General features: G+C 52.1%; 1 protein-coding gene across 1 annotated transcript; it reads left to right on the top strand.

Annotated features, from left to right (window-relative positions):
* The first annotated feature begins 3990 nt into the window (after positions 1-3990).
* CFAP221 (cilia and flagella associated protein 221) lies at positions 3991-55155 on the top strand. Its single transcript, XM_082261922.1, has 23 exons — positions 3991-4113; positions 4566-4666; positions 7759-7845; positions 8839-8934; positions 13303-13403; positions 20392-20495; positions 25952-26111; positions 26515-26641; positions 27761-27872; positions 27956-28058; positions 30528-30615; positions 34509-34598; positions 34674-34769; positions 39329-39422; positions 39501-39589; positions 41746-41826; positions 43374-43478; positions 43603-43761; positions 44773-44916; positions 45001-45092; positions 46112-46204; positions 53219-53311; positions 54968-55155. Exons 1-23 carry the CDS (start codon positions 3999-4001, stop codon positions 55092-55094), a joined length of 2457 nt encoding a protein of 818 aa, XP_082118048.1. The 5' UTR covers positions 3991-3998; the 3' UTR covers positions 55095-55155.
* Positions 55156-63202: the final 8047 nt, after the last annotated feature.

Here is a 63202-nt window from a genome sequence, read left to right as displayed (position 1 = left end):
ACACCCGGTACACCCCCTCCCCCCCTCCTCTGAGACACCCGGTACACCCCCTCCTCCGAGACACCCGGTACACCCCCTCCCCCCCCTCCTCCGAGACACCCGGTACTCCCCCTCCCCCCCTCCTCCGAGACACCCGGTACACCCCCCCCCCTCCTCTGAGACACCCGGTACACCCCCCCCTCCTCTGAGACACCCGGTACACCCCCCCCCTCCTCCGAGACACCCGGTACACCCCCTCCCCCGAGACACCCGGTACTCCCCCTCCCCCCTCCTCCGAGACACCCGGTAACCCCCTCCCCCCCCTCCTCCGAGACACCCGGTACACCCCCTCCTCCCTCCCCCGAGACACCCGGTACTCCCCCTCCTCCGAGACACCCGTTCCACCCCCTCCCCCTCCTCCGAGACACCCGGTACACCCCCCCCTCCTCTGAGACACCGGTACACCCCCTCCCCCCCTGCTCCGAGACACCCGGTACACCCCCTCCCCCCCCCTCCTCCGACACACCCGCTACACCCCCTCCTCCGAGACACCCGGTACACCCCCCCCCCTCCTCCGAGACACCCGGTACACCCCCTCCCCCGAGACACCCGGTACTCCCCCTCCCCCCCTCCTCCGAGACACCCGGTAACCCCCTCCCCCCCTCCTCCGAGACACCCGGTACACCCCCTCCTCCCTCCCCCGAGACACCCGGTACTCCCCCTCCTCCGAGACACCCGGTACACCCCCTCCCCCCCTCCTCCGAGACACCCGGTACACCCCCCCCCTACTCCGAGACACCCCCTCCCCCCCCTCCTCCGAGACACCGGGTACACCCCCTCCCCCCCCTCCTCTGAAACACCCGGTACACCCCCTCCCCCCCCTCCTCTGAGACACCCGGTACACCCCCTCCTCCGAGACACCCGGTACACCCCCTCCCCCCCCCCTACTCCGAGACACCCGGTACTCCCCCTCCCCTCTCCTCCGAGACACCCAGTACACCCCCTCCCTCCCCCTCCTCCGAGACACCCGGTACACCCCCTCCTCTGAGACACCCGGTACACCCCCTCCCTCCCCCTCCTCCTTGACACCCGGTACACCCCCTCCCCCCCCTCCTCTGAGACACCCGGTACACCCCCTCCCCCCCCCCTCCTCTGAGACACCCGGTACACCCCCTCCCCCCCCCCTCCTCCTCCGAGACACCCGGTACTCCCCCTCCTCCTCCGAGACACCCGGTACACCCCCTCCCTCCCCCTCCTCCGAGACACCCGGTACACCCCTCCCCCCCTCCTCTGAGACACCCGGTACACCCCCCCTCCTCTGAGACACCCGGTACACCCCCTCCCCCGAGACAACCGATACACCCCCCCTCCTCTGAGACACCCGGTACACCCCCTCCCTCCCCCTCCTCCGAGACACCCGGTACTCCCCCGAGACACCCGGTACACCCCCTCCCCCCTCCTCCGAGACACCCGGTACACCCCCTCCCCCCCTCCTCCGAGACACCCGGTAACCCCCTCCCCCCCTCCTCCGAGACACCCGGTACACCCCCTCCCCCCCCCTCCTCCGAGACACCCGGTACACCCCCTCCCCCCCCCTCCTCCGAGACACCTGGTACACCCCCTCCCCCCCTCCTCCGAGACACCCGGTACACCCCCTCCCCCCTCCTCCAAGACACCCGGTACACCCCCTCCCCCCCCTCCTCTGAAACACCCGGTACACCCCCTCCCCCCCCTCCTCTGAGACACCCGGTACACCCCCTCCTCCGAGACACCCGGTACACCCCCTCCCCCCCCCTACTCCGAGACACCCGGTACTCCCCCTCCCCCCTCCTCCGAGACACCCAGTACACCCCCTCCCTCCCCCTCCTCCTTGACACCCGGTACACCCCCTCCCCCCCCTCCTCCTTGACACCCGGTACACCCCCTCCCCCCCCTCCTCTGAGACACCCGGTACACCCCCTCCCCCCCCTCCTCTGAGACACCCGGTACACCGCCTCCCCCCCCCTCCTCCTCCGAGACACCCGGTACTCCCCCTCCTCCTCCGAGACACCCGGTACACCCCCTCCCTCCCCCTCCTCCGAGACACCCGGAACACCCCTCCCCCCCTCCTCTGAGACACCCGGTACACCCCCCCTCCTCTGAGACACCCGGTACACCCCCTCCCTCCCCCTCCTCCGAGACACCCGGTACTCCCCCGAGACACCCGGTACACCCCCTCCCCCCCTCCTCCGAGACACCCGGTACACCCCCTCCCCCCCCTCCTCCGAGACACCCGGTACACCCCCTCCCCCCCCCCTCCTCCGAGACACCTGGTACAACCCCTCCCCCCCTCCTCCGAGACACCCGGTACACCCCCTCCCCCCTCCTCCGAGACACCCGGTACACCCCTCCCCCCCCTTTTCCGAGACACCCGGTACTCCCCCTCCCTCCCCCTCCTCCTCCGAGACACCTGGTACACCCCCTCCCTCCCCCTCCTCCGAGACACCCGGTACACCCCCTCCTCCCCCTTCCTCCGAGACACCCGGTACACCCCCCCCCCCTCTGAGACACCCGGTACACCCCCTCCCCCTCCTCCGAGACACCCGGTACACCCCCTCCCCCCCCTCCTCCTCCGAGACACCCGGTACACCCCCTCCCTCCCCCGAGACACCCGGTACACCCCCTCCCCCCCCTTCCTCAGAGACACCCGGTACACCCCCCCCTCCTCTGAGACACCCGGTACACCCCCTCCCCCCCCCCTCCTCCGAGACACCCGGTACTCCCCCTCCCCCCTCCTCCGAGACACCCGGTACACCCCTCCCCCCCTCCTCCGAGACTCCCGGTACTCCCCCTCCCTCCCCCTCCTCCGAGACACCTGGTACACCCCCCTCCTCCTCCGAGACACCCGGTGCTCCCCCTCCTCCGAGACACCCGGTACTTCCCCTCCCCCCTCCTCCGAGACACCCGGTACTCCCCCTCCCTCCCCCTCCTCCAAGACACCTGGTACACCCCCCCTCCTCCTCCGAGACACCCGGGGGTCCCCCTCCTCCGAGACACTCGGTACTCCCCCTCCCCCCTCCTCCGAGACACCCGGTACACCCCCTCCTCCTCTGAGACACCCGGTACACCCCTCCCCCTCCTCCTCCGAGACACCCGGTACACCCCCTCCTCCTCCGAGACACCCGGTACACCCCCCTCCCCCCCCTCCTCCGAGACACCCGGTACACCCCCTCCCCCCTCCTCCGAGACACCCGGTACACCCCCTCCCCCTCCTCCGAGACACCCGGTACACCCCCTCCCCTCTCCTCCGAGTCAACCGGTACACCCCCTCCCCCCCTCCTCCGAGACACCCGGTACACCCCCTCCCCCCCTCCTCCGAGACACCCGGTACACGCCCTCCCCCTCCTCCGAGCCCTCCCCCGAGACACCCGGTACACCCCCTCCCCCCCCCTCCTCCTCCGAGACACCTGGTACACCCCCTCCTCCGAGACACCCGGTACTCCCCCTCCACCCTCCTCCGAGACACCCGGTACACCCCCTCCTCCTCTGAGACACCCGGTACACCCCTCCCCCTCCTCCTCCGAGACACCCGGTACACCCCCTCCTCCTCCGAGACACCCGGTACACCCCCTCCCCCCCCTCCTCCGAGACACCCGGTACACCCCCTCCCCCCTCCTCCGAGACACCCGGTACACCCCCTCCCCCTCCTCCGAGACACCCGGTACACCCCCTCCCCCTCCTCCGAGACACCCGGTACACCCCCTCCCCTCTCCTCCGAGACAACCGGTACACCCCATCCCCCCCCTCCTCCGAGACACCCGGTACACCCCCTCCCCCCCTCCTCCGAGACACCCGGTACACCCCCTCCCCCCCCTCCTCCTCCGAGACACCTGGTACACCCCCTCCTCCGAGACACCCGGTACACCCCCCTCGCTGGTGGCATCTCTTACAATCCCATGTAGGGGGAGGGGACATTGGGGGGGGGCGCTCTGTGTTCTGATGATGTTATTCCTCACCAGGTGACCCGGATCTCTGACGTCATGGAGGTCGCCCGTCCCGCCACCTTCCCCCTCCCCCGACATCAACCAATGAGGGAGAAGAGGACCGGAATCCCTGAAGAACCGCGACCCGTCCCCAACCACCTACTGGAGACAAGTCAGTGACACCCCCAAATATGACACCCCGTACACCCTACATACTACACCCCAAATTATGCACCCCATGTACCCCACGTCATACACCCCCCTTCTACTCCCCATACATTGCTCTGTCCTCAACCACCTGCTGGAGACCAGTCAGTGTCACCCCCAAATCTGACACCCCTAAACTATACACCCCACACACTGCACCCCATATACCTGTCCCCGACCACATGCTGGAATCCAGTCAGCGTCACCCCAAAATCTGACACCCTTCTATATCCCAAATCACACACCCCGTACACCCCATACACCCCATACACCCCGTACACCCCATACACCCCGTACATACACACTCACCCATTACATCTGCTACACCCACCCTGTGTGCCGCTCCTCTCACCCATTTCCCAGTATATCGCCCGTCTCGCCCCGTTGTCCACTGTACAGAATTTGTTTGTCTTGCAGAGATTTACACCCAGCTCGGGCGGAATGGATCTGTGGAGGCGGAGCCTGCTGTCCTTCATTTTGGGGGATATGAAGTCGGGAAATGTCACCGGCAGGTTCTGGTGAGTCCCATTCTTCTTCTTCTACTTTATTATGAGGGCCCCCCCTCCACACCCCAATTCACCGACATCCATCTGGCAGTGTGTGTGGTCCTGGGGTCCGGGGGGCCCCTGGTGGAGGGAGTGAGCAGAGTGCCCAGAGTCTGGGGGTGCCCCCGGTGGAGGGAGGGGGCAGAGTGCCCAGAGTCTGGGGGTGCCCCCGGGTGGATGGAAGGGGCAGAGTGCCCAGAGTCCGGGGGGGGGGGTGCCCAGAGTCCGGGGGGTTCCCTGGGTGGAGGGAGGGGGCAGAGTGCCCAGAGTCCGGGGGGTGCCCCCGGGTGGAGGGAGGGGGCAGAGTGCCCAGAGTCCGGGGGGTGCCCCCGGGTGGAGGGAGGGGGCAGAGTGCCCAGAGTCTGGGGGGTGCCCCCGGGTGGAGGGAGGGGGCAGAGTGCCCAGAGTCTGGGGGGTGCCCCCGGGTGGAGGGAGGGGGCAGAGTGCCCAGAGTCCGGGGGGGTGCCCAGAGTCCGGGGGGGTTCCCCGGGTGGAGCGAGGGGGCAGAGTGCCCAGAGTCTGGGGGGTGCCCCCGGGTGGAGGGAGGGGGCAGAGTGCCCAGAGTCCGGGGGGTGCCCCCGGTTGGAGGGAGGGGGCAGAGTGCCCAGAGCCCGGGGGGTGCCCCCGGGTGGAGGGAGGGGGCAAAGGGGACATGATGATGTCATCAGTGTAGGAAGTGAGTGCAGTGCACCACTCCTTCCATGTCCTGGCTGCATTCGTTTTCTTGTTTGCTGGTGATCCTGCCTGTAACACTTCCTGTCCTCAGGTGACAACACTCCCTCAATGTACTGTATCTATACAGGAGTGTTGTCACCTGAGGACAGGAAGTGTGTTGGGACTACAGAACCCCCCCCCCTCCTTGTCTACACACCATAGAGGGAGTTGTTTTGTAGTTCACAGAGGGATCTGGGAACAATGTAACCAATAAGAGTGCAGCACAGGCTTGGAACACAGGAAGCGATCTGATCTCCGGATTTCTGGCAGGATCATCAGGTAATAATTGAACAGATATATTGAGATCAAACAAGAGGGGGAGAGGGAATTGGCACTGCCGGAAATAGGAGATATATATATAATGGTGGATGGATGAGATGGTAAAGGACAAATGTGTAAATAAAATAATTGTGGTGATAAAAAGTGTCCAATTATCACATAGATACACAGATATTCTCCAATCACTTGTGTGTAAATAACGTACATGGGGTATATATCCATATACATCGAATAAATCCAACATACACGCAGTCATCTGACAAACAGAAAAAGTGACTCTGTGACGATCCGGGCTCATAAAATGTCAGCCCAGTAAGTGCCCGTTCACATACGAGCGACGCTACTTCGAACCGCGACCTCCGAGGTCGCCGTCAAGCAGCGCACCGCGACCTCGGAGCGGCCGCCACAGACTTCATAACATTGAAGTCTATGGCGGTCGCCTCCGGGTCGCCCCAAAGAAGCTCCGGACCCTTTTTCTAGGTCGGAGCGACTTGTGTCGCTCCTATTAGAACCGGTCCGCAGCTTCTGTATGGGAGGCGACCTGTGAGGTGACCAGGTCGCCCTAGTGTGAACCGGCACTTAAGTGACTTTGTGACATGAAGTGCAATCAGAATAAATGTTGCAACAAATTATTAGTGAGAAATATAATAAATATCAATTCATAAAAGGTTTAACAAATAATGTGCCAAAAAAGGAGAAGGGAAGGGAGAGTGGAAATGGGGGACTGGTGGGGAAGTCCAGTGGTGTTTGGTAATATAAGGTGAGTGGTGCCCCCCAATAATGGGAAATCAAACCGTACGCAAAATCTGTAAGGTGAGTACTGATATATTAAAGTGACATGTGCATATATTCCAAGGTGACAGATAGGTGGGGGCCCAAAGTGACTCTGATATAGATCACCAGAGTGCCTAACCCCACACAGGGGTATTAGGCAGGGGTAAATATGACATGAGACCCCAGCCCCCGTAAGAGACCCCATTCCTGGTATGAGACCCCAGCCCATGCATGATACCTCAACCTCAGTATGAGACCCCCGCCAATGCATTAAACCCAATACCTGACAAGGACCCAAGCCCAAGCATGAGATTCCAACCCCAGTCACAGTATGAGACCCCAGCCCCGGTATGGGACTGCAACCCCAGTATGCGACCCCAGACCAAGTTTGAGATCCCAGCCACAGTTTGAGTCCCCTATAGCAGTATGAGGCCCCGGTATGAGATCCCTATCCTAGTATGAGGCTCCGGTATGAGATTCCCCCAGCCCCGATGTGAGACCCCATCGATAGTTCGAGACCCCAGCCCCGATATGAGATCCCAGCCCCGATATGAGGCCCCGGTATGAGATCCCCCCAGCCCCAGTGTGAGCCCCTGCCCCCAGTATGAGACCCCGCCCCCAGTATGAGACCCCAGGCCCGGTATGAGATCCCTATCCTAATATGAGGCCCCGGTATGAGATCCCCCCAGCCCCAGTGTGAGATCCTGTTCCCAGTGTGAGACCCCGCCCCCAGTATGAGACCCCAGCCCCGGTATGAGATCCCTATCCTAATATGAGGCCCCCGGGATGAGATCCCCCAGCCCCAGTGTGAGACCCTGTTCCCAGTGTGAGACCCCGCCCCCAGTATGAGACCCCAGCCCCGATATGAGATCCCTATCCTGGTATAAGACCCTGGTATGAGACCTCTATCCCAGTATGAGACCCCAGCGCCCATTAGGAGGCCCCGGTATGATATCCCAGCCCTGATATGTGACCCTGTTCCTGGTATGAGATCCCCAGCTCCATTTTAAGACCCCATTCCCAGTGTGAGACTCCACCCCCAGTATGAGATCCCTATCTTGGTGTGAGACCCCAGCCCTGTTATGAGAACCCATTCATGGTATAAGACCCAAGCCCTTGTATGAGACCCCAGTCTTTGGATGAGCCTGGACTCCAGCCCCCCCCCCCCCCACGATGAGCTCCAACCCTCGCCCCGGAATGAGACCCAACCCCGGCCCCCAGGATTAGGACCTGCTGGTGGCTTTGTAGGATGTACAGGATTGGTGGATAATATTCGGAATGTTTTGTCTCCTGAACAGAAGCTGATCAATGTCTCCCCGGACGTCTCCAATGTTCACATCATCCCCCCACAGAGCAAACACTTCACCATCAGCTACAAGAAAGCCGTGAGTACCTCCAGTGCAGAACCCCACCCCCCCATCCAATCTCCGCCCCCCAAAAGACGCAATGCCACAGGTAGTGCTGCAGATCTAGAGTCAGGGCCACCATTGGAAATAGTGGGGGCCCCATCTTACCTGACAGCCCCCCCCCCTTATCAGTGCAAGAGGCCCACCTTGGTGGAGCCCATGACAAGGGTCTTTGCGTTGTTGATAATGTCTCTTCAGCCCTTCCATCAGCTCTGGACCGAGCCCACCCCCCCGCCAGAGCATGTTATTACAGTAGATGAGCACCACGTCCACCTATTTAACCTCCTGCCCTCTGTGTAACGCATATGTGGGGCGATGCAGAGGGGGGGCTTTAACCCACAAATGCGTCTGTGGGAGGCAGAGGTTCCTGTGTGCCGAGAGTCCGCTCACTGCTCGCTCCTCCCACCACAGAGACCGAGCTGTCAGTCTGTACAAGTAATGTGTGACAGCCAATCAGTGGTCGCATGAGAAGGCAGACCTACCCACTCCCCCCCCCCCTTTTTCCCAGGCATAATAACCCCCCAGTAGTGCCGTAGACCGAGGGGGCCCTCCGGCGAGCGCTGCCTTAAGACGGAGGGGGCCCTCCGGCGAGCGCTGCCTTAAGACGGAGGGGGCCCTCCGGCGAGCGCTGCCTTAAGACAGAGGGGGCCCTCCGGCGAGCGCTGCCTTAAGACAGAGGGGGCCCTCCGGCGAGCGCTGCCTTAAGACAGAGGGGGCCCTCCGGCGAGCGCTGCCTTAAGACAGAGGGGGCCCTCTGGCGAGCGCTGCCGTAGACTGAGGGGGCCCTCTGGCGAGCGCTGCCGTAGACTGAGGGGGCCCTCTGGCGAGCGCTGCCGTAGACTGAGGGTGTGAAGTGAAGAAAGTAGGTCCCAGCAATTCTCCCCCTTCTATCCTATTGGATGATCCTCCATACTTTTCCTATATTGGAGGTAATTTGGAGCCTCGCTGACCTCCTCTATATCTCATTCACAGAATAGACTTGTCCCCGGTTTGGCTTTTACCGTCCACGTCCAGTTCATTCCGGATGAGTGGAGATATTACTACGACTGCGTCCGCATCCACTGCAAGGTAATAACCATTCCCTCCATTGCTGTGCTGTGTGTGTCAATAAAGTTATTGATTGATTGCCGTTTTCATCCTTCTGTGTGGAGCGCAGGCTGGTCTATGGGTGGAGCAGGAAAGGTTCACATTTGGGTGAATATAAATATAAAGTGTATCTAAAGACAAGAAGTGTTTCAGTTTGGGGTGGAGTGGGGAAGTTCTATCTGGTTTGTATTGCTGGCTGGGTGAGATTCCCCTTCTGTTCATCGTGGTATCAGTGGGGCAGAAGATGAAGAATAGAGGGGCAATCTTCCATTGGGGACGCCTGATCTACCTATAGGTGAACCCAGAAACCTGGAAAGCACCTCGTATGTAGTCCAGATACAAGATCATTCCAATGAACAAACCTATAGAAGACTTTTAAAATGACAATCCTTAAAAGATCCAACACTTTTCAGGGGTGAGAACGACCCCCTTCGTCTGGGACTGAAAAAGGGGGTGAGTTCCAGGCTCCTGAAATGCGTTTTGGATCTTTTAAAAATTATTTTATTTAATCATGAAGACGTCGGCCAAATTATAAAAGGAGTGGAAGTGAATGACCGGAGCCTACAGAGCGCAGATCAGGACTATTGTGTTCACCGAGTTCAGCCAATAAGGCCAATGTTGTGTCAATGGAGCGCACCTGACCTATGGGGACACCCGACCTATGGGGACACCCAATCTGTGCAGACACCTGACTTGTGGAGACACCTGACTTGTGGAGACACCTGACTTGTGGAGACACCTGACTTGTGGAGACACCTGACTTGTGGGGACACCTGACTTGTGGGGACACCTGACTTGTGGAGACACCTGACTTGTGGGGACACCCAATCTGTGGGGACACCTGACTTGTGGGGACACCTGACTTGTGGAGACACCTGACTTGTGGGGACACCCAATCTGTGGGGACACCTGACTTGTGGGGACACCTGACTTGTGGGGACACCCAATCTGTGGGGACACCTGACTTGTGGGGACACCGGACTTGTGGAGACACCTGACTTGTGGGGACACCTGACTTGTGGGGACACCTGACTTGTGGAGACACCCAATCTGTGGAGACACCTGACTTGTGGGAATGCCCAATCTGTGGAGACACCTGACTTGTGGGGACACCCAATCTGTGGGGGACACCTGACCTGTGGGGACACCTGACCTGTGGAGACACCTGACTTGTGGAGACACCCAATCTGTGGAGACACCTGACCTGTGGAGACACCTGACCTGTGGAGACACCTGACCTGTGGAGACACCTGACCTGTGGAGACACCTGACTTGTGGAGACACCTGACTTGTGGGAATGCCCAATCTGTGGAGACACCTGACTTGTGGGGACACCCAGTCTGTGCAGACACCTGGCCCGTGGGGACACCTAATGCAGGGCTCAACAAATCCCAGGTGCTAGGTTGCCATTCACTGGGATCACACAGCCCGAGCTGACACCACCTCACACACTCCAAGCTTGGCACTGAGGCTGCTGCCAGCTCCCGCCCACCACGCCTCGCCATTGGTTGAGTGACTTGCCAGTCTGGAGTAGATGGGCGACAGTTGGCCTAGACGGGGGTGACTAGGCCAGTTGCTCACTTCCACCTGGGTGTCAATGGTGAAGTGGAGTCCCTGACAAGTGAAGTAGGGGAATAGAGCAGGCCTGAGGAGCCCCGGGGGGCAGATGGTTGGGCAGGGGTCTGAACACTGGGCTGGAGGGGTGTTGTATCATCTATGTTGGGGCAATACACACCTGTGTGCTGCCAATGGTACAGGGATACCTCCAGGGTGTGTGTACACTGGGGACAGGGGTTGATAGGCGACTACAAGTCCCAGCATGTGCTGTACCTCCATTGCAGAATGTAATAGAACTACAAGTCCCAGCATGTGTTGTACCTCACTTATTATGATTGTAAATTTACTAGATTCTTGGGGATCCTAAGGAGGTTAATAGGGCAAAATCTGAGAGGCATAAACCTGTGTGTGTAAAGATACACATCAGGGCTGTATAGGAGAAGGGGTTGTCATTGAAAATTAAAGCTTTGTTAGTTAAAAAAAAATTTGGCTCCTACCCACTACCCCCCCCCGTGTATACAGACTCCCATCCGGTTTGAACGCCCCTTCTGTGGGGACACCAGAACGGTGCAGTGGCTGAACCTGTGAAGACCTCCATGAGTTGATTGATTTTGGTGAATGTATCGGTTGGTCGGGTTGCATCTTCGCTGTCATTCCCGTGGATTGGCTGCTCAATGCACTCTCTAACCATTGCTTATGGCACAATTGATCAGAAATGGCCCATCCACTGATTGGTGGTGCCTCTGGTTAGATTGGAGGTGCCTCTGGTTAGATTGGAGGCGCCTCTGGTTAGATTGGTGGTGCCTCTGGTTAGATTGGTGGTGCCTCTGATTAGATTGGTGGTGCCTTGTTGTGCCTCCGGTTAAATTGGAGGTGCCTCTGGTGATTGGTGGTGCTTCTGGTGATTGGTGGGGCCTCTGGTGATTGGTGGGGCCTCTGGTTAGATTGGTTGTTGGTGTCTCTGGTTAGATTGGTGGTGCCTTGTTGTGCCTCTGGTTAGATTGGTGGTGCCTCTGGTTAGATTGGTGGCGCCTCTGGTTAGATTGGTGGCTCCTCTGGTTAGATTGGTGGCGCCTCTGGTTAGATTGGTGGCGCCTCTGGTTAGATTGGTGGCTCCTCTGGTTAGATTGGTGGCGCCTCTGGTTAGATTGGTGGTGGTGCCTCTGGTTAGATTGGAGGCGCCTCTGGTTAGATTGGTGGTGCCTCTGGTTAGATTGGTGGTGCCTCTGATTAGATTGGTGGTGCCTTGTTGTGCCTCCGGTTAAATTGGAGGTGCCTCTGGTGATTGGTGGTGCTTCTGGTGATTGGTGGGGCCTCTGCTTAGATTGGTTGTTGGTGTCTCTGGTTAGATTGGTGGTGCCTTGTTGTGCCTCTGGTTAGATTGGTGGTGCCTCTGGTTAGATTGGTGGCGCCTCTGGTTAGATTGGTGGTGGCTCCTCTGGTTAGATTGGTGGCGCCTCGGTTTAGATTGGTGGTGTCTCTGGTGATTGGTGGTGTCTCTGGTTAGATTGGAGGTGCCTTTGGTTAGATTGGAGGTGCCTTTGGTTAGATTGGAGGCGCCTTTGGTTAGATTGGAGGCGCCTCTGGTTAGATTGGAGGCGCCTCTGGTTAGATTGGAGGCGCCTCTGGTTAGATTGGAGGCGCCTCTGGTTAGATTGGAGGCGCCTCTGGTTAGATTGGAGGCGCCTCTGGTTAGATTGGAGGTGCCTCTGGTTAGATTGGTGGTGCCTCTGGTTAGATTGGTGGTGCCTCTGATTAGATTGGTGGTGCCTCTGATTAGATTGGAGGTGCCTCTGATTAGATTGGTGGTGCCTCTGATTAGATTGGTGGTGCCTTGTTGTGCCTCCGGTTAAATTGGAGGTGCCTCTGGTGATTGGTGGTGCCTCTGGTGATTGGTGGGGCCTCTGGTGATTGGTGGGGCCTCTGGTTAGATTGGTTGTTGGTGTCTCTGGTTAGATTGGTGGCTCCTCTGGTTAGGTTGGTGGTGCCTTGTTGTGCCTCTGGTTAGATTGGTGGCTCCTCTGGTTAGATTGGTGGTGGCTCCTCTGGTTAGATTGGTGGTGCCTCTGGTTAGATTGGTGGTGGCTCCTCTGGTTAGATTGGTGGTGCCTCTGGTTAGATTGGTGGTGCCTCTGGTTAGATTGGTGGTGGCTCCTCTGGTTAGATTGGTGGTGCCTCTGGTTAGATTGGTGGTGGCTCCTCTGGTTAGATTGGTGGTGCCTCTGGTTAGATTGGTGGTGGCTCCTCTGGTTAGATTGGTGGCTCCTCTGGTTAGATTGGTGGTGCCTCTGGTTAGATTGGTGGTGGCTCCTCTGGTTAGATTGGTGGCGCCTCGGTTTAGATTGGTGGTGCCTCTGGTTAGATTTTACTTCCACTCCTCCACAGTCTGTCTGAACCCATTGTAGATCCTTTCTTGTTACAAACATTCAGAAAACCTGACATTCACCGAACATTCAATGCAGGGCCATGTGGTTTTATATGATTCGCCTCCTTTATAAATATGTGATACAAAATAACCGTATGTAACAAAGCTCTGCATCATCCCACAATGACCAATCATAACGGAGCCAGAAGATGGTCATTGGTCGGTATTACGTCATTTATTGAACAAACTCCGTGAACCCGTTATGTGTGAACTATAAGAAGTAGATTTGGGGGGTTTGATCTGAGAATGGATCATTCATCATCAGATAATTGTGTGATATATAATAATAATAATAATATCCTGGTGATCACTTCTAATGAGCGATTGTCCTCTCCCCTCCCCCTCCCCCGGCATTGCTGTGTTCCCAGGGTGATGAGACCCTCCTGGTGCCTCTCCATGCCTACCCGGCCTCCAATCTCCTGGACCTTCCATCTCACATTGACTTCCATGCGGCATCTCTGGGTCGGAGGTGAGTCGGGATACCAGCGTCCCTCACAGCCACAAATGAAATGACAAATATTGATTTTCTCTGTCTGTTTGCTCTGTATTCCTATCAGCTGCCATAAACTGGAATGTACAATGTAGCGGCTGGTAATGGCAGGATGTGACCCCCGGGGGTCATTGTGCACTAAAAGCCCCAGACAAAAGGCGGCTGGATAAACTGCCCCTCTCTGGGGGATGGAGGGGGGGTCCTGCTGATTGCTCCTCTTATTTCTACAAGAAGGTGAACACTTTCCATTCATATCCTGACACTGATGGTAAACATGGAGTACAATGGGATCACTGCTAATGGGGATCAGATTTTCGGGAGCACTATGAGGATCACAGCACAGGCTGCCATGATCCGGCCAGGACGGGTTCATTCTAAATACACATTTTAACAATACAGTGTGCAAAGAAGGCCAAATGTGTAATGTGTACCTCATTCCTGGGGGGGGGGGGGACTCTTCTTCATTGGGGGGGAATTTACTAAAACTGAAGAGTTCAGAATCTGGTGCAGCTGTGCATGAGAGCCAATCAGCTTTTATCTTTAGCTTGTTCATGTAGCACTGCCCCCTTGAGGACTGCGGAATTCTTCACCTTTTTTTGGGTCCCTCTGGGTTACCATTAGCAACTGCATACACAAATTTAACCCTATACTCTCCGGCTCAGTCAATTATCAGTCTAGGGGTTGTAGTTGTTTTATTATAAATGGGGATGGGAGAAGGGATGAGTGTTCACAGTTGATGAGGACTCCTATCTGAAGGTACAGCCAGGCTGCAGATTCGTCTTGCCACTAGATGAATTTAAGGTAGTCTCTGTAATGAAGACTTGATTGAGCAACTATCTTCAGGGTAATCGCCTAGCACCCCCTTTCATTGCACCAGCTGACACCCGTCTTCTGACTACTCTATTCCAGGGTGGCCCCCTCACAGGTCAGGCCCTCAGACATGATTCCCTGTACTCACAATACTGTTTTTCCGGGGTCTCCAGTGTCTCAACCCCTCTAGTCAGCTCTCCTGGACCTCTGGGTTCCGCTCCTTCCTTCTGGCTCACCAGGTTGACCGCCTGTGACCACATGCCACCAATGCAGAGGAGGAGACAGCCGTCGCCCTCTTTCCGGGACTCTGTTTACCAGCCAAAGACGCCGAGCACATGTGCTCCTGGCTTTTATATCACACCCCAGAATGCACCGAGACAGCCTGTCTGTGCCAATCACTGGGGCTGTATCAAAGCCTGTGTGCCCATTGGTCTGGTTTCCTCCACTGTCCAATATGCCTCCCTATTGGACCAGTTTGGACACTCCCAGACCAGATGAATCACACACTGAGCACCATGAGCAGACCTCACTCACTGATAAGCAGAAAGCTTATGGATTTCCCTTCTGTTCCTCTGATGGGCAGACAGCCAAAACTATACTCTCTCACTAGCACCTAACTAGGAGGGTGGTACATTCACCCCCCACCAAACCGAGCCATGTCCTCACTGGCACCTACCTAGGAGGGTGCTACATTCACCCCCACCCCGCCAAACTGAGCCATGTCCTGACTAGCACCAACCTAGGAGGGTGGTACATTCACCCCCCCCCCAAACCGAGCCATGTCCTCACTAGCACCTACCTAGGAGGGTGCTACACTCATCCCCCCGCCAAACCGAGCCATGTCCTCACTAGCACCTACCTAAGAGGGTGGTACATTCACCCCCCCCCCCCCCAAACCGAGCCATGTCCTCACTAGCACCTACCTAGGAGGGTGCTACATTCACCCCCCGCCAAACCGAGCCATGTCCTCACTAGCACCAACCTAGGAGGGTGCTACATTCACCCCCCGCCAAACTGAGCCATGTCCTCACTAGCACCTACCTAGGAGGGTGCTACATTCACCCCCTGCCAATCCGAGCCATGTCCTCACTAGCACCTACCTAGGAGGGTGCTACATTCACCCCCCCCCCCCGCCAAACCAAGCCATGTCCTCGCTAGCACCTACTGAGGAGGGTACTACACTCACCCCCCCCCCCCCCGCCAAACTGAGCCATGTCCTCACTAGCACCTACCTAGGAGGGTGCTACATTCACCCCCCACCAAGCCGAGCCATGTCCTCACTAGCACCTACCTAGGAGGGTGGTACATTCACCCCCCCCCCCCCTGCCAAACCAAGCCATGTCCTCACTAGCACCTACCTAGGAGGGTGGTACATTCAACCCCTGCCAAACTGAGCCATGTACTCACTAGCACCTACCTAGGAGGGTGCTACACTCACCCCCCCCCCTGCCAAACTGAGCCATGTCCTCACTAGCACCTACCTAGGAGGGTGCTACACTCACCCCCCCCCCCCTGCCAAACTGAGCCATGTCCTCACTAGCACCTACCTAGGAGGGTGCTACATTCACCCCCCGCCAAACCGAGCCATGTCCTCACTAGCACCTACCTAGGAGGGTGCTACACTCACCCCCCCGCCAAACTGAGCCATGTCCTCACTAGCACCTACCTAGGAGGGTGGTACATTCAACCCCTGCCAAACTGAGCCATGTCCTCACTAGCACCTACCTAGGAGGGTGCTACATTCACCCCCGCCAAACAAAGCCATGTCCTCACTAGCACCTACCTAGGAGGGTGCTACACTCACCCCCTGCCAAACTGAGCCATGTCCTCACTAGCACCTACCTAGGAGGGTGGTACATTCACCCCCGCCAAACCAAGCCATGTCCTCACTAGCACCAACCTAGGAGGGTGCTACATACAATTATTAGGTGCCATTGTTATTGTAGAACAGGGGGCAGTTATTAAAGTAAACTCTCTCAATCAGCATGAACTCTGTCCTGATCCTGATGCTGCCATCATTAGTAAATCAATAGGAATTTTCTTATTATATTACTTTACACTTTTTTCAGTGTCTTCGTGGTTTTTGGCCTAGGCCACAATGATGTCATACATCCCAGGAGAGTTTGTGGGGGGGGGGGGGGGGGGGGGGCTTTCTCAGCTAAGCACAACCTCCTGTCTGCATGCCTTAGCTAAGGGCAGATGGATTCTGGGAATTAAATGGTACATGAAGTAGCTTGTCTGCAGTCTCTGACCGTCTCCCGTAGCGTGTCTGCAGTCTCTGACCGTCTCCCGTAGCGTGTCTGCAGTCTCTGACCGTCTCCAGTAGTGTGTCTGCAGTCTCTGACCGTCTCCCGTAGCGTGTCTGCAGTCTCTGACCGTCTCCAGTAGTGTGTCTGCAGTCTCTGACCGTCTCCCGTAGCGTGTCTGCAGTCTCTGACCGTCTCCTGTAGCGTGTCTGCAGTCTCTGACCGTCTCCCGTAGCGTGTCTGCAGTCTCTGACCGTCTCCTGTAGCGTGTCTGCAGTCTCTGACCGTCTCCCGTAGCGTGTCTGCAGTCTCTGACCGTCTCCTGTTAATATTATGTGTGGCCCTTCAGTGACATTAAGGGCCCCAGTTAACCCCCCTATACCTCATACATTGACTCCCCCTGGGAGACTTTTAGCAGGGGTGTCTATAAGCCGTATATGAAAAGTGATATTCTGGGATAAGATCCCCCCCTATATAAAGATTGATATTCTGGGTGTGATGAGAGCCCCCCCCCCCGTATATGAAGAGTGATATTCTGGATGTGATGAGAGCCCCCTATATATAAAGATTGATATTCTAGGATGAGAGCCCCCCCCCTATATATAAAGATTGATATTCTAGGATGAGAGCCCCCCCCATATATAAAGATTCTAGGATGAGAGCCCCCCCCCCCATATATAAAGAATTGATATTCTAGGATGAGAGCCCCCCCCCCCCCATATATAAAGATTGATATTCTAGGATGAGAGCCCCCCCGTATATGAAGAGTGATATTCTGGTGTGATGAGAGCCCCCCCCCCCCCCCGTATTTGAAGAGTGATATTCTGGGTGTGATGAGAGCCCCCCCCCCCCCCCGTATATGAAGAGTGATATTCTGGGTGTGATGAGAGCCCCCCGTATATGAAGAGTGATATTCTGGGGTGTGATGAGAGCCCCCCCCCCGTATATGAAGAGTGATATTCTGGATGTGATGAGAGCCCCCCCCCGTATATGAAGAGTGATATTCTGGGTGTGATGAGAGCCCCCCCCCCGTATATGAAGAGTGATATTCTGGGTGTGATGAGAGCCCCCCCCCCCATATATAAAGAGTGATATTCTGGGATGAGAGCCCCCCCCCCCCATATATAAAGATTGATATTCTAGGATGAGAGCCCCCCCCCCATATATAAAGATTGATATTCTAGGATGAGAGCCCCCCCCCCATATATAAAGATTGATATTCTAGGATGAGAGCCCCCCCCCCCGTATATGAAGAGTGATATTCTGGGTGTGATGAGAGCCCCCCCCCCCGTATATGAAGAGTGATATTCTGGGTGTGATGAGAGCCCCCCCCCCGTATATGAAGAGTGACATTCTGGGTGTGATGAGAGCCCCCCCCCCCGTATATGAAGAGTGATATTCTGGGTGTGATGAGAGCCCCCCCCCCATATATAAAGAGTGATATTCTGGGATGAGAGCCCCCCGTATATGAAGAGTGATATTCTGGGTGTGATGAGAGCCCCCCCCCCCCCCCGTATATGAAGAGTGATATTCTGGGTGTGATGAGAGCCCCCCCGTATATGAAGAGTGATATTCTGGGTGTGATGAGAGCCCCCCCCCCCGTATATGAAGAGTGATATTCTGGATGTGATGAGAGCCCCCCCCCGTATATGAAGAGTGATATTCTGGGTGTGATGAGAGCCCCCCCCCCGTATATGAAGAGTGATATTCTGGGTGTGATGAGAGCCCCCCCCCCCATATATAAAGAGTGATATTCTGGGATGAGAGCCCCCCCCCCCCATATATAAAGATTGATATTCTAGGATGAGAGCCCCCCCCCCATATATAAAGATTGATATTCTAGGATGAGAGCCCCCCCCCCATATATAAAGATTGATATTCTAGGATGAGAGCCCCCCCCCCCGTATATGAAGAGTGATATTCTGGGTGTGATGAGAGCCCCCCCCCCCGTATATGAAGAGTGATATTCTGGGTGTGATGAGAGCCCCCCCCCCGTATATGAAGAGTGACATTCTGGGTGTGATGAGAGCCCCCCCCCCCGTATATGAAGAGTGATATTCTGGGTGTGATGAGAGCCCCCCCCCCATATATAAAGAGTGATATTCTGGGATGAGAGCCCCCCGTATATGAAGAGTGATATTCTGGGTGTGATGAGAGCCCCCCCCCCCCGTATATGAAGAGTGATATTCTGGGTGTGATGAGAGCCCCCCCCCCGGAGTCCTCCATCTCCCGGGACTCAGGAAGCCGGCTCTCGGAGTTGGGTGAAGTGGGAATGGCGGGGAGCCAACGGCAGGAAATGGGGATCATAAATCTCAGCACTAATAACAGACATCCAGCTGCTCATTTTCCACATCTGACAGACAGCAGCCATGTAAGGTGAATAGGAGAGAATATCGGGGGGGGGGGGTGGGGGGGGAGAGGGGATGGGGGGAATCGGAAAGAACATCAGGGGGGCTAGGGAGAATAAATGAGGGGAAGAATCCAAAAGAATACTCGGGGAGGGGGTGTCAGAGAGAATATGCGGGGGGGATCAGAGAGAATATCAGGTGGGGGGAATCGGAGAGAATATTGGGGGCGGGGATCAGAGAGAAAATTGGGGGGGGGGGGTTTGGAATAAAAGAGGATATTAGGGATGAGCGGAATGTGTGAGAATATCAGGTGGGGGGGATAAGAGAGAACATGGGGGGGGGGGGGATTCAGAAAGAATATTGGGGGGGGGGAATCTGAGAGAATATCGGGGGGGGATGTGAGAGAATATCAGGCGGGGGGGAACAGAGAGAATATCGGGGGGGATGTGAGGGAATATCAGGTGGGGGGGAGAATGAGAGAATATCAGGTGGGGGGGGGCAAATGAGAGAATATCAGGTGGGGGGGGAGAAATGAGAGAATATCAGGTGGGGGGGAGAAATAAGAGAATATCAGGTGGGGGGGGAGAAATAAGAGAATATCAGGTGGGGGGAATGAGAGAATATCAGGTGGGGGGGAGAAATGAGAGAATATCAGGTGGGGGGGGGGGCAAATGAGAGAATATCAGGTGGGGGGGGGGGCAAATGAGAGAATATCAGGTGGGGGGGAGAAATGAGAGAATATCAGGAGGGGGGGGGGTGGACAGAGAGAATATCAGGGGGGGGATGTGAGGAAATATCAGGTGGGGGGGATGGGAGAGAATATCGGGGGGGGATGTGAGAGAATATCAGGTGGGGGGGGGGGAACAGAGAGAATATCAGGTGGGGGGGGTGTGAGAAAATATTAGATGGGGGGGGGGGGAGGGATCAGAAAGAAATATCAGATGGGGGGTGTGAGGGAATATCAGGTGGGGGGAAAAAGTGAGAGAATATCAGGTGGTGGGGAATGGGAGAGAATATCGAGGGGGGGGGGGGGTGTGAGGGAATAACAGGTGGGGGGGATGGGAGAGAATATCAGGGGGGCGGGGATCAGAAAGAATATCAGGTGGGGGGGGAAAAGTGAGAGAATATCAGGTGGGGGATGTGAGAGAATATCAGGTGGGGGGGAGACAATATCGGGGGGGGGGGGTTATATGAGGGAATATCAGGTGGGGGGGGAATGGGAGAGAATATCGGGAGGGGGATGTTAGTGAATATGGGGGGGTATCAGAGAGAATATCTGGGGGGGATATGAGAGCATATTGGGGGGATTAGAGAGAATATCGGGGGGGAGGTGTGTGAGTGGTGCGGAGCGCCCCCCCTATGTGAGTGGTGCAGAGCCCCCCCCCTGTGTGTGTGAGCGGTGCAGAGCCCCCCCCCCCCTGTGTGTGAGCGGTGCAGAGCGCCCCCCCTGTGTGTGAGCGGTGCGGAGCGCCCCCCTGTGTGTGAGCGGTGTGGAGCGTTGCATGTTACATATCTGCTGTCTCTCGTATTTCTGTCTATAAGAAGTTTTGTGTTTCTCCACAGCTCTCAGCACGTCATCCCGCTGCGCAGCAGCTGTCCGGTTGATTTTGAATTTCGCATTGTTTGTAAAGAAGAGCACAAAGATTTCCACATCGCCCCGACTTCAGGTATGTGCCCCCCCCCCGACTTCAGGTATGTGCCGCCCCCCCGACTTCAGGTATGTGCCGCCCCCCCGACTTCAGGTATGTGCCGCCCCCCCGACTTCAGGTATGTGCCGCCCCCCGACTTCAGGTATGTGCCCCCCCCCCGACTTCAGGTATGTGCCGCCCCGACTTCAGGTATGTGCCCCCCCCGACTTCAGGTATGTGCCGCCCTGGGACGGAGGGAAGGAGGACCACCCCCCCCCCCCCCCCAGTCACACCGTATTATTATACACTGCCTGGCCAAAAAATGTCGCCACCAAAAAAAAAAAAAAAATCACCCTGTAATATTTCATTGGCTCTGATTACGGCATTCCCTGTGTGATTCGATAATCTTCTGCAATGTCACAGATTTATTTCCCTCCAGTGTTGGATTTATTATTCATCTTGTATTGATGATGGGAGAGTCAGAGTGCAAAGCCTTCTCCCGCACATCCCAAACATTCTCCATGGGGTAAGATCTGGGCTCTGTGGTGGCCAATCCATGGGTGACAATGATGTCTCCTCCTCCCTGAACCCCTCTTTCACAGTGTGACCCCGATGAATCCTGGCATTGTCATCTTGGAATATTCCTGTCCCATCAGGGGAGAAAGAATCGCTTCTCGGCCTTTTGGCTAAGATCAAGTGTAGTATCTGTTCTTATCAGTTGGTATGGGCCTTAGCTAGTACCAGTATGACCGAAACCCGGAGCGCTCTAAGTATTGAGGTATGGGGAGTAGGTCATCTGGGAAAGCATGTGGGGCCCGCCGCCTTCTGATTCGAATGGGTTGAACTGTCCTAACCAGTTTGAAGGGGGCGGGAAAGCCGGTTTGGGGGGGCCGGTGGAACTGCTCCTGGATGTAATGGACTGAGGAACAGGATGGCGAGGGGGGGGCTTTCTCTCCTGGGTTGATCTGGCTTGTAGAGGGCCTGTCCCCAGTGGTAGGTAAGCTCTCCCCAAGCTGTCCAGGTTCTGATGTCTGCTGGTGGGGATAGGCTACATTTGGTCTGGCCGGGGGCTGAGATTGAAAGAGCCCGTAGTGTAAGTGCCCCTGGGGTGGCAGCCCAGGGGTGCCTTAATTTCTCACTGGTGAGGGGCAGCTCGCTGTGAGTTCTTTTGGCACCTTGGTCACTGCACTATGCACACCTTTTTCACACCGGCCTCTTGGGACGGCCTTTTGGCTTGCACCAGAGGAATTTTATATTCCGGCTGGAAGGCCTGCCTTGGTCCCTCACATGGCACCAAAGCACTTTCCCCACTTCCCTTTCCCCACCTTTGTGTTTGTTTGTCCTTTTCTTTGGAGTCCGTCACTGCACTTTCACCTTTTTTCTTTATTTGCACAGACTGGAGTGTGTGGGTCCTCGGGCCCAGCCTTAAGTTTTGGGAGGGGGTGGATATGGCCTTTTGGCTTAGTTCGCCCTCTCCCATGGGGTCTCCCTTCGGGGGAGCCCTACTTAGTACTCGGTGGGGGCTGTTTCGGCAGTCCCCCTGAAGAACGGGGTCGGTCTGGTTTCGGCCAGACAGACCATGAGTACCTTATGTCCCTGTCAGGAGTCTTGCGCCCCGGGGGATTGAGATTTCGGGTCCTACCTCTTCGGAGGGAAGACCATACCTTGTCGCACACCCTGTGCTTTTTTGTGTTCTCACTTTGTGTGTGTGCACTTTTTTATGCACCGGGTGGAGTCTTTTGAGTGTGTTGCACACGCTACGAGCTTTAAAAAAAAAAAAAAAAAATCAGGGGAGAAAGAATCCATTGATGGAATAATCTGCTCATTCCGTATATTCAGGGAGTCAGCTGACCTCATTCCGTATATTCAGGGAGTCAGCTGACCTCATTCCGTATATTCAGGGAGTCAGCTGACCTCATTCTTTGGGCACATCCAGTAATATCCAATAGGAGAGTCTCTGTATGATTAGTGTAGTTGGTTGCTGAGTTATTCCAGGTGGTGCCTTTTTCTTTTGGCCAGTCAGAGTATATTTATATATATCTCTGCTATATACTGCAGTGCTGTACAGAGAACTCTGAGCCGGTCACATAATAATAATAATAATAATAATAATAATAATCGGAATGTTGGAGGAGCTCAGTGTTGGAGAAGATTGGATGCAGATGGAGTTCTGGTGGGAATTGTTCCTGGGACTCCGGGGCTGCAAGGCCATTGAGCCAATCACTGAGTCAGCAGATCTGTATTCATTGCTGGATGCAGAAATAACCTTCAGTGGAAAGTTCTGGAAGTTCTCATTTATTGATTATCTGTAAAATGTTTTGAAGCTTTTACAGCCGGAGTGTCAGCGCTGCCACCGTTCCCCGACCATCAATCAGTGGCGGAGTGTGAGAATTGTGCGCTCTGCGGTGTCACGCCATACGGGGCCCCATTGTAGGAGAGTCCGCTTCCATGGAATAGGGGGGTGTGAGGTTCTCCGTGCCTCCTGGTGTGGAATTGATGGGCTGGTGTCACTTTTTTACTTTTCTTATAACATTGATGAAGCGCCCTTCACTTCCAGATACAATTGGGGGAATTATCTGGATTGATTGGAGCTCATTAGACGTTCTCTACAAGTTTATTTCTACATTTCACTGTAGGAGGTATAACGAAGTGTCCCCATCCCCCGATTATCATCCTAATTAGTGTCAGAGAAGCTCATTTACCGACATCGTCCAATATCTGGAGGTTCATTACTGATCCGTCTAACCAGATAGAGTCACATGATGTCCGCAGAGCGATAATTCACCTCCATTTATTTTCCAGATTTCCAGAGAATTGCTGCCGTCCATCAGCCAATCACTTCTAGAATACCGAGCTGGGATGGGGGGGATTATAGAGTCGGGGCCCCATACTTGGCACTACAGGGGCCACATCATACATTTTACAGATCTTCACCAGCCTATAAAATGGGTTTTATAAATCAATGAATAATCAATCGGCATTATATGATTAGGAAGAAAAAAGAACCAACTTCACAGAGCAAAGTCCCCAAGAGAGTCCCCCCTTCCCTTACATCAGAGCCTCCCTTACATCAGTCTATCATACATCAGAGTCTACCTTAAAAGACCCCCTACCCTTTACATCTAGGTTCCCATTAGAGTCCCCCTTACATCAGTCCCCTCCTCCCTTATCAGAGTCTGTCTAAGGAGCTTCCCTCTTACATCACAGTTCCATTGCAGTCCCCCCATCAGGAGTCCCACTTTCATCAGAGTCTCCTTCAGAGTCCTCAACCAAACCCCCCTCCCCTTACATCAGAGTCCCCTTTGGTGCCCCCTCTTATATCAGGGTCCTTGCAAGACCCCCCGCCCTTACATCAGGGTCTCCTTCAGAGTCCTCAACCAACCCCCCCCTTACATCAGGGTCCCCATCAGAGCCCCCCCCCACATCAGGGTCCTCATTAGAGTCCCCTTTACATCACAGTTCCCTTGCAGTCCCCCCCCCCAATCGGGAGTCCTACTTTCATCAGGGTCTTCTTCAGAGTCTTCAACCAAACCCCCCCTTTAAATCGGAGTCCCTGTCAGAGGCCCCCCTTACATCAGGGTCCTTGTCAGAGGCCCCCCCTTACATCAGGGTCCTTGTCAGAGGCCCCCCCCCTTACATCAGGGTCCTTGTCAGAGGCCCCCCCCCTTACATCAGGGTCCTTGTCAGAGGCCCCCCCCTTACATCAGGGTCCTTGTCAGAGGCCCCCCCCTTACATCAGGGTCCTTGTCAGAGGCCCCCCCCTTACATCAGGGTCCTTGTCAGAGGCCCCCCTTACTTCAGGGTCCCGTCAGAGGCCCCCCTTACTTCAGGGTCCCGTCAGAGGCCCCCACTTACTTCAAGGTCCCCATCAGAGGCCCCCCTTCAGGGTCCCCATCAGAGGCAACCCCTTACTATAGGGTCCCTGTCAGAGGCTCCCTCTTACTTCAGGGTCCCCATCAGAATTCCCCCCCCCCCTTTACATCAGGGTCCCCATCAGAGTTACCCCCCCCCCCTTACATCAGGGTACCCATCAAAGTTCCCCGCTGGAGTCTGGATGCCTAAATGCATTGAGTTGCTGCCATGTGATTGGCTGATTAGCAACTTGTGTTAGTAGGCAATTGAACAGGGGTACCTAATAATAAAGTGTCCGGTGAGTGTAGGTCTATAATTCACTACAATCACTAGAATGATTATGATTTTCGGGAACTCTGTGATATAAGCTTTATTAGAATCCGGTCTATGGGACCCCCTTGCTGGATCCTCTTAAAGTGGTTGGAAAGCCTCAACATTTTTACCTTTAATGGATTCTTTGCATGAAGGTAAAAAATGTTTAGGTGTCGGCATCCCTTCTCTTACTTACCTGAGCCTTCATTGAATGAAGCGCTGTGCACATCTGCAGCTCTTCTCTCCTTCTCTCCAGTCATTGGCTCCCAGTGCTGTCAATCAAAGTCAGTGACAACCTAATTAGGAGACCTAATGAAGTGGCTGAGATTGTATCTGAGCACAGAGATCCATGTCTGCGAATCAGAATCCGATCCCATCTCACCATCCATCCTTCCACTGGATCACCACAAACATCCATCTCTCCTATCTATATATATATATATATAGGTGACTCCTCATAGTTCATTGTAGATCTCCCTTGTCGGACGGCGCTGTATCGGGATTTCCTTATTCTGATCTATCTGTGGGAAGTCATTTCCCTCCACATTCCGCACATTGTATACAATGATATTGGAAATGTTGTCACTTTCATTACTTTGGATACTTTGTTTCAGACTTACCAGAGCCAGCACAGAGTTTCCATCCATTCTGTTACATTGTACTGATCCACACCGACTACAATCCCCAGAATCTCCATATACAATATAGGAAAGTGCGGAGTCCTCCTTTACCAATCAGCCATAGAGACCCCCAGAATATGTGTAGATTGGCACACGTTGTCATGTGATCTCCATCCCAGCTTTGTTATATATCTGCATAACATAACAAGGGTGCAATTCTGCCAACTCTGTGCCACTGCCCCGCCCCCTTCCTTCTCTCTGGAATACCTGTAGATATCCCACCCTGAGATTTCCCCAACCTAGAATACCCCCTAAGTAGCTTTACCTCGTACGCCTCATCTTACAGATTAGACACACCCACTGCAAGCCTTATTTCCGCTTCCAGCTGGCATATGGGAACTCCATTTTAGAGATTTCAGGAAGTTTAAAGCGGCTCAGTTGAAAAATGATTTTATGACTTTTTCCTGGAATGTATAAAGGAACATGAAACGTTTGCCTGGAGTTAATCATTAATGTAGATGTAAACTTAATCACTTTTATAAACATGTTTCAGTGGGGTGGGTTGGGAAAGTCCAATAGGGGTGCACTAGGAGGGGGGAAGGGGTTGCAGTACCCTCTGCATCCAGAGGGGGGCGTATAGCTGGACGCAGAGTGTGTGAGGGTCGATGTGATAATTGTTCGGATTTACAAAGAGTTTCCAATCTGTTTCAGGAATTATTTCTGGGAATGGTGGAGTCGATGTGGAGGTCACATTCACCCCATCCAGCTATGGAACGGCTCAGATCAGCCTGGAATTACTGATTTCTGAGTTTAATGCCAAACCATACAGCTGTGTCTTCACCGGGACGTGTTCCCCCAATCTCTCTGCTGGGTACGTATATTCCCAAAGAGCCAATGTTACGCCACGTGCGGTATGGACAGAGGTTGGGTTCCTCTAATGGTGACTCTCGGTATGGACAGAGGTTGGGTTCCTCTAATGGTGACTCTCGGTATGGACAGAGGTTGGGTTCCTCTAATGGTGACTCTCGGTATGGACAGAGGTTGGGTTCCTCTAATGGTGACTCTCGGTATGGACAGAGGTTGGGTTCCTCTAATGGTGACTCTCGGTATGGACAGAGGTTGGGTTCCTCTAATGGTGACTCTCGGTATGGACAGAGGTTGGGTTCCTCTAATGGTGACTCTCGGTATGGACAGAGGTTGGGTTCCTCTAATGGTGACTCTCGGTATGGACAGAGGTTGGGTTCCTCTAATGGTGACTCTCTTGTCTCTAAAAGGAAGGAAGAGTCTGAAAAAGTTGATGCTTCCTCCAAGATGAGCCTGAAGGGCCCAGAGAGAACGGCACTGAGAATCTCCCGCAAGAAGAGACATTTACAATCCCTGCAGCAGAACGCGTCACGGCGGGTACGTCACCATGAATGGTGCTCAGCGGGATTGTTGTACATTCACATCTGTCTAATGCTAACCAATCACAACACAATGTGACTCCATATGTGTGTGTGTGTGTGTGTGTGTATATATAAAACCAAAAGTATTGGGACGCCGGCCTTTACACACATGAACTTTAATGACATCCCAGTCTTAGTCCGTAGGGTTCAATATTGAGTTGGCTCCGCCCTTTGCAGCTATAACAGCTTCAACTCTTCTGGGAAGGCCGTCCACAAGGTTTAGGAGTGTCTATGGGAATGTTTGACCATTCTTCCAGAAGCTCATTTGTGAGGTCAGGCACTGATGTTGGATGGGAAGGCCTGGCTCGTAGACTGCGCTCTAATTCATCCCAAAAGGTTCTGTCGGGTTGAGGTCAGGACTCTGTGCAGGCCAGCCAAGTTCCTCCACCCCAAACTCGCTCATCCCTCTCTTTATGGACCTTGCTTTGTGCACAGGTCCAAATCATTGGGTGGAGGGGGGATTATGGGGAGGGGGGGGATTATGGTGTGGGGGTGTTTTTCAGGGGTTGGGATTGGCCCCTTAGTTTCAGTAAAGGGAACACTTAAGGCGTCAGCATACCAAGACATTTTGGACAATTTCATGCTCCCAACTTTATGGGAGGAGTTTGGGGATGGCCCCTCCCTGTTCCAACATGACTGCGCACCAGTGCACAAAGCAAGGTCCATAAAGACATGGATGAGTGAGTTTGGGGTGGAGAAACTTGACCGGCCCGCACAGAGTCCTGACCTCAACCCGATAGAACACCTTCGGGATGAATTAGAGTGGAGACTGAAAGCCAGGCCTTCTCATCCAACATCAGTGGCTGACCTCACAAATGCACTTCTGGAAGAATGGTGAAACATTCCCATAGACACTCCTAAACCTTTTGGACAGCCTTCCCAGAAGAGTTGAAGCTGTTATATCTGCTAAGGGTGGAGCCAACTCAATATTGAACCCTACGGACTAAGACTGGGATGTCATTAAAGTTCATGTGTGTGTAAAGGAGGCGTCCCAATACTTTTGGTAATATAGTGTGTGTGTGTGTTTTAATATATAATGTTTATTTTGTACATTTATTTTATACACCACTCTCAGGTCATTGAGTTCCAGAATCTGCGATTTCCGCTCAATCTCTCCAATCCTCATGCTGTGGCCACCGTCCTAAACCAGCAGCCGGGGAAACTTCGACTGAAGGAGATGCGGGAAGGTGAGAGGATCTCTATTACTATATGAAGGAGAGGAGATAATATATTCTCCATGTTCACATCTATCTGTACTCCTCTTCGCCAGGCCTCACCTGTCCTGGTAAGAAAACTCGCCAGGAGAAGGAGACTTTGTTTCAGCAAGTCGTGCAGCAGAATGTGGCGGAGGAGGAGGCCAATCAACTGCGATGGTGAATATTGTGCTCCTCTCTTTAGCTGTATTGGGAGATATGGAGGTCATCTCAGACCTGCAGCTACCTGCGTTTAGGACCGGGCAGATGTGATCCTATACAGGCCACCATTCCTAGTGCATCCCCATTACTAATGTTCACACTAACTTCATGCCATCTGCTGATATCCATGGAATTAGCACGATCGGACCATTCCTATAACAACGCATGTAAAAATGTGGGAAGGCTAAAAGACACTCGAGAGGATCGGCAAACCAAATAGAATGAGAGTTAGGATGGTGGACACAATGGACAGAAAAGTGGTTGGGAGGGTGTGTGGGAGCACCGAGCAGAAGATTAGTTGGGAGGGTGGGGGCACTGGACAGAGGATCAGTTTGGAGGGTGGATGGACTGGACAGAAGAGTGTTTGGGAGAGTAGATGGACTGGACAGAAGAGTGGCTGAGAGGATTAGAACACTGGACAGAAAAGTGGCTGGGAGGGTGGAGGCACTGGACAGAAGAGTGGTTGGGAGGGTGGAGGCACTGGACAGAAGAGTGGTTGGGAGGGTGGAGGCACTGGACAGAAGAGTGGTTGGGAGGGTGGAGGCACTGGACAGAAAAGTGGTTGGAAGGGGGGGGCACACCGGACAGAGAAGTGTTTGGGAGAGTAGAGGCACTGGACAGAAGAGCGGTGTGAAGGGTTGAGGCACTGGGCAGAAGAGTGGTTGGGAGGGTGGAGGCACTGGACAGAAGCGTGGTTAAGAGGGTGGGCACACTGGACAGAGAAGTGATTGGGAGAGTAGAGGCTCTGGACAGAAGAGTGGTTGGGAGGGTGGAGGCACTGGACAGAAGAGTGGAGGCACTGGACAGACGAGTGGTTGGGAGGGTGGAGGCACTGGACAGAAGAGTGGTTGGGAGGGTGGGCACACTGGACAGAGGAGTGGTTGGGAGGGTGAGAACTGTAATGGAACTGACCCACACTCCGCTTGGGTGCTTCCATCAGTATACTGCTTCCTCCAGTCTTGAACATAGATATCAGATATTATAGCCGCCTATTGCAACCAGAAACTAGGCAGAACTCCTTTTAGCTGCAAATCTGGAACTGTTTATTGAACAAACTCACACAGAATATATATCCCACAGGAGGACAGTCCCCTCCTGATCATATTATCCTAACAATACAAACTGTATACAGGAATATAATTAACATGAGCTAATTAGCTAGCCACCTGGACAATGTTGTGATTAATCAGATATCCCCACTTCAGGTCAGACTTTGAGCTCACAAAGTACAATACACATTATTACAAGTGTAAACACATCCCCCAATAGTTTGCTAGCAGACAATAGGTGAGTTAATTAGCACAATTGACAATTTGTGAAAGACAGGTGGTTGAGCTGATAACATCTGCTATGAGTCTGACTGTGTGGAGCAGTCCTTATTGGTAATGGGCAGCTAGGCCCTAACAGGAACCCCAGGCCTAGAGTCCCAGAGTCTGTGTGAGACATGGACTTGAATCCAAAGTGACATTACGCCAAGGGTCCCCCCAGCATACACCTCACAGAGCAGTGTTCCCTTAAAAGCCAGGGCCCATAGTCAGTGGGCAGGAGGCTAGCCTGCAGTCCCCTCCAAAAGCCCCTGCCCTGGGTGAGTCTATCACAAGAACACTTGACAGAGGAGTGGTTGGCAGCACAAAACCGAATTGTTGGTAGGTTGGATGGACAGAAAAGATGTCTTCAGATTTGAACTAGAGGTGAAATCTTTAAAGCCAGAAGTTTCCTGTTGAGACTCTCGGTGTGGGGTATATCTGTGATTGCTGTGGATAATAACACTGGGGGGGGGGGGGGGGGTACATTGTTGGATGGGGGCAGTCTTCAGTACATTGTTTGGAGGAACCAGTAAAGGGTCCAGTGTAGGAGACCGGAGAAGACGGGAGACTGTTGCCCAATCCGGCCTTTTTTCTTCAGACACCACCAAGTAAGTGCTTTGAGATGACTTTGCCACCCACACACCACACACTGCATTTCTCCTCTAGTATTAGTTATACCCCCTTGGTGACAACAGGGGCCACACCTGAGGGCCCCAAGGCAGAAGATTTTACCACTGCCATAGGTCATCCTCCATGTAGGAAATGAATGTTCCGGGTGGCGGTGTGCAGGGTGAGCCAGCAGTAGAATGTTTGTTTATGATCTCCATCTAATCGGGAAGTGCGATACGAGAAACAAACACTTCAGAGTGCGAGATTGTAAACAGACGCTGCGATTTCCCAGCATTCCTCCTCCCGCTCTGTATACAGGAATTACCAGAGATTTCCCAGCATTCCTCCTCCCGCTCTGTATACAGGAATTACCAGAGAATTCCCAGTGTTTGCTCTGTGAAATGTCATTTCTGGCGCAAAGTGTTGTGTGACTGATGGGTTGTGTGGCCGGCTTCCATGGAACGTCTCATCCAATCACAGACCATAGTCATCCCGTTCCTCCACTTCACAGGCAGATCCACCGGGGCAGTGACCCCGCTTCTCCCCGACAACGTCAGCGGATACGAGAGGAACGTCTGAGCGCAGAGGAGGAATATCAGGTCAGAGTTCATTATACTTCACTAACCTGCACCAACCAGATCAGTCCACACCTCACTAACCTGCACCAACCAGATCTGTGCAATCTGACCCCCACCCTTTCCTTTCATCTTATATCCTCCCTCCATCCCCCTTCAGTCTTTTTTATATCCTTCCTCCACCCCCCCTTCAGTCTTGTATCCTCCCTCCATCCCCCCTTCAGGCTTGTATCCTCCCTCCATCCCCCCTTCAGTCTTTTTTATATAATTCCTCCACCCCCCCCTTCAGTCTTATATCCTCCCTCCATCCCCCCTTCAGTCTTATATCCTCCCTCCATCCTCTCATTCATTCTTATATTCTCCCTCCATCCCCCCCGTCAGTCTTATATCCTCCCTCCATCCTCCCCTTCAGTCTTATATCCTCCCTCCATCCCCCCTTCAGTCTTATATCCTCCCTCCATCCTCCCCTTCAGTCTTATATCCTCCCTTCAGTCTTATATTCTCCCTCCATCCCCCCTTCAGTCTTATATCCTCCCTCCATCCCCCCTTCAGTCTTATATCCTCCCTCCATCCCCCCCTTCAGTCTTATATCCTCCCTTCAGTCTTATATCCTCCCTTCAGTCTTATATCCTCCCTCCATCCTCCCCTTCAGTCTTATATCCTCCCTCCATCCTCCCCCTTCAGTCATACAGAGCCTTGAAAAAGTATTCACACCCCTTGACATTTTCCACATTTTCTCATGTTACAACCAAAAACATAAATGTATTTTATTGGGATTTTATGTGATAGACCGACACAAAGTGGCCATAATTGTGAAGTGGAAGGAAAATGATAAATGATACAAATAAATCTGTGAAAAGTGTGGCTGCATTTGTATTCACCCCCCTTTACTCTGATACCCCTAACTAAAATCTAGGGGAACCAATTGCCTTCAGAAGTCACCTAATTAGTAAGTAGAGTCCCCCTGTGTGTAATGTAATCTCAGTATAAATACACCCCTTTCACACAGGCGGACCGTTCAGATCCGGTTCCTGTCCGTTTTTTTGGCGGATCTGAACCGTCCCCCCATACATCCCTATGGGGCATCGGATGTTAGAGGAGACATGTCCACTGACATCCGATCCGATCCGTCAAATCTGAACGTATGGAAACCTATTTTCCATCCGTCCAGCGGATCGGATTGGATCGGATGAGAACAGACCGACGGTGCGTTCCCATCCGATTTCCCCATATCCCCATACAGCACAGAGAACAGCACAGAGAACAGCTGTCATTCTCCTGCTCAGCGGGGGATCGGTGGATTGATCCCCCGCTGAGATAAACGGAGTCCGTCCGAAGGAAGGACAGTGTGAAAGGGGCCTAAGGGTTCTTTTACACGGCACGGTCCGTTTTTTTTTTTTTTTTCGGTTAATTCCTTTTTTTTTTTTTTAACAGACACGATGTCACATTTGTAGGGTCTGTTCCCTAGATCTGTTTTTCCTCCCATCCGTCTGCGGATGAAGAACGGACATAATGTGTGTCTATGGGATTGCGGACGTTAGCGGATGACCATCTGCTGACCTCTGTTTTTGCGTCCCTTCCGTTTTTTTAAACAGAAGAAAAATGGGGTTCTCTTCCATCTCAAAAAATGGAATTGAACGGAACAGACGCAAAAACGATGGTCATCCGCTAACGTCCGCAATCCCATAGACACACATCAGTTTTTTCATCCGCAGACGGATGGGAGGAAAAACGGAAATACGCAACGCCCGTGTGAAAGGACCCAAAATCAAAAGATATTAATTGGTACTAGAAGCGCAGACAAAACTTTGTCAGGATCAACAATTAAATCGTCCCATATAGCATAAATCCTAAACACAGACTTATCCCGAACGGAAATCTGCCATAAGCGACACAAACATATCCTAGTCAAACATAGATAAGAGTTCTTAGAATGAAATGGATCACAGTCCAATCTTAACAGTCTATGGGTAGATGGATATAATCCACTATACAAGGAAGGGATCCCTGCTGGACCATGCACAGTTTTCAGTCTTTAGATGAATGGATGGAAACAACTCCAGAAGAAAGAGAGCCGATATCCAGCGTGTGTGTCATGGATAAGGCATACACAGCATGATTATTAACCCCCACCGGTTCTACTGGAATGACCGTTCCTCCTAATCGCACACACCTCTCACTGATCCAAGAAGGGTATCCATCAAGGGTTCCCCTGGGTTGTGCAGTTCCATGTGTTTCTCCTGAGCACAGGGGACCGTTGCACTTTGTGGTTTTATTTTATCAGTATAAATACAGCTGTTCTGTGAAGCCCTCAGAGGTTTGTTAGAGATCCTTAGTGAACAAACAGCATAATGAAGGCCAAGGAACATGGTATGGCATGGTATGGCACAACTGGGCCTCTACCAAGACATGGCCGTCCACCTAAACTGAGCAGCCGGGCCCCTACCAAGACATGGCCGTCCACCTAAACTGAGTGGCCGGGCCCCTACCAAGACATGGCCGTCCACCTAAACTGAGCAGCCGGGCCCCTACCAAGACATGGCCGTCCACCTAAACTGAGCAGCCGGGCCCCTACCAAGACATGGCCGTCCACCTAAACTGAGTGGCCGGGCCCCTACCAAGACATGGCCGTCCACCTAAACTGAGCAGCCGGGCCCCTACCAAGACATGGCCGTCCACCTAAACTGAGCAGCCGGGCCCCTACCAAGACATGGCCGTTCACCTAAACTGACCGGCGGGCCCCTACCAAGACATGGCCGTCCACCTAAACTGACCGACGGGCCCCTACCAAGACATGGCCATCCACCTAAACTGAGCAGCCGGGCCCCTACCAAGACATGGCCGTCCACCTAAACTGAGCGGCCGGGCCCCTACCAAGACATGGCCGTCCACCTAAACTGAGTGGCCGGGCCCCTACCAAGACATGGCCGTCCACCTAAATGACCAGCCGGGCCCCTACCAAGACATGGCCGTCCACCTAAACTGACCGGCGGGCCCCTACCAAGACATGGCCGTTCACCTAAACTGACCAGCCGAGCCCCTACCAATACATGGCCGTCCACCTAAACTGACCGGCCGGGCCCCTACCAAGACATGGCCGTCCACCTAAAGTGACAGGCTGGGCCCCTACCAAGACATGGCCGTCCACCTAAACTGACCGGCCGGGCCCCTATCAAGACATGGCCGTCCACCTAAACTGACCGGCCAGGCCCCTACCAAGACATGGCCGTCCACCTAAACTGAGCAGCCGGGCCCCTACCAAGACATGGCCGTCCACCTAAACTGACCGTCCGGGCCCCTACCAAGACATGGCCGTCCACCTAAACTGACAGGCTGGGCCCCTACCAAGACATGGCTGTCCACCTAAACTGAGCGGCCGGGCCCCTACCAAGACATGGCCGTCCACCTAAATGACCGGCCGGGCCCCTACCAAGACATGGCCGTCCACCTAAACTGACCAGCTGGGCCCCTACCAAGACATGGCCGTCCACCTAAACTGACAGGCTGGGCCCCTACCAAGACATGGCCGTCCACCTAAACTGACCGGCCGGACCCCTACCAAGACATGGCCGTCCACCTAAACTGACCGGCCGGACCCCTACCAAGACATGGCCGTCCACCTAAACTGACCGGCCGGGCCCCTACCAAGACATGGCCGTCCACCTAAACTGACAGGCTGGGCCCCTACCAAGACATGGCTGTCCACCTAAACTGACTGGCCAGGCAAGGAGAACATTCATCTGTATAATAAACTTCAGCTTTACCCTTCCCGACTCCTTCCAAAACCCAAATGTTTGTCTTTAGATTTCCTTTCATTGTATTTGGAGTCCTCTCTATCTGTTTCTGTGTGTGGGGTTGGGGGGGGATATCATTACATCATATGGCGATGGCCCAATCACTGTATTTCTGTGACCCAGGTGATGAACGGAACCCCCGACTTTCATAGAGAATACAGAGGTCAGTGTGTGAGCGCCGCGACCCAGCGGGTGCTGCGGAGGTCAGATCAGGTGAGTCGGAGGTTGGGTATAATATCCTCCATCTATATACATGACCTATGATAACCCTTTGTGTGTCCTCCGCAGCTTCTCATTCTTCAGCCTCAGTTTGACCTTTATCTGAATGAGCTCTGGGCCAATAGGAACCGAGCATTGCGACGTTTCCAGCAGGCCGCCCGCAAGGTGAGACCGCAATCCGGTGCAGACACAGGGATGGGAGTCCAACATCATCCACACCTCCCGATGTTCAGAGGGGGCACCTGTCAGTGTAAAGTGTGTAGGGGAAGGACACGCCCCCAGTTATATATAAGAAAAGGACACCCTCCCCCCCCCCCCGGTTATATTTATATATATATACATACAGGCGGTCCCCGGGTTACAAACAAGATAGGGACTGTAGGTTTGTTCTTAAGTCGAATTTGTTTGTAAGTCGGAACATGTATGTTTTTTAAGTTTAGCTCCAGCCAAAATAATAATTTTCAAGTATTATGGATAGCATAGGGAAGGGGTAACACCCCTGTGCCATTTGTGTTGCTGTCTGTACCCCTCTGTTCAGAAGATTTCACCTCACTTTCTGTCCCTATGACAATTGGATTTTGAAAATTTTGGGTTGTTGTGGGATAAGGATTGGTAATAAAGCTTCAGTGGAGACACATTGTTTCCATGAGAACTCTTCCAGGAGTGAATTTCCCTTTCTACAGGTAGATTTCTCCTCACTTCCTGTTGTCTCCCTCCGTTTGTAAGTAGGAGTCGTTTGTAACTAGGGGACCGCCTGTATATATATATATAGGAAAAGGACACGCCCCCAGTTATATATAGAGGTGTGCATGCCATCCTTCCTCTGTGTTCCATGATCTGTGTACCGTACTCCGTATACTGTGTTCCGTGTTCTGTGCTCCGTATACTGTCTTCCATGTTCCGTGCTCCGTGCTCTGTGTTCCGTGTTCTGTGCTCACTGCTCCGTATACTGTCTTCCGTGCTCTGTGTTCCGTGCTCTGTGTTCCGTGCTCTGTGTTCCGTGCTCTGTGTTCCGTGCTCTGTGTTCCGTGCTCTGTGTTCCGTGCTCTGTGTTCCGTGCTGTGTTCCGTGCTCTTTATACTGTGTTCCATGCTCAGTGTTCCGTGCTCCGTATACTGTGTTCCATGCTCTGTGCACTGTGTTCCGTGCCCCGTGTTCCATGCTCCGTATACTGTGTTCCATGCTCTGTGCACTGTGTTCCGTGCACTGTGTTCCGTGCCCCGTGTTCCATGCTCCGTATACTGTCTTCCATGCTCTGTGCACTGTGTTCCGTGCTCTGTGTTCTGTGCTCCGTGTTCCGTATACTGTGTTCCAAGCTCCATGTTCCATGTTCCGTGCTCCGTATACTGTGTTCCATGCTCTGTGCACTGTGTTCCGTGCTCTGTGTTCTGTGCTCCGTATACTGTGTTCCATGCTCTGTGCACTGTGTTCCGTGCTCTGTGTTCTGTGCTCCGTGTTCCGTATACTGTGTTCCATGTTCCGTGCTCCGTATACTGTGTTCCATGCTCTGTGCACTGTGTTCCGTGCTCTGTGTTCTGTGCTCCGTATACTGTGTTCCATGCTCTGTGCACTGTGTTCTGTGCTCCGTGTTCCATGCTCCATGTTCCGTGCTCCGTATACTGTGTTCCATGCTCTGTGCACTGTGTTCCGTGCTCTGTGTTCTGTGCTCCGTGTTCCGTATACTGTGTTCCATGCTCCATGTTCCATGTTCCATGCTCCATGTTCCGTGCTCCGTATACTGTGTTCCATGCTCTGTGCACTGTGTTCCGTGCTCCGTGTTCCGTATACTGTGTTCCATGCTCCATGTTCCGTGCTCCGTATACTGTGTTCCATGCTCTGTGCACTGTGTTCCGTGCTCTGTGTTCTGTGCTCCGTATACTGTGTTCCATGCTCTGTGCACTGTGTTCCGTGCTCTGTGTTCTGTGCTCCGTGTTCCGTATACTGTGTTCCATGCTCCATGTTCCATGTTCCGTGCTCCGTATACTGTGTTCCATGCTCTGTGCACTGTGTTCTGTGCTCCGTGTTCCGTATACTGTGTTCCATGCTCCATGTTCCGTGCTCCGTATACTGTGTTCCATGCTCTGTGCACTGTGTTCTGTGCTCCGTGTTCCATGCTCCATGTTCCGTGCTCCGTATACTGTGTTCCATGCTCTGTGCACTGTGTTCCGTGCTCTGTGTTCTGTGCTCCGTGTTCCGTATACTGTGTTCCATGCTCCATGTTCCATGTTCCATGCTCCGTATACTGTGTTCCATGCTCTGTGCACTGTGTTCCGTGCTCCGTGTTCCGTATACTGTGTTCCATGCTCCATGTTCCATGCTCCGTATACTGTCTTCCATGCTCTGTGCACTGTGTTCCGTGCTCTGTGTTCTGTGCTCCGTGTTCCGTATACTGTGTTCCATGCTCCATGTTCCGTGCTCCGTATACTGTGTTCCATGCTCTGTGCACTGTGTTCCGTGCTCTGTGTTCTGTGCTCCGTATACTGTGTTCCATGCTCTGTGCACTGTGTTCCGTGCTCTGTGTTCTGTGCTCCGTGTTCCGTATACTGTGTTCCATGCTCCATGTTCCATGCTCCATGTTCCGTGCTCCGTATACTGTGTTCCATGCTCTGTGCACTGTGTTCCGTGCTCCGTGTTCCGTATACTGTGTTCCATGCTCCATGTTCCGTGCTCCGTATACTGTGTTCCATGCTCTGTGCACTGTGTTCCGTGCTCTGTGTTCTGTGCTCCGTATACTGTGTTCCATGCTCTGTGCACTGTGCTCCGTGTTCCATGCTCCATGTTCCATGCTCCGTATACTGTGTTCCATGCTCTGTGCACTGTGTTCCGTGCTCTGTGTTCTGTGCTCCGTGTTCCGTATACTGTGTTCCATGCTCCATGTTCCATGCTCCATGTTCCGTGCTCCGTATACTGTGTTCCATGCTCTGTGCACTGTGTTCCGTGCTCCGTGTTCCGTATACTGTGTTCCATGCTCCATGTTCCGTGCTCCGTATACTGTGTTCCATGCTCTGTGCACTGTGTTCCGTGCTCTGTGTTCTGTGCTCCGTGTTCCGTATACTGTGTTCCATGCTCCGTGTTCCATGTTCCGTGCTCCGTATACTGTGTTCCATGCTCTGTGCACTGTGTTCTGTGCTCCGTGTTCCGTATACTGTGTTCCATGCTCCATGTTCCGTGCTCCGTATACTGTGTTCCATGCTCTGTGCACTGTGTTCTGTGCTCCGTGTTCCATGCTCCATGTTCCGTGCTCCGTATACTGTGTTCCATGCTCTGTGCACTGTGTTCCGTGCTCCGTGTTCCGTATACTGTGTTCCATGCTCCATGTTCCGTGCTCCGTATACTGTGTTCCATGCTCTGTGCACTGTGTTCCGTGCTCTGTGTTCTGTGCTCCGTATACTGTGTTCCATGCTCTGTGCACTGTGTTCTGTGCTCCGTGTTCCATGCTCCATGTTCCGTGCTCCGTATACTGTGTTCCATGCTCTGTGCACTGTGTTCCGTGCTTTGTGTTCTGTGCTCCGTGTTCCGTATACTGTGTTCCATGCTCCATGTTCCATGTTCCGTGCTCCGTATACTGTGTTCCATGCTCTGTGCACTGTGTTCCGTGCTCTGTGTTCCGTATACTGTGTTCCATGCTCCATGTTCCATGCTCCATGTTCCGTGCTCCGTATACTGTGTTCCATGCTCTGTGCACTGTGTTCCGTGCTCCGTATACTGTGTTCCATGCTCCATGTTCCGTGCTCCGTATACTGTGTTCCATGCTCCATGTTCCATGCTCCATGTTCCGTGCTCCGTATACTGTGTTCCATGCTCCATGTTCCATGCTCCATGTTCCGTGCTCCGTATACTGTGTTCCATGCTCTGTGCACTGTGTTCCGTGCTCCGTGTTCCGTATACTGTGTTCCATGCTCCATGTTCCATGCTCCGTATACTGTGTTCCATGCTCTGTGCACTGTGTTCCGTGCTCCGTGTTCCGTATACTGTGTTCCATGCTCCATGTTCCATGCTCCATGTTCCGTGCTCCGTATACTGTGTTCCATGCTCTGTGCACTGTGTTCCGTGCTCCGTGTTCCGTATACTGTGTTCCATGCTCCATGTTCCGTGCTCCGTATACTGTGTTCCATGCTCTGTGCACTGTGTTCCGTGCTCTGTGTTCCGTATACTGTGTTCCATGCTCCATGTTCCGTGCTCCGTATACTGTGTTCCATGCTCTGTGCACTGTGTTCTGTGCTCCGTGTTCCATGCTCCATGTTCCGTGCTCCGTATACTGTGTTCCATGCTCTGTGCACTGTGTTCCGTGCTCCGTGTTCCGTATACTGTGTTCCATGCTCCATGTTCCGTGCTCCGTATACTGTGTTCCATGCTCTGTGCACTGTGTTCCGTGCTCTGTGTTCTGTGCTCCGTATACTGTGTTCCATGCTCTGTGTACTGTGTTCTGTGCTCCGTGTTCCATGCTCCATGTTCCGTGCTCCGTATACTGTGTTCCATGCTCTGTGCACTGTGTTCCGTGCTCCGTGTTCCGTATACTGTGTTCTGTGCTCTGTATACTGTGTTCCATGCTCTGTGCACTGTGTTCCGTGCTCTGTGTTCTGTGCTCCGTGCTCTGTGTTCTGTGCTCCGTATACTGTGTTCCATGCTCTGTGCACTGTGTTCCATGCTCCATGTTCCGTGCTCTGAATACCGTGTTCCATGCTCCGTGTTCCATGCTCCGTGTTCCATGTTCCATGTTCCAGGTCCTGGTGCGATGTAGAGTAGATCGCAGGTTGGGCCGTCTGAGGAAATTTCTGCAACAACTTCAGGCTGGATCGAAGGGGGATGGGACTATTGGTAAGACATCATAAGTCATGTGACATGTTTATAATGATTTGTGAGGACCAGTCCGGAGTGACCCTTTATATCACACAGAGAGCGACAATGAAGAATTGATCCCCGCCCCCACCGATCGGATTCTCCTCTATGACTTCCCCCCGTACCCCGCTGAACCCCAGGGATCGGTGAGTGCAATTCAACTGGTCAGACATCAGCATGGTTGCCCTAAATTCTGGATTTTGTACATGTGTAGGGAAGAATTACTTTGATTGGCTGGGTGGGGAAGGATGACTCTGATTGGGGGAAGGATGACTGATTGGGTGGGTGGGGAAAGATGACTCTGATTGGGGGAAGGATGACTGATTGGCTGGGTGGGGAAGGATGACTCTGATTGGGGGAAGGATGACTCTTTTCATTGGCTTGCACCCCGAAGTGTTCCTTCCTGCACTGACGGCGGATCAGCCTCTCGCCTACCGGGAATTTTTTATTTTTTGCACACAATCTGCATTTGTTTGCTAGAAATTTTTGTAAACCCCCAAAAAGTGAATATTTTGTGAAAGCCGTGACCCCGGAGAATAAAATGGTAGTTGCAATGTTCTTATGTCGCACAATATTAGCGCTCTTATTTATCAGTTGCGTATTTTCAGGAAAAGATACAATAAACTGAATTTTAGTGCAAAATATACCAATTTTTTTAGTGGTTGTGTTGAGTAGAAATTCTCCATAGGGGGCGCTTTATGGATCCTCTCCAGGTGATGAGGTCAGAGGTGACCATGAATGATGAATTATGGCTCTCTCTGATGTCACGCTGATTCCTCACATGTGATTGATGTTCACATACAGGCGCTCGCCCTATGCTGCACTTTTTATATGAGGGGGGGGGGGGATGGGGGTGCTTTAACATTTTCTTAAATAGTTTTTTTATTTTTTTAAACTTTTTTACACTTTTTATTTTATTTTCTGTAAACTTTATTGCTTTTACGAGGAGGTTAACAAGCATGGTCCTCGTTATGGGTGATATTGGGGGTCTCCTCTGCCCCCCTAATGCTGCTATTCAAACACAGATTGTGCTGGAATAGCTGCACCTGCCGAGGAATGAGCGCTGTGACCCCGGAAGTGCGGTAATACACGTCACTTCCGGGGTCACAGGAGGAATCGGGGCATAGATGGGGTCACAGGAGGAATCGGGGCATAGATGGGGTCACAGGAGGGATCGGGGGATAGATGGGGGTCACAGGAGGGGTCAGAGGATAGATGGGGTCACAGGAGGGATCAGAGGATAGATGGGGTCACAGGAGGGGTCAGAGGATAGATGGGGTCACAGGAGGGATCAGAGGATGGATGGGGTCACAGGAGGGATCAGAGGATAGATGGGGTCACAGGAGGGATCGGGGGATAGATGGGGTCACAGGAGGAATCGGGGGATAGATGGGGTCACAGGAGGAATCGGGGGATAGATGGGGTCACAGGAGGAATCGGGGCATAGATGGGGTCACAGGAGGGATCGGGGGATAGATGGGGGTCACAGGAGGGGTCAGAGGATAGATGGGGTCACAGGAGGGATCAGAGGATGGATGGGGTCACAGGAGGAATCAGAGGATAGATGGGGTCACAGGAGGGGTCAGGGGATGGATGGGGTCACAGGAGGGATCAGAGGATAGATGGGGTCACAGGAGGGATCGGGGGATAGATGGGGTCACAGGAGGAATCGGGGGATAGATGGGGGTCACAGTAGGGATCGGGGGATAGATGGGGGTCACAGTAGGGATCGGGGGATAGATGGGGGTCACAGTAGGGATCAGGGGATAGATGGGGGTCATAGTAGGGATCGGGGGATAGATGGGGTCACAGGAGGGATCAGAGGATAGATGGGGTCACAGTAGGGGTCAGGGGATAGATGGGGGTCACAGTAGGGATCGGGGGATAGATGGGGAAGTGGTTTCGCACAGTTCTGGGCTCCCCAGACTAGGGGGGCATGCAGGGCTCTAGGGGGGAGGGAATAACCATATTGGAAGTAATGAGGTGGCTGGGGGGGGGGGAGCGGGAGCCCCAGTAGAAGTGATGGGGGGGCTATGGGGGGAGGAGCCCCAGTAGAAGTGATTGGGGGGGCTGTGGGGGGAGGAGCCCCAGTAGAAGTGATTGGGAGGCTGTAGAGCCAGCCAACCCTCTTCATTGGCTCTTGAAGCCACTCCCAGACTCACTCCTCCAGCAGCATGATTTACCCCTCGTCTGCCACATACCTCAGTATACGGGGGTCATACACTGGGCGGGGTCATACACTGGGCGGGGTCATCAGAGGGTGGAGCTCTGCTAATAGTCTCTCTTCTTCTGCTGTGCTCAGAGTCTTGGAGGTCCATGCGGAGTCACCCCACAACCAGCTGCTGTACAACTGAAGGTGAAACTACCATTCTACGACCTCAAGGTATACTCTGCACTGTACACCCCCCCCATATACTCTGCACTGTACACCCCCCCCCATATACTCTGCACTGTACACCCCCCCCATATACTCTGCACTGTACACCCCCCCCATATACTCTGCACTGTACACCCCCCATATACTCTGCACTGTACACCCCCCCCATATACTCTGCACTGTACACCCCCCCCCCATATACTCTGCACTGTACACCCCCCCCATATACTCTGCACTGTACACCCCCCCCATATACTCTGCACTGTACACCCCCCATATACTCTGCACTGTACACCCCCCCCATATACTCTGCACTGTACACCCCCCATATACTCTGCACTGTACACCCCCCATATACTCTGCACTGTACACCCCCCATATACTCTGCACTGTACACCCCCCCATATACTCTGCACTGTACACCCCCCCCCCATATACTCTGCACTGTACACCCCCCCCCATATACTCTGCACTGTACACCCCCCCATATACTCTGCACTGTACACCCCCCCCATATACTCTGCACTGTACACCCCCCCCATATACTCTGCACTGTACACCCCCCATATACTCTGCACTGTACACCCCCATATACTCTGCACTGTACACCCCCCCCATATACTCTGCACTGTACACCTCCCATATACTCTGCACTGTACACCCCCCCCCCCATATACTCTGCACTGTACACCCCCCATATACTCTGCACTGTACACCCCCCCATATACTCTGCACTGTACACCCCCCCCCCATATACTCTGCACTGTACACCCCCCCCCCATATACTCTGCACTGTACACCCCCCCCCCATATACTCTGCACTGTACACCCCCCATATACTCTGCACTGTACACCCCCCATATACTCTGCACTGTACACCCCCCCCCATATACTCTGCACTGTACACCCCCCCCATATACTCTGCACTGTACACCCCCCCATATACTCTGCACTGTACACCCCCCCCATATACTCTGCACTGTACACCCCCCCATATACTCTGCACTGTACACCCCCCCATATACTCTGCACTGTACACCCCCCCCATATACTCTGCAATGTACACCCCCCCATATACTCTGCACTGTACACCCCCCCATATACTCTGCACTGTACACCCCCCCATATACTCTGCACTGTACACCCCCCCCATATACTCTGCACTGTACACCCCCCCCCATATACTCTGCACTGTACACCCCCCCCCATATACTCTGCACTGTACACCCCCCCCATATACTCTGCACTGTACACCCCCCCATATACTCTGCACTGTACACCCCCCCCATATACTCTGCACTGTACACCTCCCATATACTCTGCACTGTACACTCCCTCCCCCCCATATACTCTGCACTGTACACCCCCATATACTCTGCACTGTACACCCCCCCCCCCTCCATATACTCTACATGGTATGCTCTGTCTTCTGATCACTGTTATCGATCGCCCGGTCTTCTGATCACTGTTATCGATCGCTCTGTCTTCTGATCACTGTTATCGAACGCCCGGTCTTCTGATCACGGTTATCGATCGCTCTGTCTTCTGATTAGGTTCCTCAGCATTATAAAGTGATGGGATATCAGCCGGTCAGTGCCATCTCAGCCTCCACCTACCACTCCCGACAGCTGCCACGACCCCTGAGGAGCGGGGCGGAGGTAATATATCCCCTCACAGCACAATGTATCTCCTATGGGGGCCCCAACCTACAGAGGGGCCACACTGACTTGTTAGGTTTCCACCAATGTCTGTGCAACTTTTTCTCTTTGCCGGCAGGACGAGCTTGTGCCGATACTCCTCTCCAATCCCGACACCCCGGGACCAGCGCTGAGTCAGAGGATGGATATGAGAGAAGAGGAACGTTCTGAGACCCCTATCCTCACACTGAGCCCCCCGGAGCGATTGCTGAACCCCCCCGACTTCCATCCCATGCATGTCTATGTGAGTGGAGCACCTCTACTATCTCCGCTCCCCATGTCTCTAGTTGCACGCCAATGACATCAGCACGGATCAAATGTAATAGTTCTGGATAAAGAAGAGACACAGAAAGTCCGCCCCGACCTTCCTCGCCCCGACCCTTCTCGCCCAGACCCTTCTCGCCCAGACCTACTTGCCCTGATTTTCTTTACCTCGACCTTCCGCGACCCGACCTTCCTCGCCCCGACCCTTCCTCGCCCCCACCTTCCGCACCCCGACCCTCCCCACCCCGATGCAACCTTCCTCGTCCCGATTTTCTTTGCCCTGGACCCTCCTCGCCCCGACCTTCCTTGCCCCGATATTCTTTGCCTCCATTTTCCTCGCCCCGATATTTTTTGCACGAGCCCTTTTTGCCCTGACCCTCCTTGCCCCAGCTTTCTTAGCTCTGACCTTCCTTGCCTCGACTTAGCTCGCTGTGACCTCCCTTACCCCGACTTAGCTTGCCCCGGCCCTCCTCACCCCTACCTTCTTTGCTCTTACTTTCCTGGCCCTGACCCTCCTCCCACTGATGCGTTTCACCCAGAGAGGGCTTAGTCCTACGGATGGAATGCTCGGAGTGGGGCGGATCGGAGTGGGGCGGGTCGGAGTGCACCTTCTGTGACACAAAGCTAGAATAGGAGAAGCAGCACAATGAGACAATTATTTCATGTGATAAGAAGAAGAATGCTGATAGGAGAAGAGAGCAGAGTGATGGAGGGATGAGCTCATCACTGTGCTGCCTCTCCTTTCACTGTCCAATCGAAAGCTGTGGGTGGGTCCAGGATGATGTGACCTGTGCAGCAGTGCTCATGTGCTGAGGAAGAATACGCTGATTGAGGAGAGAGCAGAGAGAGGACGGATCAGTCTTCTGCTTCTCATGTCTGGATTTCAGCTTTCATATCTAGAATTGTGACTTTGGAGTGTCAGCTCTTTTCCTCTATATATCGATGTGATCAGACCGGGGCCCTCTGTAACTGATATTTGTGTCTTCCGTAGAACCCGGCTCCTGGTTTGGTGGCCTTTAAGAGGCCTCTGCCGTACTCTGAGACCGATCTGGAATATCACCTGTGCCCGCTGCCAAAGTACCCATCCCCCCATGACACCGCAGGGACCACCCAGAGGAAGTTCCTGAACCGTGAGGTACAAGGGGGGCCATGTTGTCGGGGGACCCCCGGGCCAAAATCCGCTCCAAATATTCAGCTTTTCTCTTTTTATTGTTGGTAGGAAGTCATTCGGGGGGTGATGAGCTGGAAGAAGTTCCCGTCTGTCGCCCTCTCTGTGTCCCTTCCGACTGCCGGGGGCCACAAACTGCGCTGGTAAGATCACCATTGGGTCCCGGGACACCGAGCTCAGAGTATCTGGAGGAAGGAAAATATCTGAACCAGCATGAGAGAAATCCTGGGGCCCCATACAGCCTACATCAAAGGGCCCCTCATCTCCCCACCCCCACCCACCCAGGGCCTCTTCACCTGCCTCTGATCCAGGCATGCAGGAAGCACAAAGCATGGGCTGGCAACGGCGGGGTCACTGGCAGGCTGCAGAGTCATTGTCTTCCCAACGTTCCCAATACAAATCCTAGAACTCTGATAATGAATCTCTACCCAGAATCTCCAACATCTTCGTCCTGTGGGGGCGGGGGGGGCATTTAGTATTTAGTGAGTGTGTCATGTATACTGTATATAAAGACAGGAGGATTCTTCTAGTAACTGTTCCCCTCTTCTGTACCCCCACTCTTCTCCACCCCCGTGTCATCACTGTCTCCCTCTTCTGTGCCCCCTCTCTTCTCCTCCCCCCCCCCCCCCAGTGTCATCACTGACTCCCTCTTCTGTACCCCCTCTTTTCTCCTCCCCCCCCCCCCCAGTGTCATCACTGACTCCCTCTTCTGTACCCCCTCTTTTCTCCTCCTCCCCCCCCCCCCCAGTGTCATCACTGACTCCCTCTTCTGTACCCCCTCTTTTCTCCTCCTCCCCCTCACCTCCCCTCCCCCCTCTTCCCTAGTGTCATCACTCTTCCCCCCCCTCTTCTGTACCCCCGTTCTTTTCCCCTCCCCCCTCTTAGCTTCATCACTGTCCCCCTCTTCTGTATCCCTGCTCTTCTCCCCCCCCCCCCCTGTCTCCATGTTATGTACCCACTTTGCTCCCTGCCCCCCCCCCCATTTCATCACTGCCCCCCCTCTTCTGTACTTCCCCCCCCCCCCCCCCAAGTGTCATCGCTGTCCTCCTATTTAATGTTCTTTATATTGTCTGACTTGAAAAGCTGATGTGGGTGGGGCCCCAGAGATCGCCGCCCAGCTTCTCTTAATCCACCAATCAGCTGCTGACATTTCTGTTCCCAGGTGTGACCCTTTCAGTTGGGATTTGCTCCCTACAGACGCTCCCCCCACACTCAGCCGCTTACCGGAAGAGGACAAGGATAGCATTGAACCAAGGTGAGTCCTCCGTAAAATGAGGTCACCAGCAGATTCTTCATATAATTCTCTGCGGATCGAGTCATTCCCGACATACACCGAGCAATCCACATCCAGGAAATCTGAGGGGGGGGGGGGGGGGGCGAGCAATCCACACCCCAGAGATCTGAGGGGGGACGAGCAATCCACATCCCGGAGATCTGAGGGGGGACGAGCAATCCACATCCCAGAGATCTGAGGGGGGACGAGCAATCCACATCCCAGAGATCTGAGGGGGGACGAGCAATCCACATCCCAGAGATCTGAGGGGGGACGAGCAATCCACATCCCAGAGATCTGAGGGGGGACGAGCAATTCACATCTCAGAGATCATAGGGGGGACGAGCAATTCACATCCCAGAGATCTGAGGGGGGGAACGAGCAATCCACATCCCAGAGATCTGGGGGGGGGGGGGGTTGAACTGATCACAGAGGGGCACTGAGCACTCCGGGGTCACCCTGTTCTTGGATTGCCAATTGCACCTGTCATACCTGAATACGGGGCGGCCATAGCTATCTGCATTCTGAAAATACTAAAATCCTGGCTGCCTCTTCATCATTTCCCGAGCCACTGGCTGGGAGAAGCATGCAGACTGGAGTCAGAGCAGAGACACCGTATATACTCATATAGACCCTGCAGAGAGGGCAATATATACTCGTATAAGGCCTGCTGAGATGAAGAATATCAGCATATAGATTTTCTGGCGTGTACTCCTTGAAGAAACATGGTATATACTCCTATAGACTCTGCAGAGATACGGTATATACTCCTATAGACTCTGCAGAGATACGGTATATACTCCTATAGACTCTGCAGAGATACGGTATATACTCCTATAGACTCTGCAGAGATACGGTATATACTCCTATAGACTCTGCAGAGATACGGTATATACTCCTATAGACTCTGCAGAGATACGGTATATACTCCTATAGACTCTGCAGAGATACGGTATATACTCCTATAGACACTGCAGAGATACGGTATATACTCCTATAGACTCTGCAGAGATACGGTATATACTCCTATAGACTCTACAGAGATACGGTATATACTCCTATAGACTCTGCAGAGATACGGTATATACTCCTATAGACTCTACAGAGATACGGTATATACTCCTATAGACTCTGCAGAGATACGGTATATACTCCTATAGACTCTACAGAGATACGGTATATACTCCTATAGACACTGCAGAGATACGGTATATACTCCTATAGACTCTGCAGAGATACGGTATATACTCCTATAGACTCTACAGAGATACGGTATATACTCCTATAGACTCTGCAGAGATACGGTATATACTCCTATAGACTCTGCAGAGATACGGTATATACTCCTATAGACTCTGCAGAGATATGGTATATACTCCTATAGACTCTACAGAGATACGGTATATACTCCTATAGACACTGCAGAGATACGGTATATACTCCTATAGACTCTGCAGAGATACGGTATATACTCCTATAGACACTGCAGAGATACGGTATATACTCCTATAGACTCTACAGAGATACGGTATATACTCCTATAGACACTGCAGAGATACGGTATATACTCCTATAGACTCTGCAGAGATACGGTATATACTCCTATAGACTCTACAGAGATACGGTATATACTCCTATAGACTCTGCAGAGATACGGTATATACTCCTATAGACTCTACAGAGATACGGTATATACTCCTATAGACACTGCAGAGATACGGTATATACTCCTATAGACTCTACAGAGATACGGTATATACTCCTATAGACTCTACAGAGATACGGTATATACTCCTATAGACTCTACAGAGATACGGTATATACTCCTATAGACTCTACAGAGATACGGTATATACTCCTATAGACACTGCAGAGATACGGTATATACTCCTATAGACTCTACAGAGATACGGTATATACTCCTATAGACTCTACAGAGATACGGTATATACTCCTATAGACTCTACAGAGATACGGTATATACTCCTATAGACTCTGCAGAGATACGGTATATACTCCTATAGACTCTGCAGAGATACGGTATATACTCCTATAGACTCTACAGAGATACGGTATATACTCCTATAGACACTGCAGAGATACGGTAAATAGTTATAGAAGTTCTGCTGAGATGGGGTGTATATATATATATATATATATATATATATATATACTGTATACTTACAGTGCCTTGAAAAAGTATTCACACCCCTTGAAATTTCCCACATTTTCTCATGTTACACCCAGAAACATTCTGTATTTTCTGGCGTATAAGACTACTTTTGAACCTCAAAAAAATCGGCCAAAAACGGGGGGTCGTCTTATACGCCGAGTATAATATCTCCAAGGTAACCTAAGTATAAGTATTACCGGTAGATGAAAATTAGGGGGGTCGTTTTATACGCCGGAAAATACAGTAAATGTATTTTATTGGGATTTTATGTGATAGACGACACAAAGTGGCCATAATTGTGAAGTGGAAGGAAAATGATAAATGATACAAATAAATCTGTGAAATGTGTGGCTGCACTTCTAACAAAAAAGATATTGGGGGGCACACCCTAAAACGCACAATTCTCAGGTTGGTGCTGCTAAAAGACCAATATACAAAAAAAATGTGAAAAGTGTGTGGGGGGGGGGGGGGATTTGTATTCACCCCCCTTTACTCTGATACCCCTAACTAAAATCTAGAGGAACCAATTTTCATTCAGAAGTCACCGAATTAGTAAATAGAGTCCATCTGTGTGTCATTTAATCTCAGTATAAATACAGCTGTTCTGTGAAGCCCTCAGAGGTTTGTTAGAGAACCTTAGTAAACAAACAGCATCATGAAGGCCAAGGAACACAGCAGACAGGTCAGGGATAAAGTTGTGGAGAAGTGTAAAGCAGGGTTAGGTTATATAAAATCTCCCAAGCTTTGAAGATCTCACGGAGCGCTGCTCAATCCATCATGGGAAAATGGAAAGAGTATGGCACAACTGCAACCCTACCAAGACATGGCCGTCCACCTAAACTGACCGGCCGGGCCCCTACCAAGACATGGCCATCCACCTAAACTGACCAGCCAGGCCCCTACCAAGACATGGCCGTCCACCTAAACTGACCGGCCGGGCCTCTACCAAGACATGGCCATCCACCTAAACTGACCAGCCAGGCCCCTACCAAGACATGGCCGCCCACCTAAACTGACCGGCCGGGCAAGGATTCATCAGAGAAGCAGCCAAGAGGCCCATGGGAACTCTGGAGGAGCTGCAGAGATCCACAGCTCAGGTGGGAGAATCTGTCCACAGGACAACTATTAGTCGTGCGCTCCACAAATCTGCCCTTTATGGAAGAGTGAGAAGAAGAAAGCCATTGGTGGAAGAAAGACATAAGAAGTCCTGTTTGCAGTTTGGGAGAAGCCATGTGGGGGACACAGCAAACATGTGGAAGAAGGAGCTCTGCTCAGAGGAGACCAACATTCAACCAAAACTCTATGTGTGGGGGAAAACTAACACTGCACATCACCCTGAACACCCCATCCCCACTGTGAAACATGGTGGTGGCAGCATCATGGTGTGGGGATGCTTTTCTTCAGCAGGGACAGGGAAGCTGGTCAGAGTTGATGGGAAGATGGATGGAGCCAAATACAGGACAATCTTAGAAGAAAAGACTTGAGACTGGGGGGGAGGTTCACCTTCCAGCAGGACAACGACCCGAAACATCCAGCCAGAGCTACAATGGAATGGTTTCATGTGTTAGAATGGCCCAGTCACAGTCCAGACCTAAATCACATTGAGAATCTGTGGCAAGACTTGAAAATTGCTGATCACAGACGCTCTCCATCCAATCTGACAGAGATGAGATATTCTGCAAAGAAGAATGGGCAGAAATGTCCTCTCTAGATGTGCAAAGCTGGTAGAGACATCCCCAAAAAGACTCCCAGCTGTAATTGCAGGGAAAGGCGGAGCTACAAAGTATTGACTCCGGGGGGTGAATACAAATGCAGCCACACTTTTCACAGATTTATTTGTATCATTTATCATTTTCCTTCCACTTCACAATTATGGCCACTTTGTGTCGGTCTATCACATAAAATCCCAATAAAATACATTTCTGGGTTTTACATGAGAAAATGGGGGAAAATTCAGGGGGTGTGAATACTTTTTCATTGTACTGTATACAGACCCTGCAGAGACGAGGTATACAGTAGTCATATAGACTCCACACAGAACAGATGAGATTTGCAATCAGAATATAATTTGTCAGAGGATGATGGGAATTGTAGTCCAGGAGTCCGGATTCTCCCTCCAGTGAAGTGCGTTCTCCTCTCTCTCTCTGCTTTCAGTTCTGGAGGTACGAGGTATAATATACTGTCAGCATTGTTGCAGACTTGGACTCCCCTCATTGTATTCAATTCTCCTTATTGTATTATATTTTCTTTCTTGTACATTGAGGGACACAGGAATTCTGATACTGTCGGGTTATACTGCCACCTACAGGAAGATTGGACACTGGCAAACAAAAAAGAATTGTGGGTCAGTCCGGGATAGCCCCTCCTACTCCTAGCATGCCTAGGGGTTTGCTAGGAGGAAGATGCCTTTTTATTAAGCTCTGAAAAGTTTATCTACCTCTCTGCAGTCTCTTTTTATATTCTTAAACACTCATTTTTCATTGGACTCTTCAATGAAGATTCCGCATTCTACGCCGGTCTCCGCATAGCTGCTATCCTGATTGGCCTTTCCTCAGCCTGGCTTTGGAGACTCTACTCAGACCCCACTGGACCGCATGTTGCATGGCTAGCCTGGATGGAAGAGAGCCTTAAGGCCCGTACACACGTACCAATTCTGTACTGACTGGCGAACAATCGGCCGTTCTGGTGTTGGCCAACACAAATTTTAATGCCTGCACGACAGATTCTTTTCGTCCGAAAGTGCGCTGTCGGCTGTCGGAAGCATCATACTAACAAGCCGAAAATCAGCCGATTGTTCGGTGGCCGAACATTTTCGGCCGACAATCTGCACGTGTGTACGGGCCTTTACGCTTCAGCTATGATGGCTTCCTACAAGAGTCTGGTGCCGATATATATGTGCACAGCATTCTGGGTAAGTTGCTGGAACATCCGCGCCCCCTTCTAAAGAACATCTGACTTTTAAGTCTTTGAATCTGTCCTGGATATCCCTTTCATTGATCCCCCAGGTGGCCAGCATGTCCTCTTGCCCTGATGGGGCTCCAGGTATGTCAGCTGAGCCTCATCCTTCTCCTTCATCCACTTCTAAAGGTAGGTTCCCCTAGGTTCCCAGAGCCTGACTCTCAGACATCATACATGGCAAGAGACCAAAACCGGCAAAGTCAACTGACAAACCTTCTGCATGAAGGTGCTTTGCTCCAGACCACATGTGACCAACCCAAAACTCGTAGGCTGAATCCGGCCCTCCAGGCCCTTTCATGTGGCCGTTGCACTTCTCTTGCAGCTATGGCACTCCCTCGTCTCCCCCTCCACCTTTTCTCAGCAGTCAGCAGCAGAGAGGACAGAACGCCTCCTAAGGATCCTGCGCTTCTCTGCAACCGCAGCACCCCCTCATCTCTGCCTCCACCGTATCTCAGCAGTCAGCAGCAGAGAGGACAGAACTCCTCCTAGGGATCCTGCGCTTCTCTGTGCAACCGCAGTACCCCCTCGTCTCTGCCTCCACCTTGTCTCAGCAGTCAGCAGCAGAGAGGACAGAACTCCTCCTAGGGATCCTGCGCTTCTCTGTGCAACCGCAGTACCCCCTCGTCTCTGCCTCAACCCCGCTTTCACGGCAGTCAGCAGCAGAGAGGAGGACAGAACTCCACCTACAGATCCTACATCTCTCTGTGCAGCTGCAGCACCCCATCGTCTCTGCCTCCCCCGGTCTCCACATTCAGCGGACTCCTGGCCTCCTCTGGTCCTCCTTTAGACCCTGTACTTTCTCCCTCCCAGCTTCTTCTTGGCAGCAACACAAGGGAAGGGGGGGGGGTGCTGTGATGTTAGAGAGGGTGGAGGACTCTAACTTCTATTGGTGGGGGGGGCTCTTGACATCAGATGTAAGGGGGGTGGGGTTCTCTGGACATATAGTCTCACACATACAACTGTCCCTTTTGAGAGCCCATAATGCTGATGTGGCCTGCGATGAAATTGGATTTGACCCCCCGCTCCAGACCATGTGTCAGCTCAGGTTCCAGAGCGGGGCCCCATCCAGGCCCATTCTGTCTCCCCCTCTCCTCTGTGATATTCTTGTAGATGTGTTCCTTACATGAAGACTTATCACTCCCCACAAACCAAGATAAAAGACGATCGGTGACCGAGTGCTCTGCCCTAATCAGAGGATACAAAACTGTTCCTTATTGGCCATCAGGTCGGGGGCCATTTTCTTCCCTTCAGGGGAATTTGTTCCTCCTGGTATTGGTGACCTCTGGGTGATCAGCTGTTCTATTGATTCAGGTTATTGGGTTCCTCCGGCATTCCGTTGTCCCCATTGGTGATTATTCTCTTCCTGGCCTTGGACATCAGGCTGACTCTCTGGATCCTTTCTTAGGTTGTTGGCTCCTCCCCATTCACGTCAGGAGGTCCCGGCCTCATCGGGTCAGATTCCGGTGTTGGTCCTTCAGACGGTTCTTTGTCTCTGAACTCCGGTGCCCATCAATGGATGATAAAGAAAATGGGATTTTTGTGCTCACCATGAAATCCTTCTTTTAGATTCCATTGAAGGACGCAGGTCTCACTCCTTGTGTTTTATGTTCTTGTCCTTGGTACGGCTTTGCCAAAAAAATGAGGCATGCTGGGAATAGGAGGGGCTATCCTGGGCCAACCCACATTTATTTTATTTTTTTTGTTTGCCATGGTTTCCCTTTGTAGATGGCAGTATAACCCGATAGTATCTGAATTCCTCTCCACACCTCAATGGACCCAAGGAAAGGATTGGATGGGAAGTACAAAGTTCTTAGACATAGATGGTCCTCGGCTCCTCACATTTACCGGGGTTTGTGTTTCCTCAGGGAGGCGGATGAGGCCTCGTGCCGAGTGTCGCTGACACCAGAAATGCTGAAAGCGGAATTTGCACTGATACAAGATGGCAGTCGGGGTGACATGTGAGTATGGGGGTGTCTGCTCCCCTCGGGGTGACGTGTGAGTATGGGGGTGTCTGCTCCCCTCGGGGTGACGTGTGAGTATGGGGGTGTCTGCTCCCCTCGGGGTGACTTGTGAGTATGGGGGTGTCTGCTCCCCTCGGGGTGACATGTGAGTATGGGGGTGTCTGCTCCCCTCAGGGTAATGTGAGTATGGGGGTGTCTGCTCCCCTCGAGGTGACGTGTGAGTATGGGGGTGTCTGCTCCCCTCGGTGTGACGTGAGTATGGGGGTGTCTGCTCCCCTCGGGGTGACATGTGAGTATGGGGGTGTCTGCTCCCCTCAGGGTAATGTGAGTATGGGGGTGTCTGCTCCCCTCGAGGTGACGTGTGAGTATGGGGGTGTCTGCTCCCCTCGGTGTGACGTGAGTATGGGGGTGTCTGCTCCCCTCGGGGTGACATGTGTGTATGGGGGTGTCTGCTCCCCTCAGGGTAATGTGAGTATGGGGGTGTCTGCTCCCCTCGGTGTGACATGTGAGTATGGGGGTGTCTGCTCCCCTCGGGGTGACATGTGAGTATGGGGGTGTCTGCTCCCCTCGGGGTAATGTGAGTATGGGGGTGTCTGCTCCCCTCGAGGTGACGTGTGAGTATGGGGGTGTCTGGTCCCCTCGGGGTGACGTGTGAGTACGGGGGTGTCTGGTCCCCTCGGGGTGACGTGTGAGTATGGGGGTGTCTGCTCCCCTCGGGGTGACATGTGAGTATGGGGGTGTCTGCTCCCCTCAGGGTAATGTAAGTATGGGGGTGTCTGCTCCCCTCGGGGTGACATGTGAGTATGGGGGTGTCTGCTCCCCTCAGGGTAATGTAAGTATGGGGGTGTCTGCTCCCCTCGGGGTGACATGTGAGTATGGGGGTATCTGCTCCCCTGTGTAAGAGGACCGGTCATTATATCAGTGCTAAAGTGATAAATATCCTGAATGCAGCAGGTGGGATTATGGATTGGATGGGCGGGGCCTGGAGGCCGCATTGCATTCTGACTGCGGTCAGCCAGTGAATTCTGCAGTTTCATGTCCCCCGGATGTCACATTCCTGAGGATATCCTCACCTTCCATATAGAATCCAAACTGTTCCTGTGCACTAACCCCATCCAATCAGAATCCAACCTGCTGTGATCTGACCTCAGTCTAGTGAATTCTGATTGGTTGCTATGTTATTGACCTTAAAGTGGAACTCCAGCCAAAAATAAAAGCCATCCAGTGCTGAGTAAAGGATCATTTATAGACTTCTTTATTATTCCCAGGTTCCCCATCAGTAGCTATAGATCTGCAGTTCCTGTTGATCTGCCAGTTTGTCACAAAACTTTTCCTTCCTCAGGACCGACAACATTATTGAATTCTATCCCAATGCAGGGTTGTCGGCTCTCTCATCCTCCCAGTCTAATGACTGCAGACAATACTGGTGACATACTGGTGACCGGTCCTCTGCTTGGTTTTTGGTTTTGGGGCACAACTTCCAGAGTTCAGATTAGATTGAATGGCTTTATGACCATAATAGATGGAGGAAGCTCTAGAGGGGCATTCTGGGTGGTGAAGGTCCCGGCATCTCATAACCTCATGAATAGTATGGGATACACATACATCACCTTACAGCGCTGGGGACATGGTCTCACAGGTTCTCCTCCGCAGGGACACCAGCGAGCTGCAGAGTGAATGGCAGATCCCTGAGGCCGGGGAGAGCCTGGCAGAGAAGGTCCAGAGACATCTGGGACGGGTGAAGCTGCTGTCACATAATAAGAAGCTGATTCTGGACTGAGAGACAACCCATCAACAATAACCACCAATCCTGTATACAAAATATATGTGTGTATATCCCATAGGACCGAGCGATGATAATAGAACAATGTATATAATGGCCACCAATCCTATATACAGATATATACAGAATATATGTGTGTAAATCTCCTATAGGACAGAGAAATGAGAATAATATAACAATGTATATGGTGATCATCAGAGATAATAGCAACATTATAACCATGTATATAATAACCTCCAGTCCTGTATACTGTATATGTATATCTTCCATAGGACAGCACAATGATAATATATGTATATGATGAACATCAATAAATATATATATATATATATATACAGTGTGTGTGTGTAGATCTCATAAAGGACAAAGCAACAAGAATAATATAATTATGTATATAATAACCACCAGTCCTGTATACTGTAGATGTATACTGTATGTACGTTCCATAGGACAGAGCAATAATAATATATGTACATGATGAGCACCAAAAAAAAAAAAATATATATATATATATATATACATACATACACAGTATCTCACAAAAGTAAGTACACCCCTCACATTTTTGTAAATATTTTATTCTATCTACGGGTGCGTCACCATGAATGGTGCTCAGTATCGGGATTGTTGTACATTCACATCTGTCTAATGCTAACCAATCAGAACACAATGTGACTCCATATACATTTTTTATATATATATATATATATACACACACACACAGTATCTCACAAAAGTAAGTACACCCCTCACATTCTATCTTTTCATGTGACAATACTGAAGAAATGGCACTTTGCTACAATGTAAAGTAGTGAGTGTACAGCTTGTATAACAGTGTAAATTTACTGTCCCCTCAAAATAACTCAACACACAGCCATTAATGTCTAAACTGCTGGCAACAAAAGTGAGTACACCCCTAAGTGACAACACACAGCCATTAATGTCTAAACCGCTGGCAACAAAAGTGAGTACACCCCTAAGTGACAATGTCCAAATGGGGCCCAAAGTGTCAATATTTTGTGTGGCCACCATTATTTTCCAGCACTGCCTTAACCCTCTTGGGCATGGAGTTCACCAGAGCTTCACAGGTTGTCACTGGAGTCCTCTTCCCCTCCTCCATGATGACATCACAGAGCTGGTGAATGTTAGAGACCTTGCACTTAGGGTTGCCACCTCATCCCTTTAAAACAGAACACAAATTAATTACACAGGTTCTGTGGCTGATTAAGGTGGTAATTAAACTCACTTGGGGCCTTCTCTGCATTAAATTAGCCTCAGAACCTGTGTAATTAATTTGTGTTCTGTTTTAAAGGGATGAGGTGGCAACTCTACTTGCGCTCCTCCACCTTCTGTTTGAGGATGTCCCACAGATGCTCAATAGGGTTTAGGTCTGGAGACATGCTTGGCCAGTCCATCACCTTTACCCTCAGCTTCTTTAGCAAGGCAGTGGTCATCTTGGAGGTGTTTGGGGTCGTTATGTTGGAATATTGCCCTGCCCCCCAGTCTCTGAAGGGAGGGGATCATGCTCTGCTTCAGTATGTCACAGTACATGTTGGCATTCATGGTTCCCTCAATGATCTGTAGCTCCCCAGTGCCGGCAGCACTCATGCAGCCCCAGACCATGACATTCCCACCACCTTGCTTGACTGTAGGAAGACACACTTGTCTTTGTACTCCTCACCTGGTTGCTGCCACACACGCTGGTCTAACCACTGACAGGCTGACCCCTTCAACCTCTGCAGCAATGCTGGCAGCACTCATACGTCTATTTCCCAAAGACAACCTCTGGATATGACGCTGAGCAACTCCTTTGGTGGACCATGACGTGACCTGTTCTGAGTGGAACCTGTCCTGGTAAACCGCTCTATGGTCTTGGCCACCATGCTGCAGCTCAGTTTCAGGGTCTTGGCAATCTTCTTAAAGCCTAGGCCATCTTTATGTAGAGCAACAATTTTTTTTTTCAGATCCTCAGAGAGTTCTTTGCCATGAGGTGCCATGTTGAACTTCCAGTGACCAGTATGAGAGAGTTACATAGTTACATAGTTAGTGAGGTTGAAAAAAGACATCAGTCCATCCAGTTCAACCTATGATGTGTGTGTGTGTGTTTGCTTTTAACCGTACATTGTATACCCCTGTATGTTGTGGTCTTTAAGGTGTCCATCTAATAGTTTTTTGAAACTATCGATGCTCCCTGCTGATACCACTGCTTGTGGAAGAGAATTCCACATCCTTACCGCTCTTACAGTGAAGAACCCCTTACGCACTTTAAGGTTAAACCACCTTTCCTCTAGTTTTAGTGAGTGGCCACGTGTCTTATTGTATCTCCTTTCTCTGAATAGTTTGTTCCTTATGCTTGGGTCACCAGTACAGTATTTGTACATTGATATCATATCCCCCCTCAATCGTCTCTTCTCCAGAGAGAATAGGTTCAGTGCTTGTAGTCTTTCCTCATAGCTGATGTCCTCCATTCCCCTAATTATTTTTGTTGCCCTTCTCTGGACTTTCTCCAGTTCCAGCACATCCTTCCTGAGGACCGGTGCCCAGAGTGAGAGCGATAACACCAAATTTAACACACCTGCTCCCCATTCACACCTGAAACCTTGTAACACTGATGAGTCACATGACACCGTTGAGGGAGTGGCTAATTGGGCCCAATGGGAAAATGACTAATTGGGCCCAATTCAGACATTGTCACTTAGGGGTGTACAGACTTTTGTTGCCAGCGGTTTAGACATTAATGGCTGTGTGGAGTTATTTTGAGGGGACAGTAAATTTACACTGTTATACAAGCTGTACACTCACTACTTTACATTGTAGCAAAGTGTCATTTCTTCAGTGTTGTCACATGAAAAGATAGAATAAAATATTTACAAAAATGTGAGGGGTGTACTTACTTTTGTCAGATACTGTATATGATGACCACCAGATATAAGAATATAGCCATATACACTACTGTGCTAAAGTCTTGCAGGTGTGATGCTGTAAATGAAGAATGATTTCAGAAATCAAAGTGTCACTAGTTTATTTTTATCCATGAACAAAATGGAAAATAATGAGAAATCCAAATCCAATCAATATTTGAGGTGTCCCCCCCCCCCCCCTTGCCTTCTAGGTAGACTTGCTCCCAGTGTGTGAAGGAACTCGGCAGGTAGGTTGTTCTTTGTACATCTTGGAGAACTAAGCACAGATCTTCTGTGGATCCTTCACCCCAGATAGACTCCATGATGGGGAGATCAGGGCTCTGTGGGGGCCAATCACTTCCAGGACTCCTTGTTCTTCTTTACACTGAAGATAGTTCTTAATGACGTTGGCTGGATGTTTGGGGGGGGGGGGTGTTGTCCTGCTGCAGAATAAATTTGGGGCCAATCACACGTCTCCCTATTGGTACAGTATGATGATGAAGTATCCGCCTGTATTTTTCAGTATTGAGGACACCATTGATCCTGGCCAAATCTCCATCTTCATTTGAAGAAATGAAGCCCCAGACTTGCCAGGAACCTCCACCATGCTTCACAGTTGGCTGCAGACACTCATTGTACTGCTCTCCAGCCCTTCCCCCAACAAATTGCCTCCTGCTACAGCCGAATATTTCAAAATGTGACTCATCAGCTCAAAGCACCTGCTGCCATTTTTATAAGCGACTCAACTATGCATGAGAACATAGGAACTGGGCTGGCACATGAGAAGCTCCACTTTCAGGTTCTTCCATCCCTGTCGTTTCATTGTTCTCTCGTCATTTTCCCTCTCGCACTTTTCCATCCTTGTTGTGCCATTTCTGTTCTTTCACCATTTTCCTTCTAATCCTCCATCCATGTCTGTTCCCTCACTGGTGTTCCACTTATCCTCCATGTCTGTTCCCTCACTGGTGTTCCACTTATCTTCCATCCATGTTGTGCCATTTCCATCCTCTTGCCAGTTTCCTTCTCCTCCATCCATGTTGCTCCTTTTTTGTTCTCTTACCATATTTCTTCTCCCGCTCCTCCATCCATGTTGCTCCTTTTTTGTTCTCTTACCATATTTCTTCTCCCGCTCCTCCATCCATGTTTCGCCATTCCATTCTCTTGCCAGTTTCCCTCTCCCGCTCCTCCATCCATGTTGGGCCATTTTAGTTCTCTTGCTAGTTTTCCTCTCCTGCGCCTCCATCCATGTTGCACATTTTCGTTCTCTCGCCCGTTTTCCTTTCCCGCTCCTCCGTCCATGTTGTGCCATGTTAGTTCTCTCACCCGTTTCCCTCTCCCGCTCCTCCATCCATGTTGCGCCATATTCGTTCTCTCTCCATTTTTCCTCTCCCGCTCCTCCATTGACGTTGAACCATATTCACTCTCTCGCCGGTTTCCCTCTCCCGCTTCTCCATCCACGTTGCATCATTCCATTCTCTTGCCAGTTTCCCGCTCCTCAATCTATGTTGCACCACTTTGTTGTCTCGCCAGTTTCTCACACGTGGTAGAAACTGTCCAATGTTACATTTTCGCTGAGTCATGTGACCAGCGCTGTAGACGATAAATCTTGTCAATCAATATTAATGTTTAGTAAACAGAGATACCGAGACGGGAACAAGTCTGCACACAGCCCGGCCTTTGTCTTCTTGTTTAAATTGATAACATTCAGCGAGCCGCTCACACCTTCCTGGAGACACTGACTCCTTCCTCTCCCTCTTCTCCATTAATGTTGCTATATTTTAGTTCTCCCGCCAGTTTTTCTCTCCTGCTCCTCCATCCATGTTGCGCCATTTTTGTTCTCTCACCGGTTTCCCTCTCCCGCTCCTCCAGCCATGTTGCGCCATTTTCATTCTCTCACCGGTTTCCCTCTCCAGCTCCTCCATCTATGTTGCGCCATTTTCGTTCTCTTGCCAGTTTCCCTCTCCTGTCCACCATCTATGGTGCGCCATGCTTGTTCTCTCGCCGGTTTCTCTCTCCCGTTCCTCCATCCTAGTTGCGCCATTTTCGTTCTCTCGTTTCCCTCTGCCACTCCTCCATCTATGGTGTGTCATGTCTGTTCTCTCGCCGGTTTCTCTCTCCCGTTCCTCCATCCATGTTGCGCCATTTTCATTCTCTCGTCAGTTTCCCACTCTTGCTCCTCCATCCAGGTTGTGCCATGTTTGTTCTGTTGCTTGTTTCCCTCTCCCGCTCCTCCATCTATGGTGTGTCATGTTTGTTCTCTCGCCGGTTTCCCTCTCCCGCTCCCCCATCCATGTTGCGCCATTTTCATTCTCTCGCTGTTTTCCCTCTCCCGCTCCTCCATCCATGTTGCACCATTTGTGTTCTCTCGCCGTGTTCCCTCTCCCACTCCTCCATTCATGTTTTGCCATTGCATTATTTTGCCAGTTTCCCTTTCCTCCATCCATGTTGTGTCATGTTTGTTCTCTTGCCGGTTTCCTTCTAACGCTCCTCCATCCATGTTGCTCCATGTTCATTCTCTAGCCGGTTTCCCTCTCCCACCCCTCCATCCATGTTGCGCCATATTCGTCCTCTCACCGGTTTCCCTCTCCCACTCCTCCATCCATGTTGCGCCATGTTTTTTCTCTTGACAGTTTCCTTCACCCGCTCCTCGATCCATGTTGCACCATTTTCGTTGTCTCGCCAGTTTCTCACACGTGGTGGAAGCGGTCCAATGTTAAGTTTTTCGCTGTGTCATGTGACCGGCGCTGTAGACGATAAATCTTGTCAATCAATATTAATGTTTAGTAAACAGAGATACCGAGACGGGAACAAGTCTGCACACAGCCCGGGCTTTGTCTTCTTGTTTAAATAAAGTGATAACATTCAGTGAGCCGCTCACACCTCCCTGGAGACGCCGACTCCTTCCTCTCCCTCTTCTCCATCAATGTTGCCCCATTTTAGTTCTCCCACCAGTTTTTCTCTCCTGCTGCTCCTCCATCCACGTTGCGCCATGTTCGTTCTCTCGCCGGTTTCCCTCTCCCGCTCCTCCATCCATGTTGCGCCATGTTTGTTCTGTCGCTGGTTTCCCTCTCCCGTTCCTCCATCCATGTTACGCCATTTTCGTTCTCTCGCCAGTTTCCCTCTCCCGTCCTCCATCTATGGTACCCCATGCTTGTTTTCTCGCCTGTTCCCTCTCCCGCTCCTCCATCCATGTTGCGCCATGTTTGTTCTGTTGCTGGTTTCCCTCTCCCGTTCCTCCATCCATGTTGCACCATGTTTGTTCTCTTGCCGGTTTCCCTCTCCATCCATGTTGCGCCATTCCATTCTTTTGCCAGTTTCCCTTTCCTCCATCCATGTTACCCCATGCTTGTTCTCTCGCCGGTTTCCCTCTCCCGCTCCTCCATCCATGTTGCGCCATTTTCATTCTCTCGCCGGTTTCCCTCTCCCACTCCTCCATCCATGTTGCGCCATGTTCGTTCTCTCGCCGGTTTCCCTCTCCCGCTCCTCCATCCAGGTTGCGCCATGTTCGTTTTCCCACCGGTTTCCTGCTCCTCCATCCATGTTGCGCCATGTTCGTTCTTGCGCCGGTTTCCTTCTCCCACTCCTCCATCCATGTTGCTCCATTTTTGTTCTCTCGCCAGTTTCCCTCTCCCACCCCTCCATTCATGTTGCGCCATGTTCGCTCTCTCACCGGTTTCCCCTCTCCCACTCCTCCATCCATGCTGTGCCATGTTTGTTCTCTTGCCAGTTTCCCTCACCCGCTCCTCAATCTATGTTGCACCATTTTTGTTGTCTCGCCAGTTTCCCTCACCCGCTCCTCGATCCATGTTGCACCATTTTCGCTGTCTCGCCAGTTTCTCACACGTGGTGGAAGCGGTCCAATGTTACGTTTTTCGCTGTGTCATGTGACTGGCGCTGTAGACGATAAATCTTGTCAATCAATATTAATGTTTAGTAAACAGAGATACCGAGACTGGAACAAGTCTGCACACAGCCCGGCCTTTGTCTTCTTGTTTAAATTGATAACATTCAGCGAGCCGCTCACACCTTCCTGGAGACACTGACTCCTTCCTCTCCCTCTTCTCCATTAATGTTGCTATATTTTAGTTCTCCATCCAGTTTTTCTCTCCTGCTCCTCCATCCACGTTGCGCCATGTTCGTTCTCTCGCCGGTTTCCCTCTCCCGCTCCTCCATCCATGTTGCGCCATGTTTGTTCTGTTGCTGGTTTCCCTCTCCCGTTCCTCCATCCATGTTACGCCATTTTCGTTCTCTCGCCAGTTTCCCTCTCCATCCATGTTGCGCCATTCCATTCTTTTGCCAGTTTCCCTTTCCTCCATCCATGTTACCCCATGCTTGTTCTCTCGCCGGTTTCCCTCTCCCGCTCCTCCATCCATGTTGCGCCATTTTCATTCTCTCGCTGGTTTCCCTCTCCCACTCCTCCATCCATGTTGCGCCATGTTCGTTCTCTCGCCGGTTTCCCTCTCCCGCTCCTCCATCCAGGTTGCGCCATGTTCGTTTTCCCACCGGTTTCCTGCTCCTCCATCCATGTTGCGCCATGTTCGTTCTTGCGCCGGTTTCCTTCTCCCACTCCTCCATCCATGTTGCTCCATTTTTGTTCTCTCGCCAGTTTCCCTCTCCCACCCCTCCATTCATGTTGCGCCATGTTCGCTCTCTCACCGGTTTCCCCTCTCCCACTCCTCCATCCATGTTGCGCCATGTTTGTTCTCTTGCCAGTTTCCGTCTCCCACTCCTCCATCCATGCTGTGCCATGTTTGTTCTCTTGCCAGTTTCCCTCACCCGCTCCTCAATCTATGTTGCACCATTTTTGTTGTCTCGCCAGTTTCCCTCACCCGCTCCTCGATCCATGTTGCACCATTTTCGCTGTCTCGCCAGTTTCTCACACGTGGTGGAAGCGGTCCAATGTTACGTTTTTCGCTGTGTCATGTGACCGGCGCTGTAGACGATAAATCTTGTCAATCAATATTAATGTTTAGTAAACAGAGATACCGAGACGGGAACAAGTCTGCACACAGCCCGGCCTTTGTCTTCTTGTTTAAATAAAGTGATAACATTCAGCGAGCCGCTCACGCCTTCCTGGAGACGCCGACTCCTTCCTTCTGGTCAGCGATGAATGGAAGGGAAACATTCCGAGGAAGTGTTAAAGGGAAACTCCAGTCAAAAATTAGATTTTTCCTATTTATAGAATGTTAATTATCTTTATCTTTG

This window comes from Pelophylax lessonae (genome assembly GCF_965119305.1).
Source record: "Pelophylax lessonae genome assembly, chromosome: 6".
NCBI classification, from domain to species: domain Eukaryota; kingdom Metazoa; phylum Chordata; class Amphibia; order Anura; family Ranidae; genus Pelophylax; species Pelophylax lessonae.
This window is presented reverse-complemented; position numbering and strand designations above follow the sequence as displayed.

Bases quoted from the DNA above. Each gene is read 5' to 3' on its own strand.
- CFAP221 (XM_082261922.1), top strand. From the start codon at position 3,999: ATGGAGGTCGCCCGTCCCGCCACCTTCCCCCTCCCCCGACATCAACCA. The intron at 43,479-43,602 runs GTAATATATCCC...CGGCAGGACGAG, and splicing joins CCCTGAGGAGCGGGGCGGAG to CTTGTGCCGATACTCCTCTC. The intron at 43,762-44,772 runs GTGAGTGGAGCA...TGTCTTCCGTAG, and splicing joins TCCATCCCATGCATGTCTAT to AACCCGGCTCCTGGTTTGGT.